This window comes from Callospermophilus lateralis, chromosome 7 (assembly GCF_048772815.1).
Source record: "Callospermophilus lateralis isolate mCalLat2 chromosome 7, mCalLat2.hap1, whole genome shotgun sequence".
NCBI classification, from domain to species: domain Eukaryota; kingdom Metazoa; phylum Chordata; class Mammalia; order Rodentia; family Sciuridae; genus Callospermophilus; species Callospermophilus lateralis.
Window position 1 is genome coordinate 27451456 of NC_135311.1, and position 72089 is coordinate 27523544.

General features: G+C 38.6%; 3 protein-coding genes across 7 annotated transcripts in view; 2 read left to right on the forward strand and 1 right to left on the reverse strand.

Moving 5' to 3' along the window:
- Positions 1 to 16989: 16989 nt before the first annotated feature.
- On the forward strand, positions 16990 to 21406 carry Lamtor5 (late endosomal/lysosomal adaptor, MAPK and MTOR activator 5). Its single transcript, XM_077109874.1, has 4 exons — positions 16990 to 17276; positions 18052 to 18113; positions 20038 to 20155; positions 21086 to 21406. The coding sequence occupies exons 1-4, from the start codon at positions 17101 to 17103 to the stop codon at positions 21144 to 21146; spliced, it is 417 nt and encodes a 138-aa protein (XP_076965989.1). The 5' UTR covers positions 16990 to 17100; the 3' UTR covers positions 21147 to 21406.
- Positions 21407 to 28525: 7119 nt separating this feature from the next.
- Positions 28526 to 52389, forward strand: Slc16a4 (solute carrier family 16 member 4). Of its 5 annotated transcripts, none has more exons than XM_077109875.1 (9): positions 28526 to 28662; positions 29458 to 29577; positions 34942 to 35074; positions 36919 to 37062; positions 37247 to 37408; positions 39723 to 40223; positions 42541 to 42752; positions 44046 to 44139; positions 51669 to 52389. In XM_077109875.1, the coding sequence occupies exons 2-9, from the start codon at positions 29491 to 29493 to the stop codon at positions 51845 to 51847; spliced, it is 1512 nt and encodes a 503-aa protein (XP_076965990.1). In that variant the 5' UTR covers positions 28526 to 28662; positions 29458 to 29490; the 3' UTR covers positions 51848 to 52389. The 5 variants fall into 5 exon arrangements, with proteins under 5 accessions (XP_076965990.1, XP_076965991.1, XP_076965994.1 ...); XM_077109876.1 differs by having other exon boundaries at positions 37328 to 37408; XM_077109879.1 differs by lacking the exon at positions 39723 to 40223.
- A 13118-nt stretch (positions 52390 to 65507) lies between these two features.
- The window catches only part of Rbm15 (RNA binding motif protein 15), an 8136-nt gene continuing 1554 nt past the window's right edge, over positions 65508 to 72089 (reverse strand). Inside the window, exons 1-2 of the mRNA XM_076842616.2 lie at positions 70773 to 72089; positions 65508 to 66755 (exon numbers count right to left, since the gene is read on the reverse strand). The exon at positions 70773 to 72089 is cut by the window's right edge and continues 1554 nt beyond it. Of these exons, the coding sequence (XP_076698731.2) occupies positions 66733 to 66755; positions 70773 to 72089 (1340 nt within the window). The 3' untranslated portion in view covers positions 65508 to 66732. The remainder of the gene's footprint in view (positions 66756 to 70772) is intronic.

A 72089-nucleotide genomic window follows, 5' to 3' on the forward strand; every position in this document is an offset into this window, starting at 1 on the left:
GAGCACAGTGTCCTCCATATTCACCCATGTTATAGCATATACCAGAATTTCCTTTCATTTAAGAAGGAAATAGATTATATAGATTCCGTTGTACATGTATGTCACATCTTGTTTATTCCTTTATCCATTGATAGACACTTGGGCCAAGTGGGGCAGTGCACAACTACTGTCCCAAAGACTCCGGAGGCTGATGCAGAAGGATCCCCAAGTTCAAGTCCAGTCTCACCAACTTAGTGAGATCTTGTCTCAAAGTTTGAAAAACTAAAATAGTGCTGGGGATGTGGCTCCGTGGAGAGTGTCAATGGGTTCAAGCCCTAGTAACCAAAAACAAAACCGAAAACCCAGACACTTGGGCTGCTTCCAGCTTTTGGATATCACATAAGATATCTGCAGAAGATCCTGCTTTCAGTTGCTTTGGGTATATATCCAGAAGTGGAATGGCTGAATTACACTGTGATCCTCTGTTGACTTTTTAAAATATTTTTTTTAGTTATAGATGAACACAATATCTTTATTTTATTTTCATGTGGTGCTGAGGATCGAATCCAGTGCCTCTTGCATGCTAGGCAAACGCTCTACCTCTGAGCCACAACCCCAGCCCCTCTGTTAAATTTTTTTTTGAGAGAAAACACTACTGTTTTCCACAGTGGCATTTACATTCCTAACAACAGTGCACAAGGGATCCAATTTCTCTACATCCTCACCAACACTTGTCATTTTATATCTTTTTGTTGTTGATATTTATTGCCGTGCTGGAGATCCAACTCACAGTCTTGCACATGCTAGGCAAGCATTCTTCCCCTGAGCTATTTTCTGATTTTTTATAGTATCACAGTGTTCCTAATGGATGTGAGGTGATATCTTATTGTGGGTTTGATGTGCAATTCCTTAATAGTTAGTGATGTTGAACATCTTTTCATATGTTTGTTGGCCATTTTTTATCTTCTCTGGAGAAATGTCTATTCAAGTTCTCTGTTAATTTTTTAAATCAAGCTGGGGTTGGTGACTCAAATCTATAATCCCAGTGATTTGGGAGGCTGAGGCAGGAGGATAACAAGTTCAAGGTCAGCCTCATTAGTGAGACCCTCAGCAATTTAGTGAGATCCTGTCTTTTTGTTTTGTTTTGTTTTTTTTAGTTGTAGGTAGACACGATATCCTCATTTTTACTTTTTTTTTTTTTAATGTGGTGCTGAGGATAGAACCCAGTGCCTCCTACATGCCAAGTGAGCATTCCACCACTGAACTACAACCCCACCTGAGATCCTGTCTTTTTTTTTTAAGAGAGAGAGAGAGAATTTTAATATTTATTTATTTTTTTAGTTTTCGGCAGACACAACATCTTTGTTTGTATGTGGTGCTGAGGATCGAACCCGGGCCGCACGCATGCCAGGCAAGTGCGCTACCGCTGAGCCACTTCCCCAGACCAGAGATCCTGTCTTAATATTAAAAAAATAGAAAGGGCTGGGAAGATAGCTCAGTGGTAGAGCACTCCTAGGTTCAATCCCCAGTACTGCAAAAGAGAAAAAGTAGATCCGATTTTGTTGTTGTTGTTGTTGAATTGCAGGAGTTCTTTATATATCCTGGATATTAGCCTGTTATTAGATATATGATTTGCAAATTTTCTCCAGTTCCATGGGGTTACACTTTTACTCTGTGGACAGTGTCCTATGATGCATCAAAGTTTTTCATTTTGATGAAGTTCAAGTTCTCTTATTTTTTTTCTCTTGTGGCTTGTGCTTTTGGTGTCATCGCCAACGAATCATTGTGAAATGTCATGAAGTTTTCCCCTTGTGTTTCCTTCTAAGAGTTTATAGTTTAACTCTTATGTTTAGGATCCTGATTCATTTGGAGTCAATGTCTGTGTCTATGGTACGTGGGAGGCATCCCCCTTCATCCTTTAGCATGTGGATAGCCAGTTTCCCCAACGCCATTTGTTGGCATCCTTGTGTCAAAAACCATTAATCACATATGCAAGGGCAACCAATTTTATTTTCAACCTAGAAAATTATTTCTAACATTCCCTTTGGAACGCCTATAAATACCCAGTCTCTCAAAATGTACTTCGATCCAGCTTTCCTATCTTATTGGTCCCCTCATGCATGAGTCACTGAGTCTTTGCCTGCGTCCATTCTATATATATATTCATATGGAGGAGAATCGTGTGTTTAAGCTCTTGAGACTTATGCTTTGACAGTAAGGTACAAAGTGCTATGGGGGCAGAGTGAAAGTCAGTCCTCGTTGGGGGATACAACACACTTGTTCCCTTTTGGGATCAGCCTCATGATGAGTGCATGAAATCCTGGTAGGGAGAAATGGTGGTTTGGAGCAGACGTTTCAGACTCTGGGGATGGCACTAAACCCTTCTCCTTCCCCTTTGCTTCCTTTGTGTGCCTTTCCCAGCAGCCAACACAGATGTGATGTGTCCACGTGAAAAAGCCCAGGATAAAGCTCTTGGCTGCCTCCCCCACCGTTCCCTTCAGGTCCTGCACGAGAGGTCCCTGCTCCAGCCCTGGGTTGCCAGCCCCTCCACAGCCCATACTGCCCCTTCTCCAACCCGAGGAGAGTCTGGGCCTTTCCATCAACACTCCTGTCATCTCCAGTTCTGCCTTAACTAGGGAATCGCATTTCCTGGCTGTCTCCACCCACCACAGAGGGCAGCCGTGAAATATCTCCCTGACAGACTCTAAATGTTACCAGCATCAGTCAGAGGGGTAAACAGCAAGAAAGCCCGACACAGAGCAGCCAGCTCTGTCAGAGTGAAAGTGATTTTCATTAGGCAACCTGCTTCTGGCCGCAGAGGATGAGACCTGCAGCCTTGGAGTGACCTTGACATTAGACCCAGTTAGGGCTCTTCACCACGGATGGGGCTTCTGCCCCTGGCTGGTACATAGGGTTGGGATTTAACACCGAGATTCATGCATTCTGAGCATCCCAGGGGTGCACTTCCTTTGGAAGTCCTATCACTGTGTCCCCAAGCCTTCCTAACTCACAGCCATGGCATTTCTGTGGTCCTCCCTGCGGCTCACACCACGCCTGAGCAGACACTGAGTGACCTGGTGTCTGACTGACCAAGAGATCCTCGGGCCTCACTTCTTCTCCACTTCAAGTTCATTCACAGAAGTAGCCAGGAGGTTCTCAGCATCCTAAGCCCTGCATGCTGATGTTACCTGTGCTGTTGGGACCTTTGCCTTCGGCTTACCAACCCCAACCCGCCTTGAGCCTCAGTTGTCCAGGCCCTCCAGCCCCTCGCTGTGCCCAGCCTCTAGACAACTGGTAAAGGGCAGGTCCCCTTTGGAGTCAGCAGGGATGAGATTGGCCCTTTGGCCAATGAGTGGGGTGGAGAGAAGGGACAGTGGTCTTCAGGCAGGGATGCCCAGGCTACTTTGGGGGTTGAGGCACCTACATTGCTTGGGGTCAGCTAGTCTGCATTTGATCTCACCCTTCACTGGTTGGGTAGCCTTGGGCAAGTCAACCACCTGAAGCTCAGTTTCCATATGTGTAAAGTGGCACAAAGAACAGCACTTAACTCACTTATCATTTTAGGTCTCTGGATAATAAGTATGGTAACGTGCCACATAATCATGTTTCATCAACCACAGCCCTAGTATACCACTGTGGCCCAACAAGATTATAATGGAGCTGAAAATTTTCTATCACCTTGTGACATTATAGACATAATAACCATCTTTTTTTTTGTACTAGGAATTGAACCCATGGGCACTTAACCACTGAAACAAATCCCCAGTCCTTTTTAATTTGAGACAGAATCTCACTAAGTTGCTTAGTGCCTCATTATGTTGGCAAGGTTGGCTTTGAACTTGCGATCCTCCTGTCTCAGCCTCCCGAGTCACCAGGATTATAGGTGTGCACCAATTTTAACATACTAGCACAAAGCGTTGCTCACATGTTTGGGACGATGCTGGTGTAAATAGGCCTGCCTGTTATACTGCCCGTTATATGAAGAACAGCACATACGCACAGTTATGCAGAGGACTTGGTAATAAACGGATGTTTACTGGTTTATGTATTTCCTATTATTTCTATCATTGTTTTAGTGTGTTCTCTTTCTATTTATAAAAAGGAAAAAAAAAAGTTTATTTTGCAACTCTGCTATGGTTTCCTAGCAGCAGTCTCATGCGGCTTGTGTTTACCTGAGTCTTTGTGTGTGTGTGTACTAGGAATTGAGCCCAGGGGTGCTTTACTACTGAGCAACATCCCCACCCCTCTTTGTTTTTTATTTTGAATGAGGGCTTCACTAAGTTGCTGAGGCTGGCCTTAGAACTTGCGATCCCCCTGCCTCAGCCTCTGGCGTTGCTGGGATTACAGGCGTGCACCACCGTGCCCAGGAGTGTGTTTATCTCACTCTCAATGCCATCACTTTTTTTCATGCTGGATTTAATCCTACATTGCTTTGTTCATCAAGGTCTCCCAACATAAAAAAATCCTCTGCTAAGGGGGCCAGGAAGAGGCCATGTCATGATTGACCTGGAGACAATCAGCAATAGTCACTTCTCTCCAGCCAGGCACATTCCGTTGTGCAATAGGTATGATCTTGATGAACAGAAGCAAAATGACAGAAGCTATTAAGGGACTGCTTGTAAAAGGCAGCAACACTACTACAAATCTGAGAAGGTTCTGAATCAGATATGGAGAAACTTCTAATGGCCTGGGTTGTAGACCAACGTATCCTCTTCAGCACCATGAAGATCACGGCCAAAGCAAAAAGTTTGTGATACTGAAAGAAAAGGCTGGACCTGCTGGGGACAGTGGCTCATGCCTGTAATCCCAGCGATTCAGGAGGCTGAGGCAGGAGGATCACAAGTTTGAGACCAGTCTGGACCATTTAGCAAGATATCAGCTCAAAATAAAAAGGGCTGACTGTAGCCCGTGCAAGGTCCTGAGTTCAATCCCCAGCACTGCAAACAAACACACAAAAAAGATTCCATCATTTATAATGATGTTATTCATGACATCATGTGAGGGTCAGTGGTGAGTTGGGAGCACTGATGCAAAGGGAGATGAAGATTATTTGGAAACTTCAAATGAGTTCATTGTGGAGGGAAATTATTTGCCAGAACAAATCCTCAATACGGATGAAAACTCCCTATTCAAGGCCTGAAGGACTTTCATTCATTGGGAGGTCAAGTCAGCGCCAGGTTTCCAGACTTTTAAGGACAGAACTATAGTCTTGCTTGGGAGCAAAGTCGCAGGCTAAACACTGAAACCTTTGTGAACTGCACAATGAGAGCCCAGGGCCTGCAAGAACACCACTAAGTACACGCTGCCAGTCATGTCAGGGGCAGCAGGAAGTCAGGGATTGCCAGTTGCCACACACCTGTAATACCTAACATTTGGGAGGCTGAGGCAGGAGGATCACAAGTTTGAGGCCAGCCTTAGCAAATTTAGGGAGACCTTATCTCAAATTTAAAAAAAAAAGGGGGGGCTGGGATTGTGGCTCAGTGGTAGAGCGCTCGCCTAGCATGGGCGGAACCCGGGTTCAATCCTCAGCACCACATAAAAATAAAGGCATTGTGTTGGGTCCATCTACACCTAAAAAAATAAATATTAAAAAAAATAAAAAATAAAAAGGACTATGGATGTAGTTCAGTGGTAAAGCATCCCTGGATTCAATCCCCAGTACCCAGGCCCCCAGGAAAATCTCACTTATCTGGTATGTGAACATACACTTCATAAGACAAAATCACTTAATGATGCATTTTTCGGAAGGTATCCCTGGGTCAAGCACATGACTGTATAAAACACTCATACACTGCCTGGCAATAATCAATCCTCACCAAAGGTTAACTATTTTTCAAGGAACAGGGAATGGACTTTGCCCTGTGTGTGTACATAAGAAACATAATGACCATCTTGGGGAAGGGCAAGTGGAGAGAGCCACAGAACTTGCTGCTCTTGACCTTAGATGTTTTCTCTGTTCATTGATGTTTTCACAAAAAAAAAAAAAAAAAGTTGGTCCTCATTTCACATTCTCTTGTCCAGAGACTGAGAAACTGCTCTCTTCTTAAAGTGATCTATGCTGCTTTCAGATTAGCTCTTCCCCACCTTGACAGATAGATTATACTCATCTTATTTCCCCTCTGGCAATTGAAAATTCCAATAAGATATGAGTCTCCTTTCCTCTGACCTTCTCCTGGGGGAGAATGCTGATGGCCCAGAATTAATGTGGCAGTTGATATACTGTGTGGTGCTGAAGACGCAGGACAAGTCCTCCCATTGCTGGTGGCGGGGGCGGAAGGGGGAGGGATGGGAAGAAGGCAGCTCTCAGCCACTTTGTGGGACTGACTCACAGGGCTCTTATCTCAAGTGGTTGCAAAAACAGAGTTACAGAGGAGCCACATACCTGGGATGAATATCCCAAAGAGTGGTGGCCTCAGGCTTGGTATCCAAGGCCCTGGGCACTTTCAAGTACTAAACACCTTGACAAGTCAGTGGACCTTTCTGGGCCTCAGTTGCTTCATCCATAACATGGGGAAAGAGATCTCCCAGAGGATGACCATGGGATTAAAATGAATCCTGTAGCCAGGAGCGGTGGTGCGCGCCTATAATCTCAGCAGTTTGGGATGCTGAGGCAGGAGGATGGTGAGTTCAAAGCCAGCCTCAGCAACTTAGTGAGGCCCTAAGCAAATAATTCAGACCCTGCCTCTAAATTATATATATATATATGGCTGGGATGTGGTTTAGTGGTTAAGTGCCTCTGGGTTCAACCCCCAGTACACAAAACAAAACAAAAAACAAACAACAAAAAAACCCTGACTGTTCTTTAACTGCAAGAGAAAATACCAAGCTTACAGTAAGATACTAAAACCCAGGCCTTGAGAGGTGAGATCTGCAGCAGTCAAATATTTTAGAAAGAGCATCTGCCGCCTTCACTGCTGTTGACACTTGTGGTTGTCACCATTCCTGCTGGTTCCTTGGAAGCTGGAATGAGGTACAGATGTAGGGTTGGAGAGGGTCAGTGTTTCCAATGGGGAGTTCTTCTCTAACAGAACAGATGTTTACTGACACCTTCCAAGAGTCAGATGCTTATCTAGGCATCCTGGAGGGTAAAGACACACTGTTTTGAGAAGGCCTTGATCCTGATGCTTCTCTTTTCATCCTCCTTTCCCTCCCTCTCTCCTTCTCCCTGCAACCCCATCCCTGAGGCTGCTCTGTTTCTGAAAGGCATGGAGAGGGACAGCTGCCTGACCCTGAGTCTCCTCTTCTTAGAATCTGGTGTCTGCAAAATGCAGCACTGGCCACAGGCTCCGGCCAGGGCCAAAAGTATATGTAGACTGCTGTCACTGTCACATCTGGAAAGTGTATCTTCTCCAAATACTCAACTCGGGATTTCTTTTTCATTATTTCTAGCTTATTTACCATATAGACCACAAGCCTTGAGTGAGGAAGTGAGAACCCTGCCTGCTCTACTGTTGTTCCAAGCACAGTATTTGGCAAACTATGGGTGAGGGAACAATAAAGGAATGAAATTGTGGATCTACAGTGAGGCCATAGCTAACACCTAGACTCTGGGACTGCTTTTTACTGCCATTATCTCTAGATGCACCTTGTAAAATGACCAGTGCCCTTGAACTTCCTGTAAGTCTGGACTCATGCTCCCGACAGGGCAGAATGCATCCCTCCCCTTGGCCAGGGCGTGGATGCTGCCCAGAAAAGTTGCTCTCCAAGTTGTGAAAGGGGCAGTAGGTGTCCAGCTGAATCTGCTCCCTGCAAAGCAAGAAGCCCACTGGAAGAGACACTTGGAATGCTTCTTTGATACCCAGTCCCCCATGAATGGCTTTGCTATGGTTTAGGCATTCATGAGAATTACAGAAAGCAGAATGTTTCCTCCCCAACTGATCTTACAGCAGAAGCCAGACATGTAATTCAGGCTCCACCTTCACATGTACCTAGGCTTCAGTTCAGAGGCTCTGGGAAAATTCCCCTTGGCTGGCAAGGGCAGCAGTGGGTATGGGGCTATATTCCTACTGCAGAAATGGCCCCTGTGCAGCTGGTAGGTGTGGCACATTCCTGCCAGGGACAAGGGCAGCCTGGGCATATTACAACTTTTGGCACTGGGAGCTTTGACTGAGCTCTTTTTTTTTTTTTTTTAACTTTTATTTATATATAACAGCAGAATGCATTACAACTCTTATTACATATATAGAGCTCAATTTTTCATATCTCTGGTTGTATACACAGTATATTCACACCAGTTCGTGTCCTCATACATGTACTTTGGATAATAATGATCATCACATTCAACCATCATTAATAACGCCATGCCCCCTCTCTTCCCCTCCCACCCCTCTGCGCTATTTAGAGTTAGTCTATCCCTTGTTCTCCCTCCCTATCCCACTATGAATCAGCTTCCTTATATCAAAGAAAACATACAGCGTTTTTTTTTGGGGGGGGGGGATTGGCTAACTTCACTTAGCACTATCTTCTTTAACTCCATCCATTTACCTGCAAATGCCATGATTTTAGCTCTTTTGCCTTTCCAATTCCATGAGCTACCTGATGTCATTGCAATAATTTCCTTTCATACTCCATAAGCCATGGTCAGCAACTATTGCTTTAAAATTAAAAACCCTGAGCTGGATGTGGTGGCCCCTGCCTGTAATTGCAGTGGCTTGGGAGGCTGAGGCAGGAGGATTGTGAGTTCAAAGCCAGCCTCAGCAAAAGCAAGACACTAAGCAACCCAGTGAGACCCTGTCTCTAAATAAAATACAAAATAGGGCTGGGGATGTGGCTCAGTGGTCAAGTGCCCCTGAGTTCAATCCCTAGTACCAAAATTTTTTTTATTATTTTTTTTAGTTCTCGGCAGACACAACATCTTTATTTTTATGTGGTGCTGAGGATCGAACCCAGGCCGCACTCATGCAGGCAAGCACGCTACCACTTGAGCCACATCCCCAGCCCCCCCAAAATTTTTTAAAAATAAAAAATAAATAAGAACCCTGAGTGATAGCCTACTTCAAATGTCTCAGCTCCTCACTTCTTGGGATCCCGAAAACAAAAAGAACTTTCATTTATTCTGTGCTTCCAGTAGTCTCTGAGATTGTGCTAGGAGCTTTGTATGCTCTGTCTCCTGGAATTATCACAATACTGTATGAGGTGGCACTATCACTATCTAAACAGATATTAGGCATAAGAGAACGTGTCCAAAGTCTCACAAGAAGCTAATTACATGTTGTGATAGCAAATAAGCTCTCAAATCTAAACATGGATTTCAAGGTGGACTGTGGCAATCAGAAAGTAAGTTCCTGCTCTGTTCCATGGTGGAACTGTGAGAACTGAGTGGGCCATCTCGATTCCACATTCTCTGAGAACCAGTAACACCTGGTTCTCACTACCTTACTAAATGTATAGGCGGTGGGAAAAAAAAAAAAAAAGATACAAATGTATTTCACTGCTCAAGGACGATTTTTCAGAACAACAGCAGGACCAGTTAACCACACCACCTATTGTGCTCCCACAAGCAGGGTTTTGACACCCACCTGGGGCTCCAAGGAGGCATGTCCAGTAGAGTGGTAAAGCCAGAATTTAAGGCAGGCAGGCAGTGTAGATAGGTAAATTGCATTGGATCAAGAGAAAAGAGGCCAGTTTGGGTCTCCAGAAGTTGGAGACCACCCCTGAGGAATTGAAATGTTAATTCCTCAGAGCCTTTCCTTCATCCCTACCAAGATAACCTGCCCCTGCTCCAATAAAGGGAGTTGTAAAAGTTGTTAATTAATGCACCCAGGGTCCCCTTCCTGGCCAGATCACTCCACCTTGGCCCCCCCTGGGCCATCCCACCTGGGCCATCTCCTGGGCCTAGTCACATACACAGGAAGGAGAGAGATAAGTGGGGAGAGAGCAAGAGAACAAAGAAAATTTAGGATGTATAAAAGAGGCAGAACACTCTCACTTCTTGGGATATATCTCAGGATACCAGCCATGGCCCCCTTCTCCCTCCCGGGAGAAGTCTGTGTTACTCCTTTTTAAGTTAAACCCTGCTCTATGTGCTTGCCTCCACGTGCTTCTTTAATGTTATATGTTAACATGTGGGGAAGCAGGACTGGTAACTGGTGGCATCAGTGGTACACAGTAAAGCAGCTGCATACCCACATTTGGCCAAGCCTGCGTGCAGGCCAGCCTCCCAGATACATTGCAATATAGGTGATTTCTTTTCCATTTATTTTCAAGCACTTATTTCATTTACCCAGTTCCAAGGCCAATAAATCTTGGCATTAAGGCTGATTTGATGTGTGATGCAGACAGTCTAATTAAGGCTACGGTATTTTATCAGCTCCTCTAAATTTTCTTTTCTCTGCTCTGCAATTTTTTATACTGGGTTGATCTTTTTTTTATTCATAAGGGGTTTCATTCCCATTTGTCACGGCTGCATTAACTGGGCATCTAATGAAGACTTGGATATAGAAGTCTGCATCTCATTTATCCTTAGTAGCAAAATTAATAAAGCAGTGGGAAAATAGCTTCCTGCACTGGAACTTTTTTAGCCCACCCTGAGTCATCTAAAATATATTTCACTGTGTCTTCCAGAACTTGAGGTCAGCTCTAAACTTTATGTGACAATGCCCAACTTCACTTTCCATCCACTGACAGCCTATACCCAACTGCCCTGCCCAACCCATTACTTGAAGAGAATTAGAGTGGCTAGGAGCCTATTTTCCCACTCACTTCTTCTACACACATTTATTGAGCATTTTCTATAGGTCAAATTCAGAGACATAAAACAGATTCAAGGTCAAAGACAAGTGTGTCATGCTACCATGGTCAATGTTCAATTAAAGAAGCATATCTTAGCCAAGTAGCAAGTCTGGGGGCAGACTGGACAAATCATCTCCTTTTGTCCCTGGGAGGGTAATCTTCTCAATCAGTCCTTGTAGGAATGGGGGACTACCAGTTTCAACTTACAGATTTATGGATATGTGAGCATACTGGTCTCCTGGGAATGCCATAACAAAATACCACAAACTGGGTGGCTTAACCAACAGAAATGCATTGTCTCACAAGTCTGCAAGGTGGAAGTCCAAAATCAAGGTATTGGCAGGGTTTGTTACTTCTGAGGGTTGTGAGGGAGGATCTGTTCTTGGCCTCTCTCCTTGCTTAGAGATGGCTGTCTGCTCCCTCTATGACCTCCTGTTATCTTTCCTCTAAGCACTTCTGAGTCCAAATTTTCTCTTTAGATAAGGACACCAATCATATACTGGATGAAGGTCCACTCTAATAACCTCATTTTAACTGGATTACATCTACAAAGGTCCTATCTTCAAAGGAGGTCACATTCTGAGATTCTGGGGGTTAGGACCCCACATATGAATCTTGGGGAGACACCTTTCTATCCATCACAATGAATGTCTCTGGAGCTGGTTGAACTAAAGCTCTGGGGCAGCATCTGGAAGCACCATAGAGTTGGATTTCAAAAGAAAGTTAAAAATCTAAAGTAAAAGATCTCCATCAGCCACTTCCCTTCTCAGAGCCTCAGGTTCCTTCTCTGTAGAATAAGGGATATGGACAGGGCCTCCGAAACAGCCCTGCTTCCTTCTATCACTTCCTTCTAGCACTGTGCCAGGGCTGAAGTGACAGAGGGAGGTTAATAGTTCAGTTCCATCTCTTGCCAGCAGGGTGATCTTGAGCAAATACTGATCTTCTAAGCCTCAGGATTTTAAGAGTAAAAGGGGGACATAATAGTAGCGTCTTTGGAAAGGTAGAGGTACTCCCCACCAGGGTGCTGTGTCTCAGCTCCATTGGGGTGAGAGGCTTTAGCAGGAAGGCAGCTTGTGATCCTAAAACAGTGCCTTTCCCATCTCCAACTTATCCAAATCTTACTGCATTCTAGTTAGCTATTTTACATTACAGTTAGGGCTAGAATTTCAGTTGACTGTTTTTCCTCATTGTGTTTTATATTTTTTATACTACAGAAAAGCCTATTATTATAAGAAATACATTTTTTTAAAAGTCTACTTAATTACTTCTGTTTTACTTAGCTTTTTTGCTGCTGTGACTAAAAGATCTGACCAGAAAAATTTTAGGGGAGGAAAAGTTTATTTGCAGACTCACACAGTTTCAGGGGTCTCAGTCTACAGACAGTAAGCTCCATTCCTCAGGGCTCAAGATGAGGTAGAACATCATGGCAGGAGAGTGTGGCGGAGGGAAGCGGCTCACTTGATGATCAGGAAGCAGAGAGACAGACTTCACTCACCAGATACAAAATATATACCCCAAAGCCACACCCACAATGCACCACCTCCTCCAGCCCTACCCTACCTGCCTTCAGTTACCACTCAATTAATACCATCAGGGGATTAATTCACTGGTTGGGTTAAGGCTCTTGTAACCCATTTCTCCTCTGAACCTTCTTGCATTGTCTCCCATGTGAGCTTTTGGGGGACACCTCTCATCCAAACCATAATAACCTCATTTAACACAGCTCTAAAAAGAAGTTATGTAAACCTAGCCTCTCTCATGAGCACTAGACTGCTTGGTGCCTATAGCTGTTCTGCTCTTATTTTGAACTTTTTCTATGTCCATCTTCACATAGATTATATTATTATTATTATTTTTCTTTTTTTCTTTCTGCAGTGCTGGGGACCAAATCCAGGGCTTCCTGCATGCTGGGCAAGCGCTCTACCACTGAGCTACATTCTTAGCCTTCACCTAGATAATAAACAACCTGAAGAAATGAACAGGTTTCCTAACTCAGACTGATGTCCACAATGCACCAGCCCCTTACATTAAATACCTCTATACTCTTCCCTAAACCCTGGTATACCTCTACATCATAGAGGTACCCTCTGAGGCTGAGAAGTCATATGGTAGTCAGTGGCCAAGACAGGATTCAAGTCTACATCTGATTCCAAGCCCGCCCACCTAGCATGATGCCCTCCTCACTATTTTCTATCAAGGGTATCTCAATAGACACAGATTCCTTTCCCTCACCCCAGACCCTTCATCTGATCAGGGCTTTCTGTGGCCTTGGTGCCCTCTGGTGGCTCATAAGGGCTTATTCCACTGAAGGCCTGTGGCCCCAAGCACTTGAGAGAGTGACCACAGTCTAGTACAGAGACTCTGCATCCAGAAGGGAGTTGAACCCACTATTAGAGCTATACTTCTTAAATGGGCCTCTCAGGAGAATTCTGCTAGGTCAAGGAAGAGGGGTTAGGGTTGTTTTGATCCAACAGCACTGGACTGACACACAAGGTCTGAGACCCCCTGCACTTCTGTCCCACCCTCAGTCAGGACATGTGGACTTTGGCATTCTCTGATGAACCCTCCTGGGAATTTCATTTCCAAGAGCTTGTTTATGGAGGAAGAAGAAAGAAGAGACTAAAAGTGGTCAATGTTCAGGACATGACGGTTCTCTGTTACAGAGTCCTTTCCAAAAGATGTCATCAAGCTGGGCACAGTGGCAAATGCCTATAATCCCAGCAACTCAGGAGGCTGAGGCAGGAGGATCACAAGTTCAAAGCCAGCCTCAGCAACTCAGCAAGACCTCATCTAAAAATAAAATAAAAAGGGCTGGGGATGTAACTTAGTGGTAGAGTGTCCCTGGGTTCAACCCCCAGTACCATACATACAGAAAAATATGCCATTAGACTCTCCAGTGAGTATTGATTATATTCCTATTTACTCTGTGGCTCTCAGGATGCAGAAATGGAGTATACAATAGGACAAATACCTTAATGTGGGTGCTATGGACCTTCTCCTATTGATAAGTATCAAACAGACACAGACATGAGTGGTGGAAACATGGAAGTCAAGAGAATGACTCTATAGACTGGGCCTTCTGTGCTGAACCCCATGTGCTTTCTCTCTCTCTCTCTCTCCCTCTCTCTTTGTATGGGGGACTGAACCCAGACGTACTTAATCACTGAGCCATATCCCAAGCCCTTTTTATATTTTATTTTGAGACAGGGTCTAATAAGTTTCTGAGGCTGGCCTCAAACTTATGAGCCTCCTGCCTCAGCCTCCTGAGTTGCTGGGTTTACAGATCCCACATGCTTTCTTTAAAAAAAAAAAAAAAAAATTGCCTGAGGCTGTCCTGGCACTGTTTGCCTTAAGTCAATAGGATACATTATATTGTCAGCAAATAACCTGTTATCTTTAGGAGAAATTTGAGCCCAAAGAGTCCTCCCTGCACATAAGAATTAGTTTCTAGGACACAGAAAGACAAGATAAATAGAAATAAACTTCCCCAATGATAAAATCTGTAAGAACAAGTCCCAATTAGAATAGAACCAATCAGCATGGGCCAATGTGACCCAGAGTTGCCTTTGGATCTTTAGCACCTCATTACTACAGTAAAGTCTCCCATCCATGGGGTAAAACCAAGAGCAGTAAAGACTTGAAAGTCTGATGTTATCCTACAATCAGTCGAAAGTGGAGTGGTGGAGCATGCCTGTAATCCCAGCAATTGGGAGGCTGAAGCAGAAGGAATGCAAGTTTGAGGGCAGCCTCAGCAATTTAGACCCTGTCTGGAAAAAAAATGCTGAGGAATGGGCCTGGACAGAACTTGCTAGGAAACGTCCCTGGGACCCCCAATAAAAATGGAGAAAAAGGGGAATGTGTCGTCCCTCTCCCCTGAGACAATCCACTCTCTCTACCTGAGTCCCCTTTTCCCCTTCCTTTTCCTTGCTAATAAACTCCCATCTGGTACTATGCAGGACTTGTTTGATATCTTATCTGTGGGACTGCAAACAACTGGTAGTGGAATCACTTTGGCTAACATGGATGGGACTTGCTCTGAAACACTATTACCCCCAGAAATGGTCACTTGTATTCAAAACCAAGAATAAAGTTTCATCAAATATCCTATTGAGCTGAAGAAGGTAGAAAACAATTAGGGGTCAGATAACTCCTGCAGCACCACTCCCGTCCCCCAGCACTTGCCCAGCTTCTATTCACTATTCTTTTCCCTCTGCCTTCCTGCTCAGGGGCAGGAGGACAGCAGGGCAGAGAAAGAGGGGGTGGTATGGAAAGCTTGCCCTCCCACATCACTTCCCACATGACAAGGCTGTGGGTCAGATGCCATTCTCTCCCTACTTTCTCCTTTGCCTTTCAAAGGCATTCCTTACAACTTAAAAAGTAATCAGTAGCCCTTCTGAGAATCCTTTAATCATTGATCTGGCTTTGAGATCAGCTGAGATACCCTGGAGCTACATTGGCCAGTGTCATAGTCACTAGCTACCTACAGCTATTGAGCATTTGAAATGCGGTTAGACTTAATTGAAATGTGCTCTAAGTGTAAAATATACATTGGATTTTTAAGGCATGCTATAGTTGAAAAAGTGTAAGCTATCTTTAGTTTATTTTTATTGATTGCACGTTAAAATGATATTTTGGATTAAAAATGTTATTAAAATTAATTTGTTTTACTTTTTATTATGGCTATCAGGGCACTTAAAATTACAAATATGACTCACATTATATTTCTATTTGGACAGACTGTGAAGGTTTAGAAAACTAGAGCCCTGCAAAGCTTTACCACACGGAACCACAAGGAGGTGGTACAGAGATGTGCAGCTTCCTTGGCATGACTTCTGGCAGGAAGCAGGCTGACTTCCCTAGACCCTGGCACAAACTTCTTCAAATCATAGTTGTGCATGGACTCAATACCTTTATTTTATTCACTTATTTTTTTATGCAATGCTGAGGATTGAACCTAGGGCCTCACACGTGCTAGGCAAGTACTCTACCACTAACCTTATCTTTTTTAAAATATATTTTTAGTTATTGATGGACTTTATTGTCTTTATTTTTATGTGGTGCTGAGAATTGAACCCAGTGCCTCATGCATGCTAGGCGAACACACTACCACTAAGCCACAACCCCAGTCCTACTAACCCTATCTTTCAAGAATAGTTTTAAACTGCTGTTCTAAAATTTGTATGGCCTACATTGTGCTGTTCCTAACATAAATTCTCTAGAACAAGAGTTCAAATCCACCAAATTACAACACCAAAACTAGATTTTTTTTTAAATTAATTTCTGCAAGTTTCATCACAACCACTTTGTAGTGAAGAAGGACTCTGAATTCAAGTTCTGAAGAGCTCTGGAGCTGGGCCCCTGATCAGAAGATAAAATGAAGATGCTGGTCACAGCATTGGAGAAAACAGTGCAGGGAAAGATGCACAAGAGAGGGTAGAGACCCAGGAGGGATAGGAGAGTCCACGGATACACCCCACTTCCATCAAAATGCTACACATCTGAATGTAACTTGGCACCACATCTCTGCAGAGTATATATCAACAATCCTAAAAATTACTATGTCCTTTGACCCAAATATCTGGCTATGAGGATATTCACTCAGGATTGCAGCAGCCAAAACACACACACAACAACAAAAACACTATAAGCATCTTAACTGGACATTAATAAGGACTTAGTTAATTCAGTCAAGATATAGCTATAACATGGAATAAGTTGCCCTGTTGCAAAGGATGCAAGTGAATACTAGTCTCATGAAAAAATATTTATGTTAAATTCTGTGAAATACAGAATTTTATGTCCAGTATGTATGCTGAACTTGCTTTAAAAAAATTAAAAAATAAATGGTCAAAGTATACACTTGCAAAGCTAGCCATCTGAAAAGGATATTCTCCAAGGGATTAACAGTAATCTCTGGACAGTGGGACTATGGATGGCTCTTTTTCCTTTTAAAAAAATAATAATAAAGTCATGTTTAAACTGGGTACTCCTACCAGTTGTCTCAAGAGATATGACTTAAAAGCCACTATTCCCCTCAAAAACTTTCTGAGCCTTCGCTATGAGTATCTGCCTTTGTTAAAGTTCCTTCAGACCCTGCGGCCCTGCCTCTTCTGGGTACCTGCCCCTCTGCCCAGATGACACCCGGCCTGACCCCCGGGTTACAGTAAAACTTGAACAAGAGCTGGCGCGAGCCAGAACTCGGAGTCGTTTAAACCGTAATCCGAGTAATCCGAAGGTTAAAAAATCGCAGAAGTCAAGTGCCAGGGAGGTCCAGCTGTGGACATCTTGCCTCTGGGGCGAAATCCGCGCCTCCGGTTCCGCGGAGCAGCCAGGCGTGGTTCACCACGGTAGCAGAACTCTCGTGGGTCTCTGCCCGGCGCGAGCGCAGTGATGTTTACCGGCAAAAAACGCGGACGCTGCGCCTCTATGAATTTGGTCCCTCTGGAGGCGCCGTCTGAGTGCGCACCTCCTCCGCGTCATGTGACTAAGGCCTGTAACGGGGGACCGGCGCCGGGGTGGCTTTCGAGCGGGATGGAGGCGACTTTGGAGCAGCACTTGGAGGATACGTGAGTAGTGCGGGCCCTTCCGGCTGTCCTGAGGTCGCACTAGGGGGATTTGGGTAGGACAAATGGAGAGAGCTGCGGGTGTTGGCCGGGGAGTTTGGGGGACGCCCCGAGTTCTACTCGAGCCCTGGGACGCAGAAGGGGTGGGTGACCCGGAATTAAAATCCCGCTGGCCTCCGAACACTTCCTCACCAGGTCTCCTGGGCTCAAGCCATCTGTGGCATTTAAATCGTCTGTAAGGTCACCGTGGTTGGTCAAGCTTGGGAAACGGATTAATTTGGGGGAATACCGGATGTGCATACTCGAGCCCTGCAGTGTAAACACACACACGTTTCTCTTCTAGTTACTTGGTACTTAAGGAAATGTATCGTCCCTTAAATTTTTCTAGTATCTATATGAAATTCAAAATTGGAAACGTATAAGATGTAGAGGGAGACACCTGTCTGCCGCCGGTGTCCAGTTTCTCTCTTCTGTCTGGGAGGGAACTCCTAATAAGCTTTTCAACTTAAACGAGTTCATATGCTAAAGCATACATCTATAACAAAGGCAAAAAAAAAAAAATCCTAGATATTGCAATATTGTGGCCCTTGAAAGTTCAGCAGCACTTGACAGTCTTTTCTCAAACGTTTTATTTAAATAAATTATGTAACTTAATTTTTTGGGTGTGGTAATGAAAAAAGGTTGGGAAATACTCAAAAGCATTTTTAAAATATCTAGTACACAGAAAGTCTGTACTTGGTGTAATTATTTAAATATTTTCATGTGTTCCTGGAATTAGAATGAAGAATCCGTCCATTGTTGGAGTCCTGTGCACAGATTCACAAGGACTTAATCTGGGCTGTAAGTGTTTTATCCAATCCCTATATAAGGTTAACGTGGAGCCTGTTACACTACCATGCTCTAGCTTTTATTTCCCCTTACTTTGGCAGTTTCTGAGAATTTTTGTGGGACTAGAGATTCTTTCCAAATAAGATTAGAAAATTAAAACTTTTTAATTGGCACATAAAGAATAGAAACGTTTGGGCTGGGGCTGGGGCTGGGGCTATGGCTCAGCAGTAGAGCACTTGTCTGGCATATGTGAGGCCCTGGATTTGATCCTCAGCACCACATAAAGATGCATAAAATAAAGGTATTGTGTCAATCTAAAAAAAATATTTTTAAAAAAAGAATAGAAATTTTTTTATCACTGTAGTACAAAATAGTTGTCTACATAAATGGTATTTGAATCATTTTAAATTGAGTCTAGAAAGGACTTCAGATGGTGACAACAATTACCATTTATTGAATTCATTATACTGGAACTGTTAAGCTGTGTCTGATTTTCACAATACCCCTGCAAGGTGGGTGGTGTTATTTGTTAGCCCAATTACACTTAACAAGAAATTATTAGGCAGTCAAAACAGAGATTTGAAAATCAAACACATCAGAGTTCAACCCATTCTTCCATTTGTTAGTAATGTGAACTTGGACCAAAAAGAATCTTTCAGCGCCTCAGAGTTTCCAGTTATCTATTAAACAACTGGGTTGTTGTTTAATAATGGCAATAATAGTAGAATAATGTGCTTAATGTGCCTGGCACCATTTTGGTAATCTGTAACTTAGTTGTTTTTATATACTCATTGGAGGAAAAAGGTAAACTTTTTGAAGAGTTTGCCAAGCTCAGTAATGGAAAGACTGAAATTCACGTGTAGAAATCTAAAATTGAATCATTTTCTGAAAAAACTTCAAAGGGTTTGAAGACTACACTGTGTCAGTGAATGTTTCCTATAACAATAGTGAATCTGTAGTTTGTCGTGGTGGCAAGTCTATTCTCTTAATTTCAGGCACAGTTAAGCTTATGTTGCTTTTATGTGTAAAAGTCTACTGTAAACTTAGTAATTAATTTTTGTATCTGGGACCCCACATTTAATTATATTATAAAATGTTATCAAAAAGTTCTGAGTCAGGGCCAGGCGTGTGGTGCATGCCTATAAATCCCAGTGGCTCAGAAGACAGGCAGGAGGATCACAAGTTCAAAGCCAGCCTCAGCAATTTAGCAAGACCCGGTCTCAAAATAAAAAGGGCTAGGGATGTGGCTCAATCGTTAAGCACCCTGGGATCAATCCCAAGAACCAGAACAAAAAAGAAAGAATTGCTTACATAATATTCACATATGCTCTTAAGGTGATCTTACCTCTTATCTCCTGACAAAATAAAAATATGTCCTTTGAGGTTGAACTCGGTAAAAGAAAATCAGATTTCTCAAAAGGAATTAATTTCACTAAATTAATTTGTTCTTATTAATTTCTAATAATTTGGTTTTTTAATATTTTTTTTTTTTAGTGTTAGGTGGACACAATATTTTATTTCTATGTGGTGATGAGGATCAAACCCCGAGCCTCATGCATGCTAGGCAAGTGCTCCACCACTGGGCTACAACCCCAGCCCTAAATTAATTTGTTCTTATTGACTGCTTTTTGTTAATTTCACTTGAACTTCTTGGTTTTAGTAAACTGTATAAAATGAATTTATGACTTTCAAATTGACTTGAATTACAACTTCCTTATATGCTAGAGAAGATGATGTTTAGAGATAATGATGGGAATGACTTTGAAAATTGTCATTTATAACATTCAAGGATTGTTGCTTGACTTTTTCCCCGATGTAACCAGCTGAATATCAAGGAAAATAATTTCATGTCAGTTCCTGATTCAAAGGGAGATACTACTATAGCTCTGTACTTGTTTGAAGACAATCAGGTAACATGATGTCATCTATTTTCCAGGTCGTGGGACTCTGTCAGATGAACATGCTGGGGTTATATCTGTTCTAGCCCAACAAGCAGCTAAGCTAACCTCTGACCCCACTGATATTCCTGTGGTGTGCCTAGAATCAGATAATGGGTAAGTAGATGTCAGTGATTCCCTTTCTTTTTTTTTTTTTTAAATAGCTGTCAATGGATCTTTACTTACTTATATGTGGTGCTAAGAATTGAACCCAGTGCCTCACACATGCTAGGCAAGCGTTCTACCATTGAGCCCCCTTCCTAGCCCCCTTCCTTTCCTTTTATTCTGAAAAATCCCTGGAAAATCTGCCCTGTGTCAGTGATTCCTCAGAGTACTTGGGAGGGAATTCTTCACCTATGGAACCACAGGAACAGGCTGACCTCAATAATTAATTGTGCTTTCAAGCCACAATGACTTTTCAGTAATGAGTAAGAATTGTCATGAATTATCAGTCTACCAAGAAAAAGTAATAAATTGCACAAAAGAAGACTGATCAAATAGTAACTTCTATAATAATAGACATACTAAGGATATTCCAAGGGAGGAATGTAGAATACATGGGGGGGGTCAAAATATAAAATTATGCACAATAGGATCACAGTTTTGTAGAAAGAAAAAAAATCTGTATTAGATAAAAAAGAGTCAGAAAGTAGCATACATGGAAAGATGGTGGAATGAGACGAACATCATTTCCCTAGGTACACACGATTACACAAATGGTGTGATTCTACATCCTGTACAACCTGAGAAATGAAAAGTTGTGCTGTGTACAATGAAACGAAATGCATTTTGCTGTTGTGTATAATTAATTAGATTAAAAAAATTTTAATGTTAAGGGGAAAAAAAAACAGGAAAATATTGACAGTATCTGTGAATAGTAAGATTAAGGATTAATTTTATTTTTATATTTTCATTAAGTACACCCAAATGTTTTTGTTGTGCTAATTTATTGCTATCATACATAGAAATATGATGTTATTTTAGTCTTATACTGAAGTCCCACTTGTAAACATTTTATTGAATGTTTTCCTTTTTTTTTTTTTTCAGGAACATTATGATCCAAAAACATGATGGCATCACCGTGGCAGTGCACAAAATGGCCTCTTGATGTCTCTCATCAGTTCTCCAGCAGCCTGTCATAGGGACTCAATCCTACTATGTTAATCATCTTACAAAACTAGTTAAGTTGCAGTGATTAAGCTATTCATTGAATATGCATTGGGTACTTTTCTATTTATTTTAGAGTGAGTTGCTTTTTAACCAATGTATCAGGATATTAATAAGGATCATGTTTTGAAGCAGCATGTCCAGATCACTTTGTGTATAAAATTTTGTTAGGTTAAATAAATCTGCTTGGAGGAAAGCTTAGGTATTTTCTGGATTCTTTAAAATCCTAATCAAATGCTCATTTTTTTCAGTTATAAAGTTATGTTTTTCACTGTACTGCAAAGCAATAGTAACAAAAACAGCATGGTACTGGTACCAAAACAGGCGGGTGGACCAATGGTATAGAATAGAGGACACAGAAACCAATCCACAAAATTACAACTATCTTATATTCGATAAAGGGGCTAAAAGCATGCAATGGAGGAAGGATAGCATCTTCAACAAATGGTGCTGGGAAAACTGGAAATCCATATGCAATAAAATGAAACTGAATCCCCTCCTCTTGCCATGCACAAAAGTTAACTCAAAATGGATCAAGGACCTTGATATCAAATCAGAGACTATGCGTCTGATAGATGAAAAGGTTGGCTCCGATCTACATATTGTGGGGTCGGGCTCCAAATTCCTTAATAGGACACCCATAGCACAAGAGTTAAAAACAAGAATCAACAAATGGGACTTACTTAAACTAAAAAGTTTTTTCTCAGCAAGAGAAACAATAAGAGAGGTAAATAGGGAGCCTACATCATGGGAACAAATTTTTACTCCTCACACTTCAGATAGAGCCCTAATATCCAGAGTATACAAAGAACTCAAAAAATTAAACAATAAGAAAACAAATAACCCAATCAACAAATGGGCCAAAGACCTGAACAGACACTTCTCAGAGGAGGACATACAATCAATCAACAAGTACATGAAAAAATGCTCACCATCTCTAGCAGTCAGAGAAATGCAAATCAAAACCACCCTAAGATACCATCTCACTCCAGTAAGATTGGCAGCCATTATGAAGTCAAACAATAACAAGTGCTGGCGAGGATGTAGGGAAAAGGGTACTCTTATACATTGCTGGTGGGACTGCAAAATGGTGAGGCCAATATGGAAAGCAGTATGGAGATTCCTGGGAAAGCTGGGAATGGAACCACCATTTGACCCAGCTATTGCCCTTCTCGGACTATTCCCTGAAGACCTCAAAAGAGCGTACTACAGGGATACTGCCACATCGATGTTCATAGCAGCACAATTCACAATAGCTAGACTGTGGAACCAACCCCGATGCCCCTCAATAGATGAATGGATAAAAAAAATGTGGCATTTATACACAATGGAGTACTACGCAGCACTAAGAAATGACAAAATCATGGAATTTGCAGGGAAATGGATGGCACTAGAGCAGATTATGCTAAGTGAAGCTAGCCAATCCCTAAAAAACAAATGCCAAATGTCTTCTTTGATATAATGAGAGCAACCAAGAACAGAGCAGGGAGGAAGAGCAGCAGGAAAAGATTAACATTAAGCAGAGTCATGAAGTGGGAGGGAAAGGGAGAGAAAAGGGAAATTGCTTGGAAATGGAAGGAGACCCTCATTGTTATACAAAATTACATATAAGAGTTTGTGAGGGGAATGGGAAAAAAAATAAGGAGAGAAATGAATTACAGTAGATGGGGTAGAGAGAGAAGATGGGAGGGGAGGGGAGGGGGGATAGTAGAGGATAGGAAAGGTAGCAGAATACAACAGTTACTATTATGGTATTATGTAAAAATGTGGATGTGTAACCGATGTGATTCTGAAATCTTTGTAATGTTTTGAATAACCAATAAAAAAATAAAATAAAAAGAAAAAAAAATAAAGTTATGTTTTTCAAAAAGATCTGTTTGAAATTACTTCTCTTTCAGAATTTTCCCAAAATGCCTATATTCTAACAGAAGTGTCCATGAATATTTAAATCAAGCATATACTTCTCTCAATAACATCATAGCTAATATCATTTAAATAGTTACTCCAAAAACTTCGTTTTGCCCTTTTGTGTTTGTATAACTAAGGCTAAGGGATTAGCAGATACCTTTTGAACTCAGACTCCCAATGTAAGAGCCCACAGTATTTACCCATACCATTAGAAAAAAAATAGGCATATTTGGCTAGAAAAAATCTTTTACCATAAGTTAACTTTTCTTTCTCTTTATCCTTTATAGTTTTCAACAACAGAATGGTGCACAGGTAGACACAAAGGACCTCAGTTCATTGAATTTGAATACAGCTCTAGTTGCTCTTTAGCAATTTAATGTTTCACAGTATAAAAAATATCCAGGGCTGTGGCTGTGGCTCAGTGGTAGAGCACTTGCCTCGTATGTGTGAGGCACTGGATTTGATCCTCAGCACCACATTAAATAAATAAATAAAATAAAGATTTTTTTAAAAAAATCCAGAATATCAGAAGGGAAACAAAGATTTTGAATGAGGCATGTCTCAAGCCCTTGAGTTTGTACTGAAGGGAAATGGATGTATGTTGTATTCCATACATTGTGTGTGTGTTTTATTATCTCTTCCCTGTTAACATATACATCTTGAGGGGATGAGCAAGAATCTAGAACAGTTCTTTGTACAGACACTGAATGAATACTTGCTGAATAAATGTACAACTAAAAAAAGAGGGTTTTGTAGTATAAACTTGGCCTCTAAAGATGTAATGGATGGCCCAGTGCAGTGGTACGTGCCTGTCCCTGCGGTTCAGGAGGCTGAGACAGGAGAATCACAAGTTCAAAGCCAGCCTCAGCAACTGCAAGGCACTAAGCAACTCAGTGAGACCCTGTCTCTAAATAAATAAATAGGGCTGGGGTTGTGGTTCAGTGATAGAGTGCTCGCCTAGCACCTGTGAGACACTGGGTTTGATCCTCAGCATCACATAAAAATAAAATAAAGGTATTGTGTTCACCTACAACTAATATATATATATATATATATATATATATATATATATATATATATAATTTGTTTTTTAAATGTAATGGGCACTTGGAATAAAGGGTTTCTAGGCAGAGGAAATGGCTTAACAAAGACAGGATATACCAAAAGGAATATCTATATATAACAGCAAATGCCTTAGTTTGGTCTGTTAAGAGGTTATCAAAACAACAACAAAAAAAAAAAAATTGAAAGAACAGCTCACTCACAGACTTACCCACCTAAGACTCCTGAGCCTGGGGCTGAGGCTGTGGCTCAGTGACAGAGCGCCTGCCCAGCATTCTCAGCACCACATATAAATAAATGAATAAAATAAAGGTCCATACATCTAAAAAATATATATTGAAAAAAAGAATCCTGAGCCTTTTCCTGGGTTTTGAAGCAGGTAAGACTAAGTGGGATAATTTAGGATTTATCTGTAGACCAAGCTCATTTTTCCCAAGGAGAAAACTCTTGATTACTCATTCATGCATCTAATTCGTAGCTTCCTGTGATAACAGCCAACCTTTTTTGAGATTGTTGCTACATGCTAGATACATTCTAAGTAATTTACATGCATTTAGCTCATTTAGTCCTCAATTTTATGATTTATCTCCATTTTAGAGAAGAAATAGATCTGCTGAGATAATTAGCTCAGGATCAAATACAAGAGATAAACGGGAAATGAGGATGAATAAATAATTTAAGATGACTGAATAGGAAAATTAGGTGCTTTACAAGCAGTCAAATGGAAGGATTAGAGAAAAGGTAACAAAGTTTGATTTTAGATTGAAGCTGAATTTCTTTTTTTTAATATTTATTTTTTTTAGTTTTAGGTAGACACAATATTTTATCTTTATGTGGTGTTGAGGATCGAACCCAGTGCCCTGCGCATGCCAGGCGTGTGCGCTACCATTAAAGCCACATCCCTAGCCCTGAAGCTGAATTTCTGACAGCATTCCTCATGTTCATTAACATGTATTGAGTACTCACTGTGTACCAGGCACAGTTCTAAACCTTTCTTCAGAAGTCTCACGTTGCATTTAGGACAAAACCACTCTGCTTAAGATACTCCCTTGTCCAGCACCATGGCAAGAGGCGGGAACTATTTATTCAGTGAAATGAGTAACATACTTTTTATTTATTTTTCAAAACCACCCCTTGAAGATAGGACAGCATAACCAATTTATTGATGAAACCTAAGAAATACTGGAAAGAGTTCAGGGCTGGAGATGGCTGATTTTTTAGTCCACAGAACTAAAGCTGGAGTATGGTCTTTCTCAAGACTGCTCCTTTGATGACTAATTTTATAACTTGAGATGCTAAGATATTTAGTTAAACATTATTCTGGGTGCTTGCAAGGGTGTTTTTGGATGAGATTAACGTCAGAATCAGTAAAGATTGCCTTCCCAAATATGGGTGGGCTTCATGCAAGCCATTAAAAACCTGAGTAGAATACAGAGCTTGAAAATCATTCTTTGAGCTCTGGGAAATTGGTTTTCTGCCTTCAGACTCAAACTTGAACTGAAAATTGTATCATTGGTTCTCCTGTCCTTTGATTTGAACTGGAACCATACTATCACTAGGTCTGCAGCTTCCTGGGTATAGATCTTGGACTTCTCAGCCTCTATAATCATGTGGGTTAATTCCTTATAGTAAATCAATATCTCCACCCCCTACCACCATCCTAGGGAATATTTTATTATTTCTCTGGAAAACATAAATATATTGTCCCTCAAGTGTTGTGTTTTTTGGCAGTACTGGGTGCTTTACCACTGTGCCACAAAACCAGCCCTTTTTATTTTTTGAGACAAGCTGTCGCTAAGTTGTCAAGGCTGGTTTCAAAGTTGAGGTCTTCTTGCTTCAGCTTCTGAGTGGCTGGGACTCCAGGTGTGTGCCATAGTTTCTTCAGGTTTGATGATTCAGTAGGCCTTCAAAGGACTGAGCATTTGTACTAATGTTATTTAATACAGTAAAAGGATACAAAGGAGAATCAACCAAAGGAAAAGGTTAGATGGGGCATGTCAAGAAGAAACCAGGCACACGCTTCCAAGAATCCTCTTTCAGTGAAATCATAGAATGTACTTAATTCCCCTAGCAGTGGGTTATAAGTGTGAAATGCCACCAACCAGGGAAGCTTGTTGGAGATTCAGTGCCCGATGGAGGATGGTCACATAAGCACTTTCTGCTCAGCACATGCTAAATTTCCAGAGTTCCAGAGAAAAGCAACTGCCCAGCATAAAACATGTTGTTTGCACATTAGGCACAGTGCACCTTTTAGGGAATAGTGGGAATTCTACTGAATCTAAGTTCCCAGATGCCAGGCAGAGGCCAACTTTTTAAGACCTTTCACTTTTTAAGACCTGAATCTCAGGCCAACTATGTTAACTCTTTTCTGCATAAGGAATGAATGAGGACACATAAAGTTTCAGTTAAAAAATTAAAATCTCTTAATTCTAGGATGTAGCACTGTATTAAACACTTAAGTCACTAAGGGTTAAAAATTATTGATGGGCTATATTTGACAAAGGAATCAGGGTAATAGTGGTAACTTAAGAAAACATGCTGTATTCTTGCTGAATAGCTTTAGGGCCAAGACTAGGTTTGAGGCTGAGGGAATTATTTGTTTATGTAAAACACCCTACATGCTTTAAGTGGATTGCAGATTGGATACAGATGCCAAAATGTTAACTAATATCCCAAAGGTGGATTTATTTATTTATTTATCTATTTATTTCTTCTTCTTCTTCTTCTGAGGATTTAACCCAGGGGTGCTTTACCACTAAGCTTCATTCCTAGTTTTTTTTTTTTTTTTCCTCTTCAATTTTTTATTTTCAGATAGGCTCTCATTAAGTTGCTCAGGGCCTCAATAAGCTGCCAAAGCTGGCTTTGAACTTGAGAGTTTCCTGCTCCAGCCTTCCAAATTGCTGGGATTATAGGCATGTACCACCACACCCAGCATAGTTTAAGAATGCTTACCAACAGTAGCTCCATCAATAAGCAATAGATGGTTAACATAGTCACTTTATATATATATATTGTTAATCCTCACAGCAACCTTGAAAAATAGTATTTCCCACAAATGGAATCAGTAAAGGTAACTTTTCTAGAGCTTTAATGCTTAAAAAAATGGCAAAGCTGACATTCTACCAAGTTTGCAATTCCCATTACATGTAAAAGCTTCCTTAGGTTTGGAAGGGCTTATCTCTGGGACTTTGCTGCTTTCTTAGACTCCCTGTTTGCCACATTTCAAATCTGTCCCCAGCCTCGGGAATCAGACCTCTCTATCAATATAAAGCATAGTTTGATCTCATCTTGTGATTAGAACCAGAGAGCCTTGCTTTAAAAAAGCAACAAGTGTGCCACCAAAAAACCCAAATACAGTCCTACAGATGTTTACTAAAAATGTTTTCTGGAGTGTGTGATTAACAAAGAGCTCTCTGAAAAGCATTCTCCCCTTTCCTTTGGGTTTTGCCTTTTGCTGAATGTTTATTTGATCCCTACCACCAGCACCACATAATTGCATAATCTTTCCATGGTTACACTTATGGAGCATTTTCCCAAACAACTAAGCTTTTTCATTAAAAAATATTATAGTAGGGCTTTAAAAGGTTGAGAAACCCCTTGCTTTTTAAAAGGGAACATGCAGAATTTCTGGATACAACAAAAACACTTTGGCCTAAAATACACCCTGGTTTACAATCTGGAATGTTGATGTAGGGAGATGAAAGGCAATTTCCCGTTGGCCTTTTTTTTTTTTTTTTTGTAGGGTGCAGTAGAAGGAAAGAGGAATAGAAAGTTGAACTGTCCCGGTAGTTTTCTAGGAGAAATAGCCTTAATCCAAAATTCAATAAAAAAAGCTTCACTGATATTACTGTAAATATACTCCTTTTATGGGAGGTATTTGAAGTTAAGATATGTAAGTATAAAAAGAAAAGATTAAAATAAGACCTGAAACTCCAAATTTGTATCCAGAACACAAAGGATCACACAGTCTGAATTTACTTAAGACTGCCTCCCCCACCCCCCCTTAGTGCTGGGGATTGAGCCAAGGCCTTATACATACTAAGCACTCACTCCAACCCCCATGATTGTCATTTGTGGTCCAGAAAATGTATCTCCCACCTCTAAGAGCAAGTCTAGATAATCTCCCTCAGGAACCTCTGGAATGTGCATTAGAATCCTAAAGCCCCAACCCCCAGCTTTGAGCAGTCACAGAAAGGATTTTGCCCTTAGTTTACTTTTGATCCCACAGTGAAAAAGTCTACCTTCTGAGCAAGGGGTGGGTGGAGGGCAGGCCTGAGATGCTCTCAAGTTACAGCCTTTCCTCCTCCCCTCAGGAAGTAAAGTCCACCGGCAGGAAAGCCTCAACTGGCTCTGCCCTACAATGCTCACTTGTTTTCACAGTGCAGCGGAATGAAAAAGAGTAACTTTCTACGAAATAAGTCTGATTTATTTTTCCTCCTAAATTGCCTTGTCTGCAGGGGATTCCTTTGGAGAGCACAACATCAAAGGTAAGGTGGAAATGGGATTGTATGCTGGGTTGATTTTCTACAAGGAATGAAATGACCAGCATATCTTCCTGTCCAGCTTGCTCACTGGACAGCCATTCAGCACACTGCTGATTCTCCTTTCTCCAGAAAGAAACTGCCTGCTTTCAAACTCAGCGGGAAATAACAAGTGCTGCACCCCTTCCTCAGAACATTTAGATTTTCTTTTCACCCTAAACACATTTTATTGAACTCTTCCTGAGGAGGTAGAGAATACCTCATTCCTCAATGCTTTAGCATTTCTCCCCTAAGAACAAAAACAGTCCCAGTAGGACCATAAGACCATCATCATTCCCAAAAGATCCATCTCAATACAGCACCCTCTACTAAACAAGTCATGTTTCAGTTTCCCCAACTGCCCTTTTCAACTTTTTTCTTCTGATGCAGGATCCATTAAAAGAACAGGTATTGCACTTGTTGTCATGTCTATTCAGTTTCTTAGAATAGCAACAATTTAGCAAGTGCTTTATAAAAGTATTTCCTACCCTCATCCTGCCACCTGGCCCCTTATTTCTGTAGAGTCAATAGTTTGCTAGAGGACCAGGAGGATGACACACAGCTTCTAGAATTAGCTTGCGGCCCAACGAAGAATCTTGTGCACAATTGGAGGAGAGGCCACTCAACAATCAGGGAGGTCAGGCTTTATAGTTAACTAAATCCTTAGTTATGTCAGACACGTGTAAACAGTGAGTTTACTGTTTACCACAGAGTTTAAAGGGTTAGATCAGTTTCTTATCAACTGTCTTGGATCTGTCATAGAGATCTTCCTGCACTTAAAACAGAGGAAACATCATGCTGAAGAGGGAGGGGAAAACCCCATATTACACTAAAACCTTGGATGGAGGATGGGGATGGATGATTGTGTTTCATTTTTTCCTGGTAAGTATCTGCTTTCCTTTTCAACTGCCTAGAATTTGGTGGAGAAAGCCTCAGAGTGGCCTAACAAGATCACTTAGAAAATCCTTAGTATGTGAGTGGACAGCAGGCCAGGAACTGTTCATACTGCCAAAGTCAAGAGGCCCATGCTGGGCCAAAGAGAAAGCTGAAATGTTCCCCTTGAGTAAAAGCCAAGGGCTTCTATCTAGTACTCTATTCTTCTTACCATTGCTTAAACCTAGCAAATGCTCCTGTCATGATCAGCAGGCTCTACCTTGGCTACATGGTAATTAGGATTTGGGGACAATGATACTTTTAATCATCATAGATGTAGCACTAGGCAGTGTTTAAAAAGTGCCTGGCTCAGCCCAGCATGAACATATAACCCTTTCACTGATAGGGATGGGTACATTTCCTCAGTTCAGCCTGTTGCTTACTTTCCAATCTCCCACTCCCAATAACCATAACTTAAACTAGAATTAGACCCAGTGCATACTTGATTTGTCTGGAAAGGAAGGACATTGATTCCAAAAAGGAAGATTATTTTTCTCCTGCAGCCATAAGTAACTAGACTAGGCATTCCATTTTATAAGTTAACTTCATTCCCTCTTTCTTCCTTTCAAGGTTGCTAAATGATAGTGGTGATGTATGCCATCCATGTATCTATTCTAGAAAGTTGGTAAATCCTATCATAGCTGTGCCCCAAACAACCCTGCACAGCAGCACCAGCTCCACATTTTTTTTGGGGGGGGTACTGGGGGCTGAATCCAGGGGTGCTTTACTACTGGGCTATATCCCAAAGCCCCCCCCCCCCTTTTACTGTGGGACTGAGGATTGAACCCAGGGCCTTGTGCATGAGGTAAGCACTCTACCAATTGAGCTATATCCGCAGCACTGCACTCCTTCAAAAGACTTTTGAATTTTTTTTTTTTTTTGGAGACAGGGTCTAAGTTGCTGAAGCTGGACTTGGATTTGTGATCCTTCTGCCTCATCCTCCCAAGTCACAGGGATTATGGTCATTTGCCATGATACCTGGCTTCCACAAATTATTATGTGTCCAAGGTCTGCTCTATTAACTTTGGAGATGCATTCACACACATGTCCTCTATCTCCTAAAGCAGCCCCTAGCCATGGGAGCACAGGTCTTGATGACAACCTGATATCCACAATGTGGACAACTAAGGTATCTATGAATATCAGAGATGGAAAACATCATGCCCTCTCCCTAGTGACAGAGCCGGAAGAACAGAGATACCCGGCAAGATTTATGTAATATGAAATTCATAACAAATATAGAACTATCTAATAAATATTAGCTTCATTACCAAAGGATATGGAATGTTTCTTACTAATACGGAAACCAAGGATGCCCTACATCTAAGAGCCCTTTCTGGCGAGGCCACTTCCTAAATCATATTCAGCAGTGTTATGTGTACATTGTTAGGAAGAGTCACTAGTTGTTCCACCTTTCTCCCCACCCTTTCATATATTATCCTCTATGGCTAGGAAATTACTTGATCTTACTTGCTGGTAAGAAAAGCTGGCTAATAACCAGATTAATAAACAATGCCTTATTTTGGGAGTGATGCACAAAATATATCAAGATGTTAACAATGAGAGGGTAAGTGCTCACAGTGGTAATGTGGATCCTTAAAGGACTATGCTTATAGTTCTGTATGAATCACAAGAATATTTCCCTGTAACAAGTTAACTCCTGAAAACTAAGTGAAAAATAACTGAATATGCTTAAGGAAGCTCTCTACTTAAAACAGGGGCAGGGGATGCTAATTTACTACTTATAACTACTTGTATTATGTGTATAACTATTTTCTATATTCAATCTATCTCACTAGACTGAACATTCCATGAAGGCAGGGACCATGCCTACATTGCTCACAAGTGTACACTATTGTACATCTAGCTCTACATCTTCCTGGGACATACAGTAGGTACTCACTAAATACCTGCTAGTGAATGGATAAACTGATAATATAGTTATGAATAATCAAATGAGGGCAGATGAAATCAGAGATGGGTAGGGTCTTGAAAGATATGCTAAAATGTTATTTCTTATCTTGAGGTTATGAGGTGCTAATGAGGAAAGTTAAGTAGGGGATGATGGAATCAGGTTTGCATTTCAGAAATATAGTTCTGGTTGCTGGGTGGATAATGCCTAGAATCAAGGAGATCGATTGGGGGAAAACAATAAGGTGCTGAATAAAGGCAGTAAATATGATCTAAGCAAATCAAGGAGACCTTCAGACTTAACAGTTATTAGATGTTGGGGAGGAATCAAGGAGTCCTGGGTTGCTTGCCTAAGAAGATGATGAATGCAATTCACTGAGTTAGAGGACACAGGAAGAGATGGATATAATGTGAAGATAGCTTGGATGATTTAATATTGGACACTTGAGTCTGAGGGACTTATAACCAAGAAAGTGTTTGGCATGTGTGTACACAAGATTTGCACCATCTGTGTCTACAGCATACATGGTACTTTTAATTTGAGGGTAAAAGATGGGTAAAAGTATCAGGGAGAGGAGGGACTAGGACAAATCTTTGGAAAACCTTATGTAGAAAATGAATCTGATAGCCCACTGAGCAAACAGAGAAGCACTAATCCAGAAATTTTCAGAGAAAATGATATGCAGAAGCAGCTAAAAGGAAAAATATGATCGAAATGACAATTATATGAATTAGTTTAGTAGTAAAGAAGTCTCTGGTAACCTTGATAAGAGCCATTAGGGTAGAGTGATGGGACTGCTAGGACTTCAGCTTCAGTGGAGAGGTAGCATGAGAAGAAGTGGACACTCCTAATACTCTTGTTTAAAAGCTTGTAAAGGCCAGGATAAATTAGGATGGTATTAGATGGAGACAAAGGGTAGAAAGAAGTGCTTTGTTGTTAAATAAAACTAACTCTGACAAAACCTGGTGCTGATTCCAGAATGGGTTACTGAGGCTAATTCAACTCCTCTCAAAGCCAATTAGAATGGTAGGGTTCGGGAAGACCTGTAGGTGTTCCTATTGGGTTCAACCCAATTACCATCTCTTAAAAACAAGCCAGGAATGGTGGGGAACTCTTGTAATCCCAGCAACTCAGGAGGATGAGTCAGGAGTTCAAAGCCAGCCTCAGCAACTAAGCAAGACTTTATCTCAAAAAATAAAAAGAGCTAGGGATATGACTGAGTGATTAAATGTACCTGGGTTCAATCCCCAGTCCAAAAAATAAATACAAATTAAAAATATTTTTTAAATAATAACAAAAAAAGGCAATGAGGGAATATATAATTTCTAGTTTTGGGTGTTTTTTTTTTTTTTTTTTAAACCAGGAGTTGAATCCAGGGGTGCTTAACTATGAGCCATACCTCCAGCTCTACCCCCTTTTTAATTAAGTTTGAGAAAGGGTCTCACTAAGTTGCTGAGACTGGTTTTGAACTTGCAATCCTCCTGCCTCAACCACCCAACACTAAAATTACAGTATGTGCCACCGTGAGCAGCAAGGATTTTTGTTTTACTTGGGGGTTAGCCGTTATTTCAATCTCATATGGGCTCTGGTAAAGGAAAACCCACCAACCTTGGTCTAAGGCATGTGATTAAGCTCACAAATCAGATTTATGTAATCTTTGTCAATTAAGGGAAAACATAGACCTTAGGAAAGGTCTTTAATTTTTTTAGTTGAAATAAAACAAAAGATGGAGGTATCAAGTTAAGGGAGTGGGACAGATGGATGCAAGAGTTCTGCCCTTGACCTTCTGATACACAATGAAAGACACAAACTAAGTTTTGAGAGACAGATTGTAGCTATTTACAGTTGTTATAACCAGAAATCAAGCACAGACTAAAGAGGAAAGGTACTAAACCACAGGCCTGTAGCTAGCCAAATTTGAGCAGATAAGAACACAAGTCAGCACCCTGTGGACACCAGAACAGAACCCACATCCACAGAAAAAAGAAAGCTTATTTTGCAGAATGACACCTCACTTGAGTGCTCTTTGCTCATGAGAGAACACAATCTGCTTTAAACTAAGAAACAAGTTGAAACTTGTATTTCCTAGCTTGATTTTCTTCATAGAAGTGTTCTTGGAAGAAAATTATGGTTATAAATGGCCTGAATTGGGGAACTGATTGTCTTTTTTTTTTTTTTTTTTAACTTTTGAATATCGAACCCTGATGTCCATAGCACTTTGCTTTCTAAATAAGTGAAGTTGTAAAGTTTTGGCTGGGCACAATGGCACACAAATGTAATCCCAGAAGCATGAGATACTGGGGCAAGATTGGAAATTCAAGGCCAGCCTGGGCAACTCAGGGAGACCCTGTCTCAAATAAAAAGGCTGGAGATGTAGCTGAAGTGGTACAGCACCCCTGGGTTCAATTCCCTCTGCTGGAAAAAAGAAGAGGAAGAGGAGGAGAAATAGCTTTTCACTGCCTCCAAGCTAATCAGAATTCCAACAAAAAGTATTAGTAGTCTATAGAAAACAGGCCTCAAAAGGAGCAGTTCTTCTTATGGAGGGAACGATAGGGACAAACAGGAGGATTAGGTGGGACAAAGAAAAAGAATGGGGCACAAGACCAAACTATAAGGTGACCATACATCCCTATTAAACTCTGCTATGTTGCTATAATTAAGCACTGTCATTCTCAAAAGTGTTTCAATTTGGAGCCCAGCATGATAGCACATGGCTGTAATCCCAACTACTCAGGAGGCTGAGGCAAGATCATAAATTTGAGGCCAGCCTCAGCACCTTAGTAATAAGATCCTGTCTCAAAAAGGGCTGGAGATGTGGCTAACTGGTAGGAACACCCCCCTCCCCACCCCAAGTTAAATCTCCATTACCACCAAAAAAATAAATAAGTGTCCCAATTTGGATGTTCATTCTAATTATATATCATGTGAAGGAGGGTACTTAGCTTAGGAGCAAAGTTAAAACAAAGCTAGACTAAGGACTGCAGGAATAATTGCTCTTCAACTATTGAAGAGCAATAATTACCACAAAGATAACTGGAATAGCTGCCTTTAACAGATGCCAAGAGAATTGGACAGTAAAGCAGTGGTGGTTTTGAAGTCAGTCCATCTGAGTACACATCTCAGCTCCTGTAACCCCACCTTGAGAAATTTTCACTTCAACTTTCTGTTCTCTAATACAATATTGACCTATTCCACTACATTGAAGAGGTACTTTCATGTAGCATGCTTAACCACTCTAAATAGGAATGACTCTCCCCCAAAATACAAGATATGTAATGAGGAACCAATAAGGCAAACCAGCAAATACTAGACAGAGCAACAGAACCTCTAGCAGCTGTAAACTCCCCTCTACTGGATTGCTCAGTATCTAACTTGGGATATTTTGGTCTGTTTTGATTTAGGTAAATGTGTTTGTGATGGGGATGACCAAGACTTTTGCAATTTTCTTTGTGGTCTTCCAAGAAGAATTTGAAGGCACTGCTGAGCAAACAGGTTGGATTGGATCCATCATGTCTTCACTTCGTTTTTCTGCAGGTATAGTTATCAATAAGCTTGCTGTCCATGGAAAAGGACCACAAAAAGCAATTCCATGAAGACTCTTCTGTTAGTCCTTTAAGACTTACATGTTGCTAACATTCAGGTTCACTTATTAATATATATTACTATGTAATGCTGAGTAAGTAAGAGATGGCAATGTTTATCATTCACTTGGTACCAAGTTGGGAAAATTATACAGAAAAGGTCTCATTGAGTGGCTTAGGGCCTCGCTAAGTTGCTAAGGCTGGCTTTGAACATGTGATCCTCCTGCCTCAGCCTCCCAAGTTTTGGAGATTACAGGCATATATCACCATGCCCATCTTCAATTATTTAATTATCTGGTTCAATTTTTTTTTAGTTGTATATGGACACAATCTCTGTATTTTATTTATATGTGGTGCTAAGAATTGAACTGAGTGCCTCATGCATGCAAGGCAAGCACTCTACCACAGCGATAGCCCCAGCTCCGCTGATTCAATTTTTTATGCCTTATTTTCTTCCGGTCGGGCAAAGCCTTATTGTAAGTCCAATGAGCCAGGCTCTCAACCTAAAGTTAGAGCATTAATCATCTAATCACATTCAAAACAAAACACAAAACCAATTCTTCCTCCTTTATGATTAGTATTCAAACTTATAGTTAGAAGCCACTTAGAAGTTACTTGGTCTTGGCTGGGGATTTGGCTCAAGCAGTAGTGAACTCGCATGGCATGCGTGCGGCCTGGGTTCGATCCTCAACACCACATACAAAGATGTTGTGTCCGCCAAAAACTGAAAAATAAATATTGAAATTCTCTCTCTCTCTTTAAAAAAAAGAATAAGTTACTAGGTCTTTAAAGAGTGTACATTAACACTCCTCATTGTTTCTTTAAGATAAATTCTAAATTCCTATGCACTGAATTCCCAGGTTGAGTGAAATACAAATATTTTAAAGACTTATTTACAAATAACATAGAAAGTAAAAATTCACTTTTTCATCTGCATGATATTTCTTGGAGACTTTGTCAGTAACTGGAAAATATCTTTTCCTTCAGAAATCTTTGTTCATCACAAAGAAATGTATACCTAATATTTTAGGCAGATTTCTATAGGTATTAGACAGTTTGAATTTTACTGTATGTTTATTAGACATTAAGTGATCAGGGATTTGTTTATTTCCTTTTTCAGTTTTGAAGAAATTTTATTTACTGATTTCTAATAAATTAATCCACAATAATAATAATAAAGACATTTATTAGACCCTTACCTTATTCTAGATTCTGTATTAAGGAATTTTAATTGGTCCTATGTATTGTGAATATTTTATTTGTGTTTGGTATGTGTCTTTAATCCTTAAACATAAAAATATACAGAGTCTTTAAAAATTATGTAATAAAATAAACCAGTCTTTCATGGTTTCAAAAAAAAAAAAAAAACAAAGCAGCCATCTAGTAAAAATCTCATATTGTGGCAGTTTTATAATGCATTTTCAATAAGATTCCCAACAAACCATCTTACTATCCTTTTTTAAAAAACTTTTCAGAGGGGCTAGGGATGTGGCTCAAGCGGTAGTGCGCTTGCCTGGCATGCGTGCGGCCCGGGTTCGATCCTCAGCACCACATACAAAGATGTTGTGTCCGCCAAAAACTAAAAAAAAAAAAAAATATATTAAAAAAAAAAAAAACTTTTCAGAAAGCAAAGTAGTGTGAACTAGTAATGTTTAAAAAACCCAATACAAACTTTTTTTAAGGATACATAATATTCCAAAGTAGAGTTTTTTCCTTCTTTCATTTAAATCACACATCAGAGAATAAGGGATGCTAAAGCATGTTTATCTAGCATTTGCCTCTCTTTCTTCTCCTAAGGTCCCCTGGCTGCCATAATTTGTGAAATACTTGGAGAGAAAACTACCTCTATTCTGGGGACTTTCCTTATTACTGGTGGCTATCTCATCAGTAGTAGGGCTACAAGCATTTCCTTTCTTTGTGTGACTATGGGACTTCTACCTGGTGAGTAAACTGTAAACAGAAGACTATAAGAGATGGAACAGGAACCTTCCCTTCTACTACCTTTGGGTCCTGAACTCCTAGTTACATTATGAGATCCAGAATATCTCATTGCACTAAATCACATATTAAAGTAATTAGTAAAATTAGATAAAGTTTAATTCCAAATTTCTGGTTTTTCTTTAAGGTTTGGGTTCTGCTTTCTTGTACCAAGTAGCTGCTGTGGTAACTACCAAATACTTCAAAAAACGATTGGCTCTTTCTACAGCTATTGCCCGTTCCGGGATGGGACTGACATTTCTATTGGCACCTTTTACAAAATTCCTGATAGATCTTTATGACTGGACAGGTAAGTCAGTCTAGGTTTCTAAACTATCAGTTCTGCAAGGTTTAATGTTTAGTTCTCTTCATTTGATGACTAGAATGATATAGATTTCAAGAGCAATTGATTTCAAAAGATATTGGCATAGTATGTGCAAGGTCCTAGGTTCAATCCCCAACATTGCAAAAAAAAAAAAAAAAATAAACCAGGCACAAGTGGTGCACCTGTAATCCCAGCAGCCTGGGAGGCTGAGGCAGGAGTATCAAGAGTTTAAAGCCAGCTTTACCAAATTAAGCAAGGGAAGCAACTAAGTGAGACCCTGTCTCTTTAATAAAATACAAAAAAGGACTGGGGATGTGGCTTAGTGGTTGAGCATCCCTGGGTTCAATCCTTAGTACCAAAAAAGAAAAAAAAAAAAAAAAAAAAAAAAAAAAAGCTTGAAACATATTGCCAGAGAGGAAATGAGCATATCTATAGTAAAGATGCTCCTCTTCCTTTGAGAATACTCCACAGAAGAATCTTGAAGCTGGGTGTGGTGGTATATGCCTATAATTCTAGTGACTCAAGGCTCAGCCAAGAGGATTGTGAGTTTGAGGCCAGACTCTGCAACTTGATGAGACCCTTCTCAAGATAAAAAAATAAAAAGCACTGGGGATGTAGCTCAGTGGTAAAGTGCCCCTGGCTTCAATCACGAGTAATAAGAAAAATAAAATGAAATAAGATGAGATCTTGGGCAACCTGCTGATTTTGTCAGTTCACACAAGTATCTCAGAATTCACCAGAGTTCAAACTCTGAGAAGATGGAGGGTACTCTGTGCAGCATATTTTATTTTTATGTGTGCTGAGAATCGAACCCTGCGATGGCAGTGACATCCTGGAGAAACAAGGCTTCCTCCTTTCCCCATCTCCCTAAAACATTTGCTTTTTATATTTTCCCTTTGAGAAGAAAAAAAAAAAATCTGGCTGGGCACAGTGGCACACATATGAAATTCCAGCAACTTGGGATGAGTGAGGCAGGAGGATCTGAAGTTCAAGGCCAGCCTGGGCAATTCATGAGAACTTATCTGAAAATAAAAAGGCTGGGGATGTAGCTCAGTGATAGAGTATTTCTGGGTTCAAACCCCAGTGCTGGGGGTGCAGGATTCCGGGGGAGGTACAGGAGATGGAGTGGGAGGGGATAAGAAAAATCTGTATTTTAAAAATCCCTTTCACTAGACTACATAGGATGAAACGGAAAAAACATTTTTTGTAAAAAGAATATAATGTTCTTTAACAGTTAATCAGATTACCTATTATTTTGTGGAAGTGAAGACTAAAGCCAGGAGCACTCAACCACTGAGCTACATTCTCAGCCTTCATTTTTATCTATTTTTTTTTTTAAATAATTTTTAGTTGTAGACAGATACAATGCCTTTATTTATTTATTTTTTATGTAGTGCTGAGGACCGAAACCAGGGCCTCACACATGCTAGGCAAGCACTCTGCCACTAAGCCACAACCCCAGCCCCATTATTTTTATCTTGTGGACAAGATCTCAACTTTCCAAGCTGGCCTCACACTTGTGATCCTCCTGACTCAGCCTCCCAAGTAGTGGTATTACTGTTGCCTGGCTAATATACGTGTATATTTTATCTACACAGTGGTTCAGTTGACTCTTTCCTTTCTAAAGTAAAAAAAATTATTCAGCTGACAAACTCATGAGAAGAGCTTAAGGCCTGTTCTCACTCACTAGACACACCATACATGAAGTCACAGCTTTGGTCAGGAAACACTGAAATCAAATAAGAGCAGTTATCTGTTCTCTTTCAAAAAAGTGTTTTATTTTTTAGTATTTTAAAATATTTTTTTTAGTTTTAGGTGGACACAATGTCTTTATTTTTATGTCGTGCTGAGAATCGAACCCAGTGCCTCACACATGCTAGGTGAGCGCGCTACCACTTGAGTCACATCTCCAGCCCTCAAAAAAAGTTTTTAAAATGTCAAGACAGAAGGCTGTCATCTTTTCTAACGCTGTTTCCAAATGCTTCCTATCAGTGTACTTTCTGGTTTCTATGTCCAAAGGACTCCATTGTTACAAAGATACAGCATTACATTTAGGAAGCAGAGTATGTTTCCAAAAATTATCTGAACCTATGAACAAAAATTATTGTGAACCAAGAGGTTTTTTTTTTAAGAATTTTTAAAAAAATTTATTTTTTAGTTCTTGGCGGATACATCTTTGTTTGTATGTGGTGCTGAGGATTGAACCCGGGCCGGATGCACGCCAGGCGATTGCGCTACCGCTTGAGCCACATCCCCAGCCCCAGAGGTTGTTTTTAATGTCTCAATTTCTTCTGTTTAGGTGCCCTTATATTATTTGGAGCAATTGCATTGAATTTGGTGCCCTCAAGTATGCTCTTAAGACCTATTGATATCAAAAGTGAGAACAATTCTGACGTTAAAAATAAAGGTGGCAGTTTGTCTTCAAGTGGTCCAGAAGCACAGTGTGGAAGAGAAACACCATGCTTCAATGAAGAAGAGTTTTCCATCAAGCATAGTACTATGCAGAAAGCTGGACAACCTGCTAAAACTACAAATCAAAGTGAAGAGTTCAACAATGGGCCTGACAGGAACCAATTGTTACTAACCACTAATGAAGAAAGTTACAAGAAAAAGGCTATTTCGTGGAATTGCAAACGACTCTTTGATATATCTCTTTTTAGGAATCCTTTCTTCTACATATTTACCTGGTCTTTTCTCCTCAGTCAGTTAGCATATTTTATCCCTACCTTTCACCTGGTAGCCAGAGCCAAAACACTAGGGATTGACATCATGGATGCCTCCTACCTTGTTTCTGTGGCTGGTAAGAAAGCCTACTTTAACTTCCTATCTAGAAGGAAAAATGAACTTGGCTTTAATAAAATTTATTTAAAAGATCAATAAAAAATCCAAGCCAGATAGATATGATGGCGCACACCTGTGCGCAGTGGCTCAGGAGGCTAAGGCAGGAGGATCACGAGTTCAAAGCCAGCCTCAGCAACCACAAGGAGTTAAGCAACTTAGTGAGACCCTGTCTCTAAATAACACACAAAATAGGGCTGGGGATGTGGCTCAGTGGTTGAGCGCCTCCATCCCCGACACCTCCCCCCCCCCAATGCCCCGCCCAAACAAACAAAAAAGGACAAAAGTTGCAGGAAGGCCAAAAAAAAAAAAAGTTTTTTGAAGCTAACGGGAGTTGTCAGGGTTTTTCCCTGCACATATTTATCTCTGTACTTTGTACATACACTCAGAGCTCTAACTACCCAAGTCTTAACTCATTCTTATGTGTCTGACCTAATAGATATCCACTCTATTGGATAAATACCAAATTTTAAAGAGCTGGTGCTTGCTGGGCATGGTGGAACATACCTGAAATCTCAGCAACTTTGGAGGCTAAGGCAGGAGGATCACAGGTTCAGGACCAGCCTCAGCAACTTAGTGAGACCCTGAGCAACCTAGCAAGACCCTGTCTCAAAAATGAAAATAAGGAAGTCTGGGGATGCAGCTCAGTGGTCAAGTACCCTGGGTTCAGTCTCTGATACCAAAAATAAAAACATAAAAAAATTGGTGCTCAGTGGCCACAGCTACTCCAGGAACTAGAGAACCCCAGATATTCATTATAGTGCAGGAGTTGAAAGGATTGATTCTGGAGCTTGACTTCCCAAATCCAGGATTGTGCTTATTAGTATTTTTTAACTATTTGACCTTGGACAAGTTACTTGCCTTTTCAGTGCCTCAATTATTTCTTCATCTGTGGTATAGGTATAATGACACCTGCCCTTGTAAGGTCATCAGGATTAAAAGTGTAATGTATATAGAGGCTAGCATGGTGCCTGGCCCACAGTAAGCATTCAATGATGTTAATATTTGTAGATAGGGCTGGGGATATGGTTCAGTGGTAGAGCACTTGCCTAGCATGAGCAAGTCCCTGCATTCAATCCTTAGGACCCCCAGGGGCAAAAATTGTAGCCAAGTATTATTTCCCCTTAAAATAATAGAAAGACAGAAAAATATGGAACATAGTCACCAGTGGATTAGCTGACATTAAGGAGGAAATAGTTCTAATTATCTGGAAATTCACAATAATTCAACAGTAACTTTTCTTACTAAATTCTTTGAAAATTTACCAAGATAAAAGATACTCTGCTTCAGTCAAGTAATGTTGTATGCACAAGAGAAAATGCCTGGCTAAAATAATTTTTCTGTACTACAATGTCTGGCAGAATCAAGTTAGATCATATTAACTCTAAACAATGGAACCAAAAGTCATAATATACAATCCCAATATGTACCCTAGAAAATGATAACTGATAGCACCCATTTTTAAATTCTTTTTAATGAAAGAGTTTATATATGAACCATAGAAAAGAATGTGAAATTGAAACAACTGGAGTTCACGCTATTTATTCTTAGTGAAAATCTCAGTGTTTACGTTATATCAGCTTCTAATAGGATAAAGGGTTTAGAATGCTGTACAATGAAATGGAGTGAAAAAGAATGTGGTTCTTAAATTTTACTTATGATAGCTCCAATGTTCCAAATATAATCTCCCTTTTCTAAAACTTCTTACATATTTTCAAGTTAAGCATAATAACCTTGGGAGATCCTTACCCCTAAAGTTTCATAATCAATGATAAGAGTCCCAACATCTATGTTGTTTTAAACTTAAGGCTTTATTAATTTATTCCCCAATCTTCCACCACTTAACTTCCTTTGGACACTGACCTAAGAGTCGACTAGTCTTTTAGAAATCTCACTTCCTCATTTCTGAGACTTCTTAGAGGAAGGAACTGCAAAGCCCCCTGAGCCCAGGGTCCTCTGTAACCAGGGATTCCCAGTTGGGTGTTGTTCTTTCTAAACACAATCAGAAACACAACCTGGTAACTTAATGGTTTCCTACTCAACTATGAAGAATACTTTTTGGCATTTCTGTATGTGTCTGGAGTGTTTGGAATGTGTGTAAATCATAGATCTTATTGTGGAAGACAAATGAAACCATCCCCTCCACCCCCACCCCCATATCCCAGAGTAAAGATGGGGATCATATTATTTGAAGAAACAAGATGCCTTGTAATTCACATTTTTCAAAGGGGTTAGGAAAATGAAATCAGGATTTCCTAACACTTTCTATGTTGTTCCAGGTATCATTGAGACAATCAGTCAGCTTATTTCTGGATGGGTTGCCGATCAAAACTGGATCAAGAAGTATCAATACCACAGGTCTTACCTCATCCTCTGTGGAATCACTAACCTGCTTGCTCCTTTAGCCACCACATTTCCACTACTTATGACCTACACCGTCTTCTTTGCCATCTTTGCTGGTGGTTATCTGGCACTGATACTTCCTGTACTGGTAAGTAGACATATCATTAACATTGTTAAACCACTTAGTACAAGTAATAGTAATAATCTCTCCAAAAGAAAATGTATTACAATTAAAAAAAAAAAAGGCTCAAAAATCCTGTAACTAGCTATATCCTGTCTAGTTTTTCCTCTTACCTTTGAGGGGAGGGAGGGTGAGAACTAGTTAGTTGGGACAGAAAAGGAATGACAGCAAGAAAGGGCTCAGCAGGATTCCATTTTCCCTATCCATCTCAGGTCAGTTTTGCATTCTTTCTTCTCCTTCAGCTCCAGGAGTCTTTAACTCCTAGGCACAATGTAAGTTCTCAGAGAACTCTTCAAGAGAAAAGGGGATTTTCTGAACAGTGTGGCTTTTCTCTTGGTGAGATTATTGCCTTGGTCCTGTGTACTTTCAGGTTTTTTAAATCTATCTATCTACCTACCTACCTATCTATTTTTAAGTACTGGGGATTGAATCCAGAGGTGCTTTACCAGTAAGCTATATTCCCAGCCTTTTCTTTTTAAGACAGGATCTCACTAAGTTACTGAAGTTGGCCTAGAACTTGCAATTCTCCTGCCTTAGCTTCCCAACTTGCTGAGATTACAGGTGTATGCTACTGTACCCAGCTCCCCTGTTATCACCTCAAATGGAACTGTGTTCTTGGGACTGTTGGGAAACCCACAGGTTCTTCTTAAAACCAGGTCCTCGATATGCTGGAAAACAATCCCTAAGACATTTTTGGCCTGATATTACCATTAGCGTAAGTGCTATAAGGACACTGGAGGCAGCTCAGGCAAAACTCCAAATTCCTAAAGCCAAAATCAACTCTTTGTAATATCTTATTTCTTAAAACCTATGGTACTTGGCTACAGTAGATTTGGGAGTATCCCTGTCAGCTCAGATTGTAAATTACCATTTCCTTACAGAGATTAGTAAAGGTTCAGGGAAAGAAAAATACTCAATGACTCCCTGTCTCAAAATAAAAAATAAAACCAAGCTCAGTGATTAAGTTCCCCTGGGTTCAATCATCCCTAGACCAAAAACAAACAAACAACAACAACAAAAAAAAAAACAACCCAGAACTAAATTCCCAATAAACTGAAAACACTGCCTACCTACCAAAGTTACTATTCCCTACTTGATCTCTGCTTTCATTATACTGGGGACAAAAACGCCATCCAAACTACCTCAGAAGTCAAAATATTCAGTCTGAGACAACATAAACAGTACTTGCCCCTTTGTAAGTTCAGATATCTATAGAATTTTATCTTTAATATGGCTAATGCTGAATTCTAATGCCTGCAGGTTGATCTGTGTAAGAATTCAAGAGTGCACAGTTTTTTGGGACTTGCTGGTTTCTTTGCTGGGATTGCTGTCCTTTCGGGACCACCTACAGCAGGTAAGAGCTGAGCCACATTCTGAACAAGTTTTAAAAGCAATAAAAGAAAACACTGATCCAGGATAAATGCTAACATGTAATGACAGTATAGGTTAAAGAAATGGAATCTTAAGTATCTAATCTGCTCCATCACTATGACAGGAAAATCTGCTGTTTATCCAACAGATGTCCCCTACGAAATTTCTTATATTCTTTTCAGAATTTTAGAAACAGGAAGTATGTCTGCAAATCTAGGGAGGCAGTCCAGAGTTTTGTCTCGAAGATTCATGATGTTTTAGGAAAGAAGATCAACCATGAGCATCTTTTATAAAAATAAGAGTTACGCCCACTGACTTTGAAGGCTACAAACCTGATACCTTTGTTCTCTGATGTGCCATATAGCCATCCAGGGTCTGTATTTCAAAGAGGAAGGGAAAGGGAGGCTAGCCCTTCATATTCTATCTGTAGCAATAGTGGGAAGATACTTGACCTAAAGGGCAGAATCTCTGTGGAGAGGATATCTGGGGCCACTGGTAAAAATTACAAGTTCATATAGTATATATTTGGGAGTTCTGATTAAGTTAACTTTAGGGCTAAAGTGTGATTTTACACTCCCCTTTTAAAAAACTGGATATTTTGTGCTTACTGAACAATTCATCCACAACCACTAAAATTCTGACTACTCACACGGTAATATTTGTAGGAAATAGTCTTAAATGTTAGTTTCTTACACACCATAGGGTCTCTCTTTTTGTGTGTGTGTGTGTATGTATGTGTGTGTATGTATGTGTGTGTGTGTGTGTGTTTGTGTGTGGTGCTGGGGATTGAACCCAGGACCTTGTGCATGTGAGGCAAACACTCGACCAACTGAGCTATATCCCTAGCTCTCTTAATATATTTGTACAAATTACTATAACATGAACCGCCAGTTACCTACAAAAAAGGAATTTAGACTAAAACTAAATTTTGCTGCTTTCAGTCCTGAAATGAGACAGAGAAAGGGTGGATTTTTCTGATCTTGCCTACCATCACTTCTTAAAAATTAAGTTTTATAATGTTACATTTGTCTCTCTTACTATTAGAAAAGGGAATTAGTAGTAGAAAAAGAACATAAACTTATAACAGGAGGGAAAAAAATACACCATTATCTGAGATTTAGTTTAAGTATACTCTAAACATAAAATCAACTGCCTTATTTACATTTATGAACACACCCTTTCCCATGTTGTTTCTTAGCTTATATTTTACACCTGTAAAGCAGGCCAAAATTTTCAAGTAAAGCCCAGAATTGAGACACACACAGAGGCATACACCTGTAACCCCAGCAACTCAGGAGGCTAAGGTGAGAGAATCACAAGATCAAGGGCACAAGTTGCAATTTGGTGAGACCTTGCCTCAAAATAAAAAATAAACAAAAACTGGGGATGTAGCTCAGTAGTAGAACACCCAGGATTCATTCCTCAGTACAAAAAAAAAAAAAAAAAAAAGCTTGAATTGTTATCTAGGGATAAGTAAAAGGAATCAACATACTAGAATTGCCCAGAAAAGCTACTTTATGGCTAACATCCAGATCAGTGTGGTGCAGAAAATAGTTCAAATATAGTTTGTTGATACATTCTTTCAATTTGGATCCTTCTTTACTGGCTGTCCCAACAGTGGCCTTGAAACTTTTCAAGTTCATTAGGCCAAAAGTATAATGACATAACAGACACCACGACACAGAATATCTTATTCAAATGACAAAGGCAAATAATATAATTACAATATATTTAACATGATACATGTTCTTGTATACATCTTAAAATGTTTAAAGAGTTCAATATATATGAGAAGACAAGGCAAGTTTTGTGGACCCCTGCCTAAAAAGAAAAGGCTGTAGGTGCATATATGGGTCATGAATCAAATTTGTTGTGTCATGATCTTTTTAATTTTATTTAATGAAAAAGAATAGACTACAACAGAGATTAAGAAAGAGGGTTATCTCTTTATTGTGAAACTTTTATTTCATCCACATACACACCTAAGTAATATAGAATGAAACATAAATTTCTTATTGTCAATCAATCAGCAAAAAATATTTGCAAGCCTTTTACTACCCAAAGTCCAGCATACCCTAGAACTTTTTGTGAGGATAAAAAGAGCTCATGATAAATATTTGTATCAATTTTTAGAATATTATTTAGACAATCATAAATTTTATAAATTCTACAAAAAAGTTAAAGGAATAGACTTAATTGATGATAATTTATATATAGATTTTTATTTAGTCCAGGAGTTGTTCATAGTATCACAAACAAGATTATAATATACCAGGATTTCTCACTGAATATAATGTTGTGCCTCTAAGTATCTTGCTGAAGGAAGAAAGTTCAGGAAAGTCCTTATGCTTCCCCCCCATGCTGTTAAAAGTCACTCTTCTGTGAAACAACAAAGGGGACTTTACAACTGCCATTAGATTTGTTTCTAACTTCTGATTCCAATAGCAAATACTGAAGGAACACCAGAAATGTTGATGTAACAGATTAACTCACTTCTCAAAGGGTATGGGCATCTTACTGATGATAAAATACTGAATTATCAACCAAACTTAGATCTTCAGAATTGTGTGAGATTCTCATTTTTTACTTACCTAGATCTGTTATTACCAATTGAAAAAGCTGAAATTCCTATAAAAGATTACAGACATTTTTTCATTAGGAATCTAGCAAACAGTAAATCCTCAGTGGGAACACTAGTTAAAAATGGTAACATTGATTACATAAACAACATTTTTCTCCTTCCTGTATGGAAATGAAAAAAAAAATTCTATAACATATTTACAAATTCAAGGAAATAAAAAGCATATAAAATCCAATAATTTTTAAAACATACTTTTTAGTATTAAAAAATATAAATGAAAATTATTTATATATCTTTCTCAATTCTATGACAAGAAATAAGTGTAGCAACCAAATTCATTATCACATCTTTACTGAAAATAAAGGGATTGAAAAGATGGAATTGAAAACTTACCCTTCCTATACATACTCCTCTGTACAGCGCCACCCTTGCCCACTCCAACCCACAGTCCCTTCTATCCCTTTCCAATATTCAGTGAAAATTTATTTACTAAATATTGAAAGAGAGCCAGAATTAGACTAAGTCAGTTTTAGGGTTGTTCTAGGCTCCCAGACTCAGAAGGGACAGCAGATCTAAGTGTAGGCCAAATGTCATGGCTCATCCAAATGCAACTGCTGTTTTTTGCTGGCAGCGTACAGCATCCAGAACTACACACTAGCACCAAGATGGAAGGCTTGGAAGATTGTAAAAATGAAAAAGATTAACTATTTTAAAACCATATTATATTTTTAGTAGACCTCTATAACAAAAGTAAACCTGCAGAAAGCATACAATAGTGCCATGGGAAGAAAACTAAGTATATAATCATAATCTCCACTATACAAATCAGATGTAAACTATTAGTTGAAATTCCTAATTTTACATTCAAGGCACTTGACATAAAGTTCTGTTCAGTTAATAATAAAACCAAGGGCCGATATTACCTGCCTATAAAATAAAACTGAATGCAGTTCCCCTTGTTCAAATACTACCCATTCCCAACTAACAAGTGCATATATTATGCTAGTACATACTTTTGTATATGTATTTACTTATTTAAATCAATCACAAATAATCACTTGAAAACTCCCTTAAAACACCATAAATATTTGATTATAACTGTATATTCATTCAATAATTATCAAGCTATCAGCACAACATTTTGCTAGATGCCATATGGGATACATAAGAGAAAAGTTACTCTCTCAAAGTCCTTCTGTGACTCTGGGGATTATGGGTATGGTATACAATCTGCCACCTACACTGTCAAGACTTAACACTTAGGAAAAAATCTATAACTCATGAAACTGAGAATTACTGGAATCTACATTCTTCTACTTCATTAACTGGAAATTTGATTAAGCCACTGTAACCTGTCTCTCCATTTCTTACCTTTGATTGAAGATGCTGTAAGCCACGGAACACTAAAGCCCTTAAAATATGTTGAAGGTTATCTCAATTAAGCAGGTGATTTCACAAAAGTGATTTTTTTTTCTCGACACACCCTAGGAAAAACATTTCTAATCCTGAATAGATGCAAGTCAGTTGTAGTCCAGAATACATTAAAGTTAACTAGTTTCTAAAGTAGTAGTACATCTCTTTCTTGTTACTACTTGCCAACCTCATATCTCATCAGAAATGACATGGAGTCAAACTGATAATATTGCACCAACTCTGTTTTATAGGAAAAATATGAAAATCCATTCTTTTATCTCTGTTCCTTTAGATAAGTAAAGATACAAAATAACTCAACCTTTTGATCTGCTATATATCTGTTTGGAGATTGGGGTAAGAATGAGACAAGTGGGAAGACACAGCCAAGTTCTCTGTCCTCCACATGTCCTGAGGAATACATTATACACTGAAGAGGCAAAACAAAATAATCCAAGCCATTTACCTATCTGGTGATTATTTTTCCCCACAAACAACAAAGCCCTCACAGAATTTCACTCTGATCCAGTATATCTAAGATTGATGAATACCTACAAAAACACACAAAAAAATTAATTCTAAATAACTCTCTATTGTGATTCTTAAAAAATATGAGAGAACAGTTAAACCTTTGCAAATATAACACATTCTGCCAAGAAACTGAGCCTCCAAATGCAAATAGAGACCACAATCCCCCCCACCCCTACTGGGAGTTGAGTCCAGGGGCACTTTCCACCACTGAGCTACATCCCCAGCACTTTTTATTTTTGAGACAAGGTCTCACTGAGTTGTTCATGCTGGCCTTGAAATTGCCTTCCTGCTGCCTCAACCTCCCTAGTGGGTAGGATTACCAGTGTGTACCACCAGACCCTGTGAGACCACAAAATTATCATTAAATTATCATAAACTGTTAGACATTCCTGCTTAAAACAAAGATTACAACCATACATAAGGATATGACTTAGACTAATAATTTAAAATAAAATAATCTTTTTACTAAAACTTGTAGCACACATTTTTTTTTTTTTTAACTCCTAGTAAATCTTATTGCAAATTTCTAGTATCAGGCCTTTAGTGAGTTCTTGTCTTAAAAAGGTTTAAATCTGGTAATTCACATTTCCCAAAGTTGTTCCTATCATGGCACATATACAAGATATTTGTATCGCATACCAAAAATAAAAAGACAAAGCTGCTAATAAACAACCAGTGGCTCAATGGATGAGAAATCAACTAATTGTCTCTGTACACCTTGGAGGTTGGCCATTATGCTATATAGTGGTAGAAGTTCTGATTTAAACTATCCAATCACAGAATTCCCAAACACTTATCTGAACTAACATTAAAGACCTCTGAGATTAAAGACCTTCTGGGTATAGTTTATGTTTTAACAAGATGACCGATAGTAAATTTACAATAGTAAGCCTCATACAAAGGATTCAGAACTCAGCTCAGCAACCAAATTCTGAAATATCTGGCAGTATGAATACTTCTTAGGATGTCAAACTTTTAAGCATGTATGGCTTAACTCATAAAATGATGTAGACTGATTTTTAAATACTGACATTTAAAAAAATGAATTTAGAATAGTATATTGAACATCAAACTTGAAATATTATTCTTATTCTCTTTTGCTGACTTTAAGAAAACTGGTTTGGGGGTTGCTGGGAAGAATAGAGGTATTTTGAACTAGGCAGCGGGAAGGAGTACAGAGGTAGAATGAATCAGACATTATTACCCTATGTGCATACATGACCAGTGTGATTCTATATCATGTACAACCAGAAGAATGAGAAGTTATACTCTATGTATGATGTGTCAAAATGCATTCTACTATCATGTTAGAATAAAAGTAAAAATTAAAAACACCCGGTTTGCAAAACTGTTAAAGAAAGCTCAAGCAAATCTTAATTGTTTTAAAATTATCACAGGAAATTGCTAGACATTACTGTTCAAAACAAAGGTTACAACCATGCATAAGGAAATTACTTAGATTAACAATTTAAAATAAAATAATCATTATATAATAAGTATAATTTTATTAGGCATGAATATGAATTAAAATGCATATCAGATGAATCTGATGCAGACAGTCCAGAGACCTTGATGAAATGCTTACAGAGGGCTCTGGCTTAATAATTCTGCATCAGTTGCCAGTTCATTCTTCCTTATGTTGGCTACGTGAAACAATAGTTAGCAAGGAGTGAGGACTCGCATGCATGTATATCATCCTGAATTATTGCTGGTACATTATCTCCTCCTCCTTTTTACATTCACAATGCTTTTGCTATAATCATAAAAAAATCCAGTCTCTGAATACCAACATGTATATATGCTTCCATGTAAATGTTAGAATACAGAGGCTTCTGAACTGCCAATAATTTCTTCTAAAAATATGTACTTAGAAATATTAAACTGTTTAGAGTTGGAAGTACATTTGCATATAGTCATTTCATACTGCTAAAAAAAATGTAGGTATCTAATAAAATCAAATCAAACATACAATCTCCTTTTACTTTAAGTGGCAGACAAAGACTAGTTATGCCAAGTCAATAGACTGGATGTTTTAATACGGATGAAGCTCAAATTTTAACGTTATGGGGATGGGATTGTGGCTCAGTGGTAGAGCACTTGCCTAGCATGTGTGAGATACTGGGTTCTATTCTCAGCACCGCATATAAAGAATTAAAATAAAGGTCCATTGACAACAAAAAAAAAATATTAAAAAAAAAAAAAAAAAGTTGCTCAACCTAAGCCGTTGGAATGGTGCACACTTGTAATCCCTGTTACTGGGAAGGTGGAGGCAGAAGATCCTAAGTCCAAGTCCAGCTTGGACAACTTAGCATGACCCTGTAGCTTGGTGGTAAAGCACCATTAGGTTCAATCCCTAGGTGCACCCACACATTAAAAAAAAAAAAAAAAAAAAAAAATTTTAGATTTCAGGAGGAACTCCTTTAACCAGTTTGATCAATCAGCTCCTTCTCATACATTCTCATCACTCGAGCCTTCCCTTCATGGTTAATAGCTCTCTCCCCATTAAACTTCAAGCTCTGTGAGGGCAGAGGCTATGTCTCTTTGGGCTCCATATCCTTTAACACAGTACACTGCCAGAAACACAGTAAGTACTCAAATGTTTGTTCAAATACAAGGAGGTAATTAGTTCTTGCCTTTTTCTTTTGGAAAATAATAGCAATTCATGATTCTTTTATTTTTTAATAGTAGTATGCTAATAAAAATTCACCATAAAATGAAATGGTATGTGCTCATTTTCTTCAACTTCCAGTGTAAGGTTGGAGATGAGTTCTAAGTCCATAATGACTTGTGCAGATGTAAGTCCTTAACTCAGATGAAACTGATTTAACTTCATCAATTAGAAATAAGGTATAAAGCTTGAATAACTTTCTAATGGGTCACAAATCATATTGGCAAGTATAAAAGGTCCCTTCCTTTGAAGTGGAGGTCCTGGCTGAGAATTACTAATGGAAAGATTTGCTTTACTAATAGAAACCATTCTTTCTTTCCAGGCTGGTTATATGATCGTATGCAGACCTACACAGGCTCTTTCTACTTCTCTGGCACATGCTATCTCCTTTCTTCAGTTTCCTTTTTCTTTGTACCATGGGCTGAGAGATGGAAAACCAAACAGTCTGACCAGAAAGACAGAGAACTACAATCAAGTGAGAACTTACAAAAGAAAATCTAAAGGAATAAGTCAGTGAAAACCAAAGCTTGGGAAGAAAAGCTCCCTTGTTTGTAAAATAAAAAGGTAAACCAAGTAGTTTGGAAGACTCCATCTTGTTTTATCATTCTAAGGAACAGACATTACTAAGAAAATAACAACACCAACTTTAAAATTAATCAGTTGAAGCACCAACCTTAGGTATTACATGAAATCAGTGGACTATATAATAAATTAACCCTCTCAATTGTGCCATAATTTGGTCACTAAAATATATGAAGATGAAAACTTTTTTTATTAAAGAAGAATGAAATACAGCCATTGGTTAACTAGAACTTTGAAATCTGAATATTAAAACCTTGCTTAGTGATGGAATGGTACCATCCCTCCACCTCTACCCCAAGTTCATCTTGTCTATCAACTAGAAGAAATCCTTGTTTTCTTTTTATTACTTTGTTAAATTTCTATGATAAACATGTATTTCTAAGTAATAAAAAATAAAAATTGCTTTTAAAAACCCACAAAACCTTCATCTCAGGATCTTCTGCATGGGAGTTCCTACCCATCTAAACCATATATTTTTTCACTTCATCTAGTTATCTATAAAATAGTCTTGTTAAAGTTCTAGATGTCTCTTCAGAACTACAAGTTTCATATTAAAGTTGAATAAGTGATTTAATGGACATATATTTAAATTAAAATGTTTATTTTATTTTATGTGAAAAAATTATGTTTTTTTGATAAGATCCCATACCTTGCTACTCCCTATATAAGCACTGTGCCTCCTACACTCCCAGCTACCTATTTTTCCCCACCAGGTACATTCTCACCTACCATTTACAATGTGACTAGCTCAAAGGCTCACTACTGTGAAAAGCCTCCCCCACCATCCGGAGTACTCTTGAGCTCACATGTAAATCTTTTCCAACAGTCTACATGATTAACAAGATGGATGATGTTTATTAATCTCAGTATTCTGCAAGACCTAGCATGAGCTTTGGAACAAATCTTGAATGAAATTTTATTTCAGACTTATTTAAAATGTTGGTCTTTCCAACATTTTAAATAAGTGGCACATAACAGTAATCCTAACAACTTGGGAGGCTGAAGCAGGAGGATCACAAGTTTGAGGACTAGGAAACAGCAAGACCCTAAAAAAAAAAAGAGCTAGGGATGTAGCTCAGAGGTAGAACACCCTCTGAATAAATACCACCTCTAAATAAAATGTCTTATTTAAAATGTAGTTTTTATATGTAAATGTAGATGTCTGATTTAGCCTACATTCACATGTAAATTGATTAATTCAAAACAAAACAAAAAAAATCCCCCTTCACACAAACAGCAAAAATAGTGAGATAGTAAAAAAAAAAGAAAAAAAAATCTCAGTTCTGGGGTTGGGGTTATGGCTCAGTGGTAGAGTATTTGCCTAGCATGTACGAGGCACTGGGTTCAACCCTCAGCACCACATTAAAAAATAAATAAATAAATATAGAAAAAAAAATCTCAGTTCTGCCACTTGTTACCATGTGATTTCATAAATTACTTAACCTCTCTGAGCCCCCAATTTCCTCCTCTGTAAAGTGAGGATAATGCCACAATGTAATTCATAGATGTATTGAAGATTAAATAAAAATATACTTGTACCAAGCAAAATACCTTTCATATACAGTAGCCACTACATTCCTTTCTTCTGCCTTCTATTTCAAAAAAGAGAAAAAATATATTAATGATTTTCTAGGACCCATTCTCATCAATTCTTCCTTCCCCTTTGAGCAGTGATTAGGACTTAACTAACTTCAACTACATAGAGCAATTAGATTCTTTCTTCCTTCTACACAAACTGTACATTTTAAGGAGACCAACCAAAGAACTCCAAACTGAATTCTCATTCAGACAGGTTTTACAGATCTTATACAACACAGAAGTTCTTCATCCTACTCATCAGTCACAGCCCTTCTAAACATGAGTAATATGAATTAAGAAAGCCCGAATCCCTAAAACATAAGAAGTTAAAAACTTCTATAACTGTGTTCATTGGGTTAACAATTCCACTTCCTTCTCCTGCCTGCCATCCCCACCCACTGAGCTGCATCCCCAACAGTTTCTGATTTTTTATTCTGAGACAGTGTCTCACTAAATTTCTGAGGCTGGCCTTGAACTTGTGATCCTCCTACTTCAACCTCCCAAGCAACTAGGATTATAGTCATGTGCCACTGTACCTGGTAACAATTAATTTCTGATGTTTTTATTCACTTTCAAAACCCTTATTATTTTCATGGGCAATATTATAAATGTCATATAACAAACTTCTAGGAACCCATATAATGTAGGAATTATCACCGTAAACGTGTATGTGGTTTAAAAAAAACCACAAGTCATTGAATGTCTTTACCCTTCCCCTCCAAGAGATTCCTTTGAACAAAGAGAGAGAAATATTAGACTTAACTTATGTGTGACTGGGGTGGTGAATAACTTTATTTCAAAATCTAAAAATATAATAGTCACTAAGATATGTGTATTTTATATACAGTATTATCAAATTAATCTTCAAAATAACCTTCAGAAGCAGAAACTGTGATGCCCATTTTACAAATGAATAAGCTGAAGGTCAAAGAAACTAAATAACCCAGTAAACTGTTGAGTCATAATTTAAACAGTCTGACAAGACCCTGTACTTTCCCTTCCCTATGATCCTTGCTTCTTAGCAGTACTAACAGATTATAAAGCTTATTAAACTAAAACCAGTTATCTTGGGGCTGGGGATGTGGCTCAAGTGGTAGCGTGCTCGCCTGGCATGCGTGTGGCCGGGTTCGATCCTCAGCACCACATGCAAACAAAGATGTTGTGTCCTCTGAAAAAAACTAAAAAATAAATATTAAAAAATTCTGTCTCTCTCTTTCTCTCTCTCTCTTAAAAAAAAATAAAATAAAATAAAAAACCAGTTATCTTATTTGTTATAACTCAAATTAGCCTAAAATTTTAATTTCTAGACTGAAATGAACATAAAGTGTCTAAGAACCAACTCTCCCCTGAAAAAGATTAAAACCACAAATCTTACCTGCTACAGTGCAACAACATGGTTGCTAGCCTCAGCAACTTAGCAAGGCCGTCTCAAAGGCTCAGTGTTAAAGTGCCTCCGAGTTCAATTCCCAGTACCAAAAAAAAACCCAACAAAAACAAAAACATCATCTTAAGATATAATTTCTTGTGGCTCTAAGAAAATGGTACATCATGTTGGTCATAAAACATTATCTCTGGGCTGGGGATGTGGCTCAAGCGGTAGCACGCTCGCCTGGCCCGGGTTCGATCCTCAGCACCACTTACAAACAAAGATATTGTGTCCGCCTAAAACTAAAAAATGAATATTAAAATTCTCTCTCTTAAAAAAAAAAAAACATTATCTCTGATAGTAAAGCTTTATTTTAACAGCATTTTTAACTTTTCAGAGCTCATTCCCATCTATTACCTTATTATGCTGTCAATTCTGTGAGAAAGTTTGGATAAGTATTATTATTCCTAATTTATACTTAAGGAACAAAAGCAAATTAAGATTAAGTTATTTGTCTAATGTTACAAAGCTAGTCCTTAACAAAACCTAATTACTGGGCTGGGAATTCAGTTCAGTGATAGAGTGCATGGAAGGCCTGGGTTCCAATTCCCAGCATACAAAATCATTCCCAAAATCTCATTATTGGTGCTGATTACATCATGGCAACTGGTTTTCTTATTTAGTGATTCTCTAGGATTTAAAATTCACTTAAATTGATTTGTATACTGTTGTCTGTTTGTACTGAGGATTGAACCCATTGGTGCTCTACCACTGAGCCAGCCCTTCTGATTTGTTTTTTATTTGCAGACAGGGTCTCACTAAATTGCTTAGGTCCTCACTAAGTTGCTGAGGCTGGCCTCAAACTTCCCATCATCCTGCCTTAGTCTCCAGAGTCACTGGGATTACAGGCATGGGCCACCACACCCAACCAGATGGAAAAAAATGAAAGGAGTACAATGATAATTTTGTGGCATTTTCCCATTAATCGAGGCATTTAAATAAGTGATGTTACATGTGTTTGCAAAACTTAGGTCCTTAGTAAATAAACCCATTTTAACCATAAATCACCTTTTTCCATGAGGAAAAAACCCCACATATTCATATTTTAATTGTTTTTTAAAAGATAGACATAATGCAAATCTTGAACAGTGGTTTCTCTGAAGATGTTAATATGAAATTAAAACTCAGTACTACTTAAAAAGCCTTGCGTTTTCCCTTAAGCCTGAGGCATTGGGACTACATATTTGCCTCATATCTCATTTGCTACAAATATTCACCCATCCATCTCACGTTTATCACCTGTAGTCTTAATATATATACATAATCAAAAAGTAAAGTGCTTGGAACCAGGCTTTTAAAATCAGCTTAAAATCCCTTGTATTTTATTTCTGTGAATGTAAACTTGCATTACCTAGGGTCCATGGGACAAATGAGACAAGTCCCTTCTTTAAAAAGGACATAATCCCTGCTACATTCCAACAGAAATTAGGATAGTATGAAATTTCCTTCAATCAAATAAGAACCCAGGGAGGCCTTTTTAGGGAAGCAGACAAGGAGGGGCTGTCTGAGTTTGGCCGGAAATGAGGTAGTTCTTGAGACCCGAGACTATCAGTTTTAAAACCAGGACAAGTTGGCTAGTCTTACAGAGTAGAGAACATGTCTGGACACTTGATAGCAGGTGGCATACTAAAGGTTTTTCTAGCTAGCTTAAAAAACAAAAACAAACAAAAAAACAAAACACTAATTCAGTTCTATTTTTATCTCAGCAAAGCCCCAGTTGGCATAACAAAAACTAATAACAGGATGCATTTTATAGTGAGAACTCACTTTTTTTTTTAAAGAGGGTGAGAGAGAGAGAATTTTAATATTTATTTTTTAGTTCTTGGCGGACACAACATCTTTGTTTGTATGTGATGCTGAGGATCAAACCCGGGCCCCACGAATGCCAGGCGAGCGCGCTACCGCTTGAGCCACATCCCCAGCGCCGAGAACTCACCTTCTAGGCATAAACTGACCAGAGACTTGTGAAATAAAATTTTTAAAAAGTGAGTATGCTCTTATCCAATAACACTTCTTTTACCTCTTATACTGTTTTTACAAGTAATAATTTGAACAGAAATGAAGTGTATGTGTCCAAATCTGGTTTATGTCAACCAATAATAATGTTCTCTTAGCAAAGAAAAGAGAATCTCATTCCTTTAAGAGAAGTACATCAGGACCAAGGAAATAAGACAGGTAACTTCTAGAGCAAGAGCTAAAAATGTCTTTCTTCCAGTATCTCAAAGTTAATCAGAGTTTAATAAGTTATTTATATATACCAACCTGTAAATCAGAGGTTTGCTTACCACACATATTTCAAGACTAAATGCTGCAGCTATGCAGCATGGCACTCAGACACCATAGCAAGAGGAAGACTCAGCAACCAGCAGTTGTCTTAGGTTCAACGAATAATGGGTGTCTGCCTTGATGAGAATAAATGCATGTTCCCCAACACAAGAACTTATCCTGCTTGGCTAAGAGAAGACAAAGGCTTAAAAAAAAATATTGGTCAGTAGAACGTACTTGTTTTATAATTGAAAGAAGAATCAGACTGCTACAAAGAGGCTTATATTCATGCAGACTTTTAAAATGTCCTCTGTACATATTCTATACCAACTTTCACTTATCAGAAAAGTAGAATAAAATCAGATCTATAAGGATAAAAATCAGTTTTATGACCCCCCCCAAATTAAAAATAACTGAAAGTGAGAATTAAATTGTTCATTCTTTGAAGAAATGTGAAGTCAGAGTCACAAGAAAAATAAATCCATATTTAAACCCTTTTTTTTATATTTAATGACTTGGTATCAGTTTCCACAAGTGAAATATGTGCTTCATATTTTAAATAAATTTCACTTATGTATATCTTTATGTGGAAAACGACACCATGCCACAGTTAATATATGGGTTTATAAATATGGAATTAAAAGAAACTTACCCTTTCCCTTTGTGCAGCTCTGACTTCCAAACCAGTTTCTATAGAAACAGGTAGACAAGTGCCAGTGCCAGAAGTCTGCCAATTATAACTCAGCTTTTACTTGTTGGATAATAAAGCCAGATTCCAAAGTCGGCTAGAGGGTTTTGTCAGTAGATCCTAAAAAGAAATCCAGGAGGAAAAAAAGATGTTTAAACCAATTACTGTACTTAGAAATACTCCCTCTTTAAACTTGGTTATTAAAAGGAGTAAGAGGATGGAGATCCAATACCATATGTTAAAAAAAAAAAAAATCACTAGGGCTTCAGTTATTACTAAAGCCACAGCAAATATAACAAAAGATAACACTGGAGGCTCAAAATACATTTAAACCACATTTAAAAAAAAATTTATATATCGCAGAAATACAGTAGTTTTAATCATCAAATCTTAAAAGTTCAAATTTCTTCCTTTTGTGGAATGGATTATAAGATTATAACACTATATAGGATTAACTTCTTAAATTAAAATTGCCAGCAGAAATAAATGATACAATTAAGTTTCCACTAAAAACAAATCTATTTCTGATGACTAATCTATAAAAGTTTTCTAGAGATGTTGACATTGCTGTGCTCAATGAAAAGATCTCTTTGAAAATATTCCCATATCAATATTAATATAGGGTATAAACAATCATACTGGATATCCTAATAAACATAAGTCAATATTTATTATCTTTTGCCACTGTATAATATGAATTGAGATTCTGCATTCTTGTTCCTTTGTAAGGAAAGTCAGTTTATTTATGTAATTAGAATTGGAGCACAGCTGCAAAACAAAGGCCATTAGGAACCATTCCTCAATCCTGCCCAGATTTATCTTCCCAAGAAAGTTCTATGTCTGAGGGTGTGAGCATACCTCTGTGGTAGAGAGATTTGTGGGGCAACCCCCTGCCCCCACAAAAAAGTTCTAACCCTACCTCTACCAAATTTTCTAAATCATGGGGCAACTATCAGCAAACCCTTTGCTGATATTCTCAGCTGTACTTGTTAAAAAGTATGGTGCAGGGGCTGGGGTGTGGCTCAGTGGTAACTTGTCTAACATGTGCAAGACCTTGGGTTTGATCCCAATATAGCAAAATGATGATGATGATGATGATGATGAATATGTATTCTATATATCACAATGTAGACCAGAGCAGCATAGGAAGGAGAGGAAAAAAATAGAAGATTATGTATTCTATATCACAATGTGGACCAGAGCAGAGTAGGGAAAAAAATATAAGTGTAACCAAATGATCAACCAGCCAACTAGAATAGCTAAGATTAGTAACCTCTTCCCTAACAGACTGATCACCTGAATCCTACTACCTCAGAACTCTTTTGTTCCTACTTTTCCTGCTGAAAATATTTTTTAATGCTATACTGTAACTGTATACAAACACAAATCTGAGTTTAAAGCATGAGGAAGATTCTAATTATCAATACTTATCATATAAAATACTTATCTACACTTAGAGTTTCTACTATTATTATTATTATTGAACCTAGGGGTGCTTTCCTATTGAGCTATATTCCTAGTGTTTTTTACTTTGAGACAGGGTTTCACTAAGTTGCTTGAAAGCAATGTTTCTTAAACTTTATGTACAAAGCCTGGGGATTTTGAACCATTCAAAAAGTTTGAAAAGAGGCCCTGCAAGTCTAAGTTTCTAACAAACTTCCAGATGATACCAATGCTGTTAGTTTGGGGACACACTTTTGGTAGCAGGGGTTCTGGAAAACTAAGCAATATACTGTACAGAGCCAACACTCAAAGTTTTTGCCTTAGGCTTTAAAAAAAAATTCCAATTCCAATTAAGGAGTCCAGTTTACTGACATATTTCTGTTTATATAAAGAACATACACAAACTAGAGTATGTAAGATACTTATTTGGGGAGCTAGGTAAAACTCTATAATCAATTTCTACATGCTAAAAGGCAAATCAATTTTATGGGACATCAATTTTCCCAACTGCCTTAAATGTGTAATACAAGTACATATATAGCACCTGAAAATATTAATTTTGCCTATAATGGTAGTTCTATTGTGGTCACAGATACAATAATTTATGCTCATGCATAATTTTTCTTTTCATTAAGTCTTTTTCCTGGGTGAAAAGGAAATCCATTATCACCTGAGAAGAGTCAGACAACAAATTCAGTGATTAAAAATTATATACAAATGTACCTGCTTAGCATAGAATGCTAGCTATTTCACAAAAGACCCTCTTAATTAATTTTTAGCATGAGAGTTCAGTTTGCTACCACCAGAAAAAGTCAAGTTATAAAATTCAGAAAGCTTGGCCAGTGTGTTATATTAGAAATATATGAGTACAGTGAAAACTGTCATGACAATTTGCTGGAAGCAGAAAGAACACCAAGTGGCACATTGAAAAAAATGAGGATATACAAGAAAGAAGACTGACTGCTTTGAAAGTTCAGAATAGTCAACAATTATGAACCCTAAGAAAAAATATTATTTATATTATTATAAAGAATACTAATAAGTAGCTTAGTGTTAAGGCATGTGCTTAGCATGCACAAAGCCCTGGGTTCAATCCCCAGCATCACTTCCCCTCCAAAACTCCCCAAACACAAAAACCCCACTAAATAAAATACTGCTGATCTCTAAGAATATATTCAGTCTTACTGAGGATCTGAAAAGCTAAAAATGTATTTTCCTTAGCATTTAAAGTAAATTTATACAATACTTTCCTGAGACAGTCAATTTTTTTTCTTCTTCTTCTTCTTTTGGTGGTGAGGATTGAATGCTGGACCTCTTGGCATGCTAAGCACACATTCTTTCTACTTTTTTTTTTTTAATTTTTTTTTTTCTTTTTCGTGCTGGGGATTGAACCCAGGACCTTGTACATGCAAGGCAAGCACTCTATGCCAACTGAGCTATATCCCCAGGCCAGCTAAGCACACCCTCTACCACTGAGCTACAACCCCAGCCACAGGTAGTCACATCTTGATCAAATCCTAAACTCTCCCCCTGCTGAAAATCTCCAATGGCTTTCACTGCCTTAAATATTTAGATTACAATTCAAACTTTACCACCTCCTTGTTTCCATCAGAATGTAAGCTCCATGATTAGAGAAATTTATCTATTACTTTTTTTTAACCAATAAACTATTATAATAATTAACCAAATAATTAAAGAATTAATTAGCTAATCTTATTAAATACAGTATAGATCATACAAAATAAGAACCCTTCTAGTCACATATAGGACAAAGACACACTCAACTTCACCCATACAGTTTGAGTGTCCTTTATCTGAAATACCTGGGACCATAAGTGTTTTCAGATTTTGCAGTTTTTTCAAGACTTTGAAATATTTGCAAAGATTTTACTGATTAAGCATTCCTAATTCCGCCCCCCCCCCCAAAAAAAAATTGGGAAAATTTTGTTGGGAAAAATCCATGTTGTTCTGTTTTACTTTTTTGCAATGCTGAGGATCCAACCCAGGGACTCAAGCACACCAGACAAGCACTCTGCTCATAAATACATCCTTCAGTCTAGAAATCTTGAAACTTTTTGAACATCAACATGAAGATGGAAAATTTTCAGATTCTGAAGCATTTCAGATTTCAGATAAGGGATGCTCAACCTGGAATTCTTAGAAAAGAAGTCCTATTAGTAACCTGGTCAGAAAGTAGTAGATGAAGATTATGAACCATAAATTCAAACAACTTTTGTATACATACATATGAACTCACTCAATTCCAGAACTGCTTTCAATTTTAAGCTAGATTACAGTCATATTATTTTTAGATTAATGTCTAAAACTTCAAGTACACCTGAATCAGTTCTTGGTTGTGTACTCCTTAGCCAAGTCACAAAACTTTTCTGGCATACCTTTAAGCATTTCATAAAGTAAACACTGGCCCTTTGCAGATTGTTATTAGGCAAAATTAAATACTAAGCAAGACTATCTTGAAGAAATAATTACATATATAAAACGGTTACTTAATTGACAATTTTAAGTGACAAATCTGATGGCACGTGCAGTTTTACTCTCCCTGTCTGCTCCAACAGCTTTGAGTTTATCTTCTGGAAGCTTCTCCTCCCAACCTCTGAAACAGAATACTATTCTTGCTATCACCTAGGTTTCTTTTACCAGCACCATCTTCTTCTTCTTCTTCTTCTTTTTTTTGGTGCTGGGGATTGAACCTAGGGCCTTATGCATGCAAGGCAAGCACTCTACCAACTGAGCTACTTCCCCAGCCCCACCATCTTCTCTTCATCCTCAAATACAACATCATCCTAGCTTTACACCTCAAGCACTCTTTATGCACCAGTATTATTCAACATGCAGCCCACTAACCATAGAATGTAACAGATTACCTGGAGAGATTATAAAAGAATAAACATTCCAGGACCATCCTGATCCTAACATTACAAAATGTCCAGGGTGGAGCAAAAAGCCTGTTTCCCCCAAGGTTTGTCTTTATTTTTTATTTGCTTTTGTGGTACTGGGGCACTGTACCACTGAACTAACTTCCCAGCCCCTTTTTATTTTTGATTTTTGAGACAGGATATCACTAAATTGCCGGGGGTTGGCCTTGAACTTGTGACCCTCCTGCTTCAACCTCTTGTATTGCTAGGATTACATTCATGCACCACCAGCTTGCTTCCCGAGTACTGCAAATGTTAATACACTGTAGGTTGAAATTCACTGCTCAGGCATTTTCTCTAGTTTGCAGATTTAGTCATATCCCTAAACTCCAGAAAAAAAAAAATAGTGAGACATAACAACATAGTGACCAAAAGAGTCCTAGCTGAGACAAAGTCCTGGTTATAACTCCAGTCCTGTCATTTACTGTCAGATTCTGGTATATAGTGAGAGTTAAATGAGACAATGTACTTTGAAGAATGTTTGGCCTGAAGTGATATTCAATAAATTACTGCTATCAAAAATGTTCCAACTTATCATCCATTTTCACTCTACCCTCCTCAAACTGGCTTTGCCCTTTTTGTTGATCCAACCATCTTACTAGCTTTCCAGGCTGTAGTCTGCATCGTATCTTCAGTGGACCAGCAAGCAGCTGCTATATTACTACTCATGCTCTCCTGCCTAGGCTGTGGATCCCAATCTTCTTCCACTACTCTATGTCCATCTTCAACAAATTCTTCTGTAAAGCCTTTACTGACCATTACAACTTATTCCATATATCCATATCACACACAAAAATTTATTGGCACTTAAATAATGACCTGGTGATCTCCTTCCTATAGCTGATATAAACTGTCTAAATTTTCCCAATATTTAACTATTTATCTGTGTCAATCTAGTTTCCCCAATTAGAGTATACGTTGCTGAAGGGGGTAGAGAGTATCTGATCTGTACTTCCTATTCCCAGCGCCTTAGCTCCTAATTATACAGCCAGCATTCAAATGATTGTAGAGAAATCTTAACTGGAAGCTGAATATTATAGTCACTTGAGCTGAAGCATTTGAAGTAATTTTACCTCAAGGTCAAAAACTTCTTTTCTGCTAAAACCAAGCTTTTTCAAGGTTTGAAGAAATTGTTATTCAATAAAAATTTCCCTTCTAAGAACTTAAAACTAGATTCAAGTTTCTAAATGAAAAGATCTTTTAAATAGGGAAACCCAGAGAATAAATCTGAGAGATAAAGGTGGTGGTCAGATAAGGCATAATTAGATATATTATTTAAAAAAGAAAATGAGATGCTGTATAAGCCACAGGCAGTAAATTTATTACCTCGGATACACTGCTCTTAAATAATTATATGACTCATGCTATGGAAGTGGCAATTTATAAAATCTGGATTGTTTTATGAAGTCAGGTGATCCTCATTTCCAATATTAATATTTGTAGTCAAACTCCACAAAATAAACCCAAGTCAATTCAGAGGTGTTTCTGGAACTATGCCCTTTGCAGAACCCTAAATTATGATCACATAAGACACTGGGAAACCAAACAATTAATTCAACAGAGCAGTTTCCAACTTATAAAAACTCTGTACCTAACAACCCAGTTGAGCAGGAATAAATAATCTCATGAGTACTGCAGTTTCAAAACATTACCGTACTATATATGTTTTTGCATAATATGATTTTAAATATAAATAAACGCAACACTTCTTCTACCTTCTTGAGAAGAATCCTGAGACTTTAGAAAGAGACCAACCATATAGAAATAAGTTGAAAGTATAACATAATCTTCCCCAAACTCCAGTAATTTAAAATATTTGCTTGCTAATTGGAAAAAAACACTTATGGGTTTATAAAGTTTATATGGGTTTATAAAGTTTATAAAGCACAAGAGAGAACATGCACTGAAAACTGACATTTATAGCAGGTATAAAAATCTTTAAAAGAATTGCAGAGATGTTTTTAGCAAAGCCTTAGATGGCAGTCACATATGTAGAACACACTGAGAACCTTAAAAAAAAAAAAAAAAAGCTACTGTTCTTCATTTTGTCCCTTTTACTATATCGAAGTATGAGTGCATAAGCTGTCCAACTAAACAATCCAAGGGTCTCAATGAAACCCATGGATAAAGTAGCTAGTACAAATCAGCTTCTGTAGTTACCAGATTCTGTAAGTCTTCTGTGAAGACAAAAAAGGGAAAATTCTATTCCAAATTCTCGATGCCATTTAGAACAAAGCAAGGAAACCTAAATTGTGCTTCTGATAAGTTGCCAAAGCCTCACACTTGATTAATGGATTGTGGGGGAGGGGGGGTTGGGGCTCAAGAGGGCTTGTAGGATTAACTGGACAATGAAAATGTTAAGAGCAGACAACTATCAGGCTCTTCTCAATAATACTGCCTATTCAGTTCCTTAAAGTAGTAGTTTGTAACCAATCTATGTGACAAGGAAAAAAAAAAAGCAACCATGTTGGCTAATATCTTATCATTCACCCCAAAAAAGTGGCATACTTTCTTTTGTTGTTATATATCATAGAACTCTTAACTCTGAAATTTATAAATCAGTTTGTAAATGAGCAACATTTTGATAGAATAAGTCATCTTACACCATTACATCACATCAAAGGCAAAAGCCAAGGTTAATGGAAATTGTCAAAACTTTACAGGATATAAAGGTCACAAATTTCAAACCCATTACCAAAATTTTAACACTTTGGCTCCCATATTAAAAGAATTTTTCCAAGTGATAATATCAAGTAGAACAAAAGTTCTGGCTTGGAATTTTGTAAATATGGCAGCTCAGTGGAGGAAGGAAGCTAGCAGAGTGCCTGAACTTCCAACCACAGAAACATACCCAAAATATTAAATGCCCTCACCCTATTAATTAAATGCATTTTTGACCTCTAAAAACCCTCTTACCTGTTTACAAGAGTTTATACAGCTGTTTGCCACCGGAACACCACCTTGCAGAGTATAACCGTGGCATCCTTGGTTGATAATCACCTGTTGCCTAGCAATCATCATCCCGCATGGAGACAGACAGCACTAGGGCTCTTCCATCCGAGGTTAAAATTCTTAACAAGCCCAACAAGCCTGCATTTCAAGGAGGTCTTCGTCTGCAACTAGTTAAGTTTAAAAGTGGCAAACAACCATGGTGTCTGAAGCCAATGGTGCAGCATTGCTGGCTTCCTCTTGAACTCCAGCGTTGTCACTGTGCACCGAAGTCTCCTGCTGCAAACAGGGAGTTGTTCTCCTGTACTGGGAACAGGCTTCCAAAGCTCAAGAGCCCCTGTACAGGATAATGCAGGAACTAAAGGCAAACACTTTTTCCTCCTTAATGATGCCTCCATTTTTTTTCCTCACAATCTGTACTACCAACCGAAGTGACTGGGCCTGAGTGTGCGTTCGTACCTATGAAACCGTCACGGTGCATGCACATCCAAGGCATGTGGAACCACAGGTCAAATAAGGCACAGATACCAAGTAACGGTTCTAATTACAAACGCTATCTCTCAGGAACTCTTCATCCATTCAGAACTAAACCCATCACTGCATAACTCGTAAGAAGCCCCTGGAGACGGAGGAGCTCCTCAAATGTGTCAGGAAAGGCTTTATTAACATCATCATTAACATTTAAAAAGCAAACGGAGCATTTCTCCTTCTTTTGGCAATTTGGTGGAAATGTTAAAAGTGCAAGATAAAGCAATTTCAAACTTTTCTTCAAATTAAAAATGAAACTAAGGCCAAACGTGATGGGTGAACAAAATAAATCAAAACTTAAATTTCAGCAACTCCAGCTCTTCAAACCAGCAAAGCCCCCGACTCGTGCACTGTGGTGAGGCTTAGGGTGCTTGCCCCGGCTTCTTGAGTGCCAGCAAACAGCACCATTCCCTCATCACGTTGAGGACCGAGAAGCAAAGGATCCCCTTCACTGCAAACAAAGGGGGTCACGGTAACACTAGTGATCCTTCAGAATTGACACACCGTGATAGTCAAAATGAAATTGATGGTCTCCCTGCTTCTTGCTCAAGACATACAAGATCTGAGCAGCAGCAAGTACCCCCTCGGCTGCAAACAAAGGGGTCAAGGTTTGCCGTCAATTCACTTCCAAGCAGAAAAACATTTTCCTCAAAAGAAACAATTTATTTAGAATAAAACAAAAGCAGCTCAACTGTGAGCGCACGTTTGAGTGACAGCTACTTTTAAGCTGTGTGAGCCATAAAAAGGGTTTTTCTTTACTTTTCCAGAACTCTTGTGTACACAGCACAAAGCAAAGAGGTCATTTTTTTTTTTCCACTTAAAACACCGGCATTGGCATCACAATAGCAGATACACAATGTTAAGCTGCCATTTTAGTAAAATGCACAAATACTAAACAGATTAGCTTTCTTCCATCAGAGGCCCATGTAAACTCCACATAAGCCACAACTTCTCTTCAAAAAGGTCCATTAGAGCTTTGAATTCCATATCTTCATCCGCTGTTCACCAGTTTTGCTTGCAGGGGGGAAAAAAAGGTTATTCAGTACAAACGTTTACAATATTAAAAATATATATATTTCCCCTATGCCATTATAGATGAACATAATATTAACAAGACCTTCCTGGATAGGACATCCACCTCAACTTCAAAAAGCACCAATAATACCCACTGGCACAAACCTTGAAATGATTTTACTGTATGAATACACAAATAACAAGTAGAACAATAAGGTAAGTTTTTTTTAAAGACTGCAACTGAGGATCATAGGACTGAAAATATCCTTTATCCTCATATAACTGAGCAAAATGTGGCAAAATTTTTCTGAAAAAGCAAGTTTGTAAGCAGTTTATAAATCAACATCTCCTAAATATAACTTTAAAAATGAAGTTATAAAAAGGTGGAGTTTAGTCAAACTTTTACCCTCTACTTTCATTTTGTAATTTATATGGAGCATTATTATCAAAAGGGGTCAAGATACAAAGCCCATTTAAAAATCCACCTTCATCTATGTTACCAAAAACAGCAGCTGTTATTTTCTGTTAAGAAAACACTCATACAATTGCTAACAATCAAACAACACATCAGGACTCTTGTTTTTCAACTCTGTTTAAATCATACACATAAAAACTCTTCATTAAGCTTAACATTTTACTGTGGTTACCTGAAATCATTTTCTCTTTAGGGACATCACTGAAACCAGAATATTAACAGGGTCAGCTCCATTTCTCTTTTTGTTCTCATTCCTAACTCCTATCTCAAAATCAGACTCTGGGACAGAAACAGGAAAAAAAAAAAAAAAAAATCCAGAAATTCTCTCCAAAATTTTTTTTTTCACATAAAAGGTCACTAAGGCCCTCTTCTCAAGAGGCTTTCCTTTTCCACAAATGTTTTGGTTAATGGTTCCTATATGAACCCAAACTTCAGTTCAGTACTATTCCTGCAAAATGAGCAATTTCACTGTGTAAAAAACTGGACTTAAATTTTTCAAAAAATAGTGTGATAATATCAGTGAACACCTGCTCATAAAATAGTTTTTAAATAAACCTGGAATTGTCTGACTCTGAAAAACCTGACCTATACTGCTGTACATCAAATGATTCATGGGAGTCAAGAAGGGAGTATATTACCTTCGACATGACAAAAGCTTGTCAGTCACAGGATGAACATTTTAAGATGCAACTTGTAAAGGAAAACTCTATCTACTCTCAGTGGATGAGAGTCAACGTACATATCTTACACCAGAAATTTAAGTTTTCCTGTGAAAAAATATTTACAGGAGGAATCCCAGTTACAATCACAAAACAATATCAATTAACTATTTGCTAGAAGTTGAGCAACAGCTCTAATTTCGAAATTGTGATCTTAAGTCTTATTAAATTATCTTATTTTCACCAGTAATATTTAGTAAATAATTAAATAATATATGTAAGAAATTTTCTTTCCATTCATTTTAACTGAGTTCCTGAAAAATAATTTACATTGAAGTAATTAAAGAAAAGAAGACTTTAAAAAAAAAATTTGGTGTTACAAAGAACATCCAATGTCGGGATTTTGAAATTCTGACTACTAAGAATTAGAACCAGTTTTAGACTTTTGCTTTCATTCAAATTCTGAAGGTTTAAGTAGATAACTTACAGTTATTATGAACCTGCACAACAGAATGGGCAACACAAATAAGAAATTCATCGGGATGATGGCACTCTATAGGTAAGCACCAAACTAAACATCATTAGCTTTTTATAATACATACATTTAGAAATGGTATCAAGCCAGTTTCAAAAACACTGAAGCACAAATTGCCCGGATCTAACAAAAGCAGCAATGCCAAATAAGGATTCAAACAAACATGGAGCAAAAACCACAGTACTCTTCAATAGGCTATCATAACAAATTTAAAGAAAAAGGGAAAACCACACACATTTTGGCTTATATTAAAATTAGATGTCATGGACTTTACTCTCTAGAGAGCAAAATCATTTATCCAACTATCTAATCAAAAGATATTCAAAAGTTAATGGTTAGTGAAATTATTTAAACTGGAAAAAATGTATCTGTCTTACAAATTGAACTTTAACCCCATGTACACAGACTCCACACCTGCATTAGCTTCTGAATAGGTGCCTACTCCACTCCAATCACTGCTTTTTAGAATCAAAAGTCATTCAAAGTCTTGGTTGTAGTTCAAGTATTTTCTCTACAGATAAATCAAGGACCTTCATACTCATAGCCTAGTATTTTCCTTCTCTCAAAATGGTTGGTTTTTCCAGTTTAAAAAAAAAAAACACCCAAACCTCCAAAAAATTTTTTTTTTAAATTTATAATGTGTAGTGAAAACCAAGAAGGATGACACAGTAGTAATGAGGCTTTCATGCTGACATGCATTAGACACCTGTCATAATGGAAAATAAAAATTACATGACATTTCCCTGGGTTATTATTGGTGCTATTTCAAAACTGCCAGATTTGATAACAGAAAGAAAACAGTTGGGTTCTGCCAGGCTTTGAATAAGTCACTTTCACAGAATAGAAACATGACCATGATCCAGAAGGTCCTAAAGTTTCTCATCATAATTAAATATCAAGGGTCTTAGCTGACATCCTCAGCACTTAAATCAAGGAAGAAAAACATAGTTACTAATGACCTGAGAAATAAGGCGTGGTAACAGAGGGGTAGATGAGAAAGTTAAAACAAAAAGTCATTCATTACTGTAAAGTTGCACAAGCCCTTGTGAAGAACCCAGTCACATCATCCTTAGCTTTGGAAACAGAAAAAGAACAACAACAATAACAACAACAACAACAAAAAAAAAAACCCATACAAATGGGCTAAATTATATTAATTATAGGTGTCTGGACAAATTTTAAAAAAGGGCTTTCCTATACTGACATTTCAAATTTCTGTGGCTACAGAGTGGTGAAAATATTAAGCATGAAATTTCAAAAATATTCAAAACATTTTCAATAATGTAATATCACCACTACTGTTTGACTATAAAAACAAAAATACAAGCAAAATTTCTAAAAAGCACATTGACAGAATATTACAATGACTTTCAAAAAAAATTCTGCAACCTAGTTGATTAATGCCCAATGAAACAAAAGATGACTTATGAGCCTGCAGACCACTCTTCTTTCTATTATTTAAACCAGAAATTTAAATGGATTCAAAAACAAAAACTCATCTTTGATGAAAAACACTGAGTTTTCAAATATACACAATTAAATTAGAACTGTACCTGCTATACCTCTCTGAAAAAGTCAGTAAAAACACCACCATACACCTATAACTGACCAAAGAAATCTGATTTTTAAAAGCACCTACTCAATTCTTGCATACTAGTGTAAGCATAAGACATAAATGGTTTGTAACATAGTCCTCAATTTTTACTGAACAATTACAGCTACAAACCAAAAGTGCAATACGGGATACAAAACTCAAGAACTAATGATAAAAATGCATGTTACAGCAAACTCTCCGGGAATAAACTGTATTTTAGTAGAAACACTCAAATACCTGATTAAAATAATTATACTGCTAAGCAATTTACCAGCATAAGCTTGAGATCCCTGATCAAATCTGTCACACATATAACATTTATGGAATTATTTATCTACACATCAATCAAGCCACTTTTCGGTGTATTTTACTATCTGTAAATGTCAGTGGGTTCTTTTCTCCAAATTCTGATTTCTCAAAAATTTGGATTTGTAACTTTGAGGAATTTTTTTTTAAGATCAAGTTTTAAAAAAAATGAAGAAAAAACTGGAAAAAAAATTCTCACAAGGGTAGAAACTCCTAATTAAAGAAAATCCATCTTTTTGCTACTTTCAGGACATCCCTTTCACTTTAAAATAATAGCTAAACTGTCCTGACTTCTATTTTAAAGAAGTTTATAAAAATATATTTAAAAAAAGACAACTAAACTAATTAAAAAGAAAATCTGATCTGATGCTGTATCCCATCACACTTCACAAAACAGGAACCATGTCAAAGTAGTAAATACAAGTTATACATGGACTTTAGGACGCACCACGGACAATGATCATGACCAGGTAATCTTCTTCAGATTTGGCCAGTGCCTTGGCAGGGGAATCCAGGAACTGCTGGGAGAACTCACAGGGTGGGAAGGCATGAAGGACCCCGGTGTTTTCCTTGTCTTTGTTGCCTCCCACAGGGAGGCTGATCACCCCAGCTGCCTGCTTTTGCTTTAAATAGGACACAAGGTTCCTAAGTGGCCTCTGAGTAGAGGTGGCAGTGTCCGATGTTGCAGATGAAGAGGAAGACCGGCTATCGGAACTTCCAGGTACAGCCAGAAGAATGGCATAACCATTGGGCCCTGCCACTTTGATGCGACGAGTTACTTCATCCAACTTGGGCTGGTCCAATCGGAGACGCTGAGTAATCTTGAGCTGGGCCACTTTGCCTCCAGTTGAACCCTCCACAAGAAGACTGCTAGCCACTTGGAGGTCACCCTGCAAGAGATGCATGTTGGAAGGAAAGTTGCTGTTCTTGAGTAGAAGCATGCCCTGCCAGGCCAAACAGAGTTTGGGAGAGGCTGCTGCTGCAGGAGTTGTCCCCCCATCCTGTTTCTGGGAAGGGGACTTCAATTTTGATGAAGTATTGGCGGAGCTGGGTGCATTCCCATCAGATCGGTCTTCTTTTTTCAAAGGGCTTTTTCCCTCAGTGGGAGCAGCTGTCCGGTGCTTCCTATCCCGTTCAGCTGATGCAGAGTTTTTACGGTCTCGCTTGTCACCCTGGCTCTTTTCCAAACTACCTCGTCTGTCTCTGATTGGAGAAGGCCTTTCCAAGAGAAGAAGACGGGAAGACCGATCATTGTCACTGTTGTAACGATCCCGGCTACTGCTCAGTTCTGGACTGCGATCAGGAGAAGGAGCGCAGTGTCGTTTCCGTGGTCTGTCACTCTCAGGAGACCTATCCAGATGTCGGCCTCCACTCTCCTCAGGCAGTCGTCGCTTCCTAGGCTGGTCTCTGCTGCTGGGCATATCTCTATCACCTCTGTCCCGGTCTAAGGACCAGCCATCGCGCCTTCGATCCAAGCTATCCAGTGGCTCATAAGCAGTTACAGCAGTAGCTGCAGTCCGAGTGCTGCGTTCTCGGACTGGGGGTGGAGGTGGCACCCAATCAGAATCAGGATAAAGGTCCCTATCGCGATCTCTGTATAGTAGGGGTGGTGTCCTATCCCGAGCACCCCTCAGAGGGTCAGGTGCTCGATGTCCAAAAGCATCCGTCACCAGTTCATAATGAGTCAAGGGCAGAGGCTGCAGATATTGCTGCTGGTAACGATGTTCTGTGTCTGCAAAGTCTACTCTAAGGCGACGATCTGGGC

Excerpts from the sequence above, each read along its gene's own strand:
- Lamtor5 (XM_077109874.1), top strand. The coding sequence starts at position 17,101 with ATGTTTACCGGCAAAAAACGCGGACGCTGCGCCTCTATGAATTTGGTC. Across the intron at positions 17,277-18,051 it reads GAGCAGCACTTGGAGGATAC|AATGAAGAATCCGTCCATTG; the intron begins GTGAGTAGTGCG and ends TCCTGGAATTAG. Across the intron at positions 20,156-21,085 it reads TGCCTAGAATCAGATAATGG|GAACATTATGATCCAAAAAC; the intron begins GTAAGTAGATGT and ends TTTTTTTTTCAG.
- Slc16a4 (XM_077109875.1), top strand. The coding sequence starts at position 29,491 with ATGCTGAAGAGGGAGGGGAAAACCCCATATTACACTAAAACCTTGGAT. Across the intron at positions 29,578-34,941 it reads TTGTGTTTCATTTTTTCCTG|GTAAATGTGTTTGTGATGGG; the intron begins GTAAGTATCTGC and ends GTTTTGATTTAG. Across the intron at positions 37,409-39,722 it reads AGATCTTTATGACTGGACAG|GTGCCCTTATATTATTTGGA; the intron begins GTAAGTCAGTCT and ends TCTTCTGTTTAG.